Source organism: Impatiens glandulifera, chromosome 8 (genome assembly GCF_907164915.1).
Source record: "Impatiens glandulifera chromosome 8, dImpGla2.1, whole genome shotgun sequence".
Taxonomy (NCBI): domain Eukaryota; kingdom Viridiplantae; phylum Streptophyta; class Magnoliopsida; order Ericales; family Balsaminaceae; genus Impatiens; species Impatiens glandulifera.
In genome coordinates this window covers 16054507-16126595 of record NC_061869.1, presented here as the reverse complement: position 1 = coordinate 16126595, position 72089 = coordinate 16054507, and the positions used below count along the sequence as shown (strand labels likewise).

Here is a 72089-nt window from a genome sequence, read left to right as displayed (position 1 = left end):
TAAATATTTTTTCCTAAATTACCCACATTTTTATTCACATTCCCAAACTACTCATTTTTATTTTTTTAAATCATTAATTAACCTTTTAATTACACATCTTTCCCATTAAATTTACTAATTACTTTATTTTATAAATATAAATATATATATATATATATATATATAATTAAAAATATATTAAAAAAATATATTTCATAAATATTAAAATAATATATATATTTTATTTTTACTTAATTTTATAAATATAATATATATAGAATTAAAAATAAACATTATAAATTAAATAATTCAAATAAATATTATAGACTAAAACAAAAATTATTATCTACACATTTAATATTATATATTAAAATAAAATATATTATATTATATAAATATTAAAATAACACATATATTTTATTTTTACTTAATTTAATAAATATAATATATATATATATATATATATATATTTAAAACTAAAATACTATATTAAATAATTAAAATAAATATTATAAATTAAAATTAAATACATAACATAAACCTTAAATAAAATAAAATAAACTAAGCATTAAAATAAATTACTTAAACCTTAAAATATTTATAAAAGTATCAATTTAAAAAACCTTAAAATAAAATAAATTACATAAATTTTAAAATATACATGTTATTTTAATATTTATGTAATATTATTTTAATATTTATATAATATAATATATTTTATTTTAATATATAATATAATATTTAAATTTAATATAATGTAATTTATTTTAGTGTGTAATATTTTAATTTAGTTTATAATATTTATTTAATTTATAATGTTTAATTTTAATTATATATATTATATTTATAAAATTAATTAAAAATAAAATATATATGTTATTTTAATAATTACGTAATATTTTATTTTAATATATAATATTAAAAGTTTATATAATGTATTTTATTTTAGTGTATAATATTTATTTTAATTATTTAATTTATAATGTTTAATTTTAATTATATTTATTATATTCATAAAATTTAGTAAAAAAAATAGGAAAAAAGCTCACTTAGACATATGTACTTGTACAACTAGTTCACTTAAACGTATGTACTAATAAAAGGTCATTTAAACATACGTACTATCAAAAATTGGCTCATTTAGCCTCTTTTAGTAACCATGGTTAACTTTTATTTTTAAATTTATATATTTATTAATTAAATATTAATATATTTTCTCTCTCTTTCCTTTTCATTTATTATTTCATTTATTACTAATAAATGAACCTTTTATTTTTATCTTTTTTATAATTTTTTATTATTTTTATATGAGTATTTATGATTGATTATTTTAATTTTATTTTATACCTATGAGCATTCATCATTAATTATTTTAACTCTATATTTCTTCTTCTTTTTTATATATATTTTTTATATTCACATTAATTATTAATTATTTTAAAATTGTTTATCCCAATAATTGAATATAACAATAAAAATTCTTTCAACAATAAAAATCATTTAACACAAAAATAAATTAATTAAGAATTGAATAATAATAAAAACTCATTTATCAAACACTAAAAGAGTAATAATTCAATATTAGACAAAATAATTTCTTTACTACTAATATAAGTCGTGAATAAAAATTAAATAAAAAATTATTAATTTCATTTTTATTTATATTAAACTAAATAAAAAAAACCCTTTTTCATTTATATTATATTAAATTAAATAAGAAAAACCCCTTCAAAAAAATATTACAGTAAAACATAAAATTCATAAAAAAGTTGTTAAATTTAAAAAAAAAATGAGAATTTAAAAAATATGAGAAATAAAAACTAATAAAAGAAGAAGATGAAATATAAAAGAAAAATTAATATTAAAATAATAAAAAATTTAAAAATAAAATAAATTACCTAGTTTAATTAATAAAAAAGAAGGAGAGAGAAAATATATTAATATTTAATTAATAAATATATAAATTTAAAAATAAAAATTAACCATGGTTATTAAAAGAGGCTAAATGAGCCAATTTTTGATAGTACATATGTTTAAATGACATTTTATTAGTATATACGTCTAAGTGAGCTAGTTGTACAAGTACATACGTCTAAATGAGCTTTTTTCCAAAAAAATATATGTGTTATTTTAATATTTATATAATATATTTTATTTAATATATATTATTAATTTTAATTATAAAAATATATTTATATTTATAAAATAAAATAATTAGTGAATTTAATACGAAAGAAAGATGTGTAGTTAAAAAGTTATTTAATGATTTAGAGAAAAAAGGTGGGTAATTTAAAAATATAAATGAAAAGGTGAATAATTTAAGAAAAAAATGTTTGAAACGTGATAGAACAAGAATTCGTTCCAAATTTTGTGTATCTAATTTCCTCGTTCCTGTTACAGTTTTTTTTATTTTTTTATTTAAGGCATAAGCCTTCTGTCAGCCGAAATATCAGCTTTGTTGATATGATGAGAAAACAAAGACCCTATCTACCTCAAATCTCTTCCCATCAATCTTCCAATTTTATTAGAAGTCAAAATCCAACTTCTTCTCTTCCTCGTATATGTATATAAAATTTATTTAAATCACTTAGAATATAATAATAATATTTTTTTATTATAATAATTTAATTTATCCCAAATTTCAATTATTTTAAAATTTAAAGGATACAACGTTATTTCTAAAATAATTACTTATTTTGTTTTTTTAACCAAAATTTTAATTAGAGATTATATAATTAATTTGAGATTAATTAACAAAATAATTATCTTAAATAATTATTTGTTTTGACACTTATTTTGAATTTATTATTATAATATTTATTTAAAATTCATAATTAAAATAACATTAGTATAAGATTTGTATTTGATATTTGCATTCACCAAATATAAAATATAAAATTAATTTAAGCTCATATTTTTTTCACATGTATATATTCACTGTAAATTTGTAAAAGGACATTAATATTATTATTATCACAGTTTTGTTAAAACAATAAATTTTATTTATTTTTTCATATAATAAAATTATTAAATTTATATTTAAACTATACATCATTTATTATTTTATAAATTAAAAATATTATCTATAATCATCTCTAATTCTATATCATATATAATCAATTCAGATCTTCTGCTACCGATTGCTGCTGTGTTCCCCTGTGGCGGACCAATCAGATTGCAGCATTATTATTTTAATAATAAATCAATCTGGGTAGGAGACGGAGGGAGGGAGAATCTGGAATCCGGGTTTCGGCCCGGGTTCACACCAGACGCCGTTAACGGCAGCGCCTGTTAACGCCAGGAAATTATATAATATTCATATGATACCCAGATAAGATATCTTCGCTCAGGGCACCGTGTCAGAGGGAAGGATGAGATGCGATGGGAGCGAAGATCTACACGCCCGTTGCCATGACCCTCATGTAAACCCCCCATATCCACCCATGAGAAGACCGTCTGCCGTTCATGAAAATACACTTACACGTCTATGTAAAGACCAAAATGACAGGGATATTATATTTACGTTTATTAAATATTAATTTAATTATTGAAAATCGAATGCAGCGATATAATATTCGCTTCAATTAATTCAATCTTTTTTTTTCATTTAATTTTTTTGGCCTTCAGACACTCAGGAGCGAAGATATATTTGCTTCAATTAATTTTAATTAAAACCTCATGTAAACCCCCCAACCCACCCATGAGAAGACCGCATGCCTGCCATGGAAAGACAATTACCCGTTTATGTGAATACCAAAATGACATGGATTTTATATTTCCGATTATTAATTATTAATTCAATTAATTGAAGATGACATGCATCAACCGAACAAATCTTCGCCTCAATTACTTGGCTATTTTATTTTTATTAATTTTATATTTCCGTTTATTAATAAATGTTAATTCAATTAATTTGAAATGACAATCAGTAAACGACCAAATATTCGCTTTAATTTTGTTTTTCGAGTAGACGATTGAAAGCGAAGATTTCTTCTTTTCAAATATTTTTAGTCTGACGTTCATGTAAAACCACCTCCCCTCCCATGAGAAGCCAACTTGCCTGTCATGTAAATTCACTTACCCGTGCATTTACATTCCGCAAATAAATCTTCGCTTCGATGAATAGTTTTTATTTTCAATTTATTTTTATAATTCTTTTAAGAAGTTACGATATCGAACGAATATTTATTCGCTTCCATGACTAGTTGATATAATTTCAATTTCCCGCTACAAGCCGACTCTCCCTCAATTTCCTTTTCATAAGCAATTGTTCATATTCTTCTCTCTCTATCTTCCGGCGATAATCCAAACACTGAACGTCGAAACCCTAGATATTTCGTTTATACTACAAGGATTTCTTCTGAACATGTCGGGGAACCAAGGCAACAACATGGAAGTGGATCCCATCGACTCCCGAGAGGTCGTCTTGCAAGTTTGTAGGAGCATAAACGAAAACGAAACTGCCCCCACTCTGGCGTCCAACGTCAATCCCAGCAATAAACCAGAGAGGTATGTTAATCTTATTGTGTTTATACTAATTTTAGACATGTTTATTCAATTTATTTCGTATAATACTGATTTATGCTATCCCACCAAAATTAATGACTTCGAGGTTTAATACCTTTACATATGAAAGGAAGAGGAAGAGAAATCCGAAGACGAATACTAAGTCGTCATCGACTGCTGAATCAGTTTCCACAGTTGCTGTCGAAGCTACTAATGTTGCTGCAGGTACTGATGAGATTTTACCACCACCTTTTCCCCCTAAAAAAAACCCAATGTTATTCCTACCTCCACTCCAACAGTCGATGAAGAGTTACCAGAACCACCCCCAGAAACCACTAATATTTCTCCGTCTACTACCCCATTCGATGAAGAGTTTCCCCCATCTCCCCAAAAAACCAAAACCATCAAGAAACGTAAACTGACATTTCTAACCAGATCATCACCTCATGGCCTCGCTCAACTCATTCCTAAATTGAGCGTAGAACAGAGGGAAGCCGTGAAGGAAATCGGGTTTGGTTCTCTTCTTACAATGGGCGTCTCCAAGTGCCTGGCTCATTTTTCCAGACACGTAATCCAATGTTTTGACCCGGATAAGAGTTCTCTGGTATTGTCCAACGGTGATGAGATCCGTATCGATGAAGATCTCGTACAGCTCGTGATGAACCTCCCTAGAGGGGCAATGAACGTAGTCGAGTCCGTTGGGTTGGACAAGACTAAGGACCCTGATTATTTTAATTTCTTGAGGGATTGGAAGACCAGATGGACCGGGGAAGACTCAAAAGCTCCCGAAACACTTTCTATGATCCCCAAGATATTAAGTAACACAAGTGCAGACAACGATTTCAAAATAGACTTCGTTGTCTTTATTGTCTCAAGTTTTTTATGTCCAGTTCAAAATTCACGAGCCAGGTAAACATGTATTCAAACCTATTATATATCTAATTGTATTTGTGAATACTGACAAATGTATTTTTTTCATTTCAGGTTCAAAATTCTCAAATCCTTAATGGAGGTTGATAACATAAAGGAACTGAACTGGTGCCACTTTACACTACAACGATTGGTTGACAGTGTAAGAAGTTGGAAAGAAAAAGAAAGTAAAGATAAAAATCCATATTTCGATGGACCTATAACCCTTTTATCGGTAAGTATTGTTGCCTCTCTTATATATGATTTACAGATATGTAATATTTTCTAACATGTTTCTCATTCCTTTGCTCCAGATTTGCTACCTAGATGGTGTTTTTGTGGAAGGTGAACGTATCCCCTACGAAAGAAAATTTCCAATAATCTCTTGTTGGGATGACGTCACCGTGTTAGAGTTTACCAACTTAGAAGTTCGTGCCGGTGGTTTTGGGCTGGGCAGGGCAAGGGCGCGCCTAGCAGTTAAACAACCCGAGAATCCAGTTGACTCGGTTGAAGTAAAAGAAGACGATAATGAGGTATGTGGAAACAATAAATTGACTCCCATTGTTCTTTATTATCCTGTTTTCAAGATTAATGAAATCTGTTTTTCATAAAGTACAGATGTTGACATCCAAAATCCTGCAAACTTTTAAAGATACAGTCCAACAGCTGAATTACCTATCAGGGGAGTTGGAGAAACGCAACATCGATCCGAAGCCCTTTTTTGAGGCCGGTTTCCTGAACCTCAGAGAGTCTGAAGGGTTCATGAAACACTTGAAGGTGGTGAACGATGGTGCGGTTCATGTAGATGTGGAAGATCCTACAAGGGAGGCACTTGGGGACACTTTACAGTGTGCGGGCTTGAAAATCAATAGTCCCCGGGTTGATTACACATGTGAGACTGCAGTGGAGGACCATGCAGACAATCCACTAGCACTGGCTGAACTGAATGATTTTGAGGATGCAGTGATGTCAAATCAAGAAAATCCATCAGATCACGTTGAATAGAATGATCTCGATGTTGCCGTTTTGCCCAATGAAGCTTCGTCACCCCCTGTTCAACCGAAATATGTGGAGGATGTAGGTAAGGACATTGAAGATGAATCACTCCTTCTTGAAGAGGAAGATGTAGAGGCTGTATTTCAGCACAGTCAAGCCAAGTCACCCCCTCCTCAGCAGGACGAACATGAGGATTCATTTCTGCCCAACAAAGATGACTCACCCAGTGTTGAACCAACTGATCATGAGGGTGAAGGGAAGGAACCGGATGGGGCACACAAAGTGCAGACAACCACTGTTGAAGACGATGATCAGGGTGAAGGGAAGGAACAGGTTGATGAACCAAAATCTCCGCATGTTGAACCAAATGATCAGGGTGCATGGAAGGAAAATGTTGAGGAACCCCAAGCTCAGTTTGTTGCACCAAGTGATCAGGGTGAAGGCAAGCAACAGGTTAAGGAACCCAAATCTCAGCATTTTGAACCAAATGATCATGGTGCAGTGAAGGAAAATGTTGAGGAACCCCAAGCTCAGTTTGTTGCACCAAGTGATCAGGGTGAAGGCAAGCAACAGGTTGAGGCTTCTAAGGCCGTTGAATCTTCTGAAGATGAAGATGAAGGTGATGGGGGGGGACGCATCAACATTAAAGAATATCCTAAGAGGAAGATCTCAAAAATTCCTGTGCACTTTCGATCCCATTACATGCAACAGGTTGCGGATATGTTGGACCACAAAATAACCAACAAGGAACAGAGATTAGCCGATTTTGTGTTTGATGAAGACCTGCCTCCATTGTAAGTTAGTTCGCATTGTTTTAGAAATTTGAAAAATGAAATTAGTTAGTTATGGTCTTCTAAATGAATGTATTTTGCAGTGACGTTCTGTACGAAGGTGCACCTGGTAATATCACCCGTCAATTACTTCGTTCAATGAAAATGGGTCAAGAAATTGCGAGCGAAGTGATTGACGCTTGGTCCATAATTGTGCACTTCAAATGCCGTAGGTTGCCAAGGCATGAACCAAGAATAATTTGTTTCTCATCAATTTCACATGTAAGTGCATCTCTTTTTTTGCTATGTATCCTTCAATGTTCATGACTTTGATGCTCTGCCCTTATTTTGCAGGTTAATATGCAGCATGATGCCACCTTATTTTCCCAATCCATTGAAGAAGACATGAGAAACTACCAAGTCACAAAAGAAGACCTCATCTTCGCTGACGTGGTCTGTACATATCCCTCAATTCCAAGTAACGAATATGCAATAAAGTAATAAATGTTTGTATTCTTTTTGCAGATATTCCTACCCGTTGTCTTTTCCCGACATTTCTTCCTTGTTTGTGTGAATATTAAGGACTCCAAAATCATTGTACTAGACAACTCCGGCCGTCCTCATGGAATGAAAATTATGGACAAGTATGTCACTTTGAGTAAACAACTCGATTGTTTTGTGAAATTCTTGTTAAGTCAAGGCATGGAAAGAATGGCTGCAAAGGTTAAAAAATACAGGATAACGGTCCCAAAGCTGGACTGGCAAGACAAAACAAACAAGACAGACTGTGGTGTATATTTAATGAGACATATGGAAACATATAGAGGAACGGCGAAGAATTGGTCTATTGACATCAACGAAAATAATGTAAGTGTTATACCATATTTTAGTAGATGACATTGAACAATTTTAGATGTTCTTATACTTTCTCTTGTTCTTTTGAAGGCCGGAGAAGCTTTGAGTACGTTGAGGATAAAATATTTATACAGAATTCTTATGTCTGAGCACAATGTCAATAGGTTCAAGTTAAAGACTGCAATTAGATCAAGATATTAGGGATTTGTATGTCTTATACGGAATTATACTTGTACAGTAATTCTTATGTTTACACAGGTCAATTCACATTTTTTTAATGTATGGATGTTTGATAGTGAATTATAACTTATAATGCAATTCAGATCTTAATGTATGGACTGCAATTCAGATGTTAATGTATGGAGTTATAATGTATTGATGTTTGATGTGTCTTCTTGTACCGATTTTTTTAAAATCATATACGAGGATATTTTCTTAACTGTGTGTTTTAATATTCTTAAACGAAGATATATTGTCAACATCATGAAACTGATAAACTTGCAACCGTAATATTGACATGCTGACCTTTTTGAAACGAAATTATATTCTTATGTCTTCGTGTGGCCCTGTTCTTAACTATAAAATTTGAAATTCCTAAACGAAGATATCTTCTTATGTTCTTTTTTGGTGCAATCCATATTTTGAAAATCCGAGACGAAGATATCTTCTTCACTATATGTTTTTAAATTCATAAACGAAGATATCCTCGCAACTATAAATTTTCAAAATCCTAAACGAAGATATCTTCTTATGTTATTTTTTGGTGCAATCCATATTTTTAAAATCCGAGACGAAGATATCTTCTTCACTATATGTTTTCAAATTTATAAACGAAGATATCCTCGCAACTATAAATTTTCAAAATCCTAAACGAAGATATCTTCTTATGTTCTTTTTTGGTGCAATCCATATTTTTAATATCCGAGACGAAGATATCTTCTTCACTATATGTTTGCCAATTCATAAACGAAGATATCCTCGCAACATGTAATGCCCCTACCTGTGGTGTGTATTGATGTCAATTCAAGAATGAAAACTCATTTATTACTTCAACTACTGCTGTATCAAGATCATCACTCTCATACCCTCACTCTCACTCTCACTCTCACACTGCACTCTCACTCTCACCTCTCTCTCTGTTTTGACTCTTTCCTTCCCAAATATCTATCTACCGTTGTCTTTCCTTCAGTCATTTAGTGTAAAACTCATAAGATGGATGTAGAGATGGACCCAGACATGCTGGTTTTATCGCAGCAACAGCTGGAGCGATACTTAAGTCTGATCAACGATGACCCTGTCCCTTTTAGTGTCTATCATGTAGATGAGATTCTTCCTCTATTACGAATAAACGTTAACGACGGACTAATGGCCCACATGCAAAGCAGATGGAATACGGACTCTCGTTCTTTTGTTATTGGGGAAATTCACATATGCCCGACGATAGAGGACTTTACTTCAATCCATAGGTGTGGTAGTCTTGCACTCATGATTTTGCCTGTCCATCAAGATCCTCATATGGCCGTCCACATTTTCGACAGCTTCTATGGATGTACAATGTTTGATGCTCTTTTGTTTACCCTCCAATATGGATTTCTCAATATGACAAACATAGACGAGTACATTTGGCGTGTCCAGGGAGCTGAGAGGACCATCAACCACACACAAAGCAAACTGATCATGCTTGTGGTTTTGGCTCATTTTTTTTATGTCCGGCTGCAGGACGACGGCCTTCGGAAAGGATCCTGCAGGTAGTTCCTGCACCTTATAATAGCATTTACCACTCAGTTCAAATCTAATCTTTTTTAATTCTATCCACAGTTGTTTTTCCCAATCATTGATGACAGACATTTCTACCTGGTTTGCTATAACTTCATACAAAGGCAATTTCAAGTAATTGACAACAGAGAGTCACCTATGCAAGCGCCCTTCGAAAGAAGATATAAGAATGCACAAATCTTGGTATGACACTACAATTTGATTTTCAACATGTTCAATTTTGGAATTCTAGTAGCACTAAAATACATTACATAATGTTGTTTGTAATGATGTATCAGGATGACTACATTCAACAATATATGAACGACGTAGACCCCGTTCTTGCTGAAAAGTATGGCGGTTTGGAAAAGATATGTTTGAAATTGCCATGGCAGGATTCAAAGAATTACACTGACTGCGGCATTTTTTGCATGAGACACATGGAGACGTATGAAGGTGAGGTGAAGGGGTGGAAAACTGGCTTTGCCGTTAAAAGAAATGTAAGGAACCAAATAAAGACATTGAGGATGGAATATTGTTGGCGTGTCATTGGCTCGGAGCTCAACAAGGCCAGGAGCAAGGTCTACAATTCCTGCCGTAAATGGATAAGTCGATGAATTAGGAACTGTATACATATTGTGTAATTAAATTTTACAAAGAATTTTAGTTGACATGAGTACAATAATGTACTCATAGACAGATGGGGTAATTAAACTATTCCTATAATTTTAATGATTTATTGTTACAATAAAGAATATGTTGTGTAATTTCAATTCTCAAAAAATGTTACTTCACATCTTGACAATAATGAACATGTATACATGCAGATTGTTTTTTATGAAATTTGATTTTCAAATACTTGTTCAATTATGTGTTAAATGAATAAATTAAGTGAAAGAAACATGAGCCGCATAAATATTCGCTTCAAAGACCTTTTCTTCATAAAACATATATGTGAAGCCTCGAATTTCATGAAAGAAATATGAAGAGAATAAATATTCGCCTCAAATACTTATTTTCGATGAAGCGAATACATATTCGCCTCAAATTATTGTTCATGTAAAACCCCCATCTCATCCATGAGAAGCGGGATGACTTGTCATGTCACTACACTTACCCCGACATGTAAATACCAGTTTCAACATAAATATCAATTTCATCAAAGAAATATGAGGAGAATAAATATTCTCCCCAGTGACATGGTGAGGTTCAAGCGAACAGATATTCGCCTCAGTTTTATGTTTCATTTTCTCAATTTGTAACTAAAAGGATACTTAATATTAGTTGACTGGGGGCGAATAAATATTCGATTGATTTAGGTGTTTTTAATTTTTTAAAAATGAATTAGTGTGGTCATTCATTTGGTATTTCATAAAACTTCGCATGCATACATTCGACCTTATTCTTGGTTTCAAATCCAACATACATACAATACTATATACATATCAGATTTCACATGAAACTGGAATTCGATAGTTGAGATGACAAAAGAACAGTGAACGGAGTATTGGCGTCCATGCTGAAACTTTCGTCCCATTGTTGAGGAGTTGAGAACTGAGGAGTTGTCGTTGGCATTGCATTTGATGATGGAAAGGAATATCAAATTTATTTAAAAGTATGTTATTATATGAATATTAATAACACAATTATTAGTAAAGAAGGTAAGTCAGCAAATTCATACCGGAATATGTGATTCACTAGTTATTCTTGTTGATTTTCTTTTTCTTGAGTTCTTCTCCAGTCCACCTTTCCTTCTCTTACCAGACTTTGTTGGGTTCTTAGTTTTGATTCCTTTCGCTTGAACAGGGGCACCCGCGGCAGAACATGATACACCGGTTGGTGGAGTTTGCATATTTATACTCTCCTGTAATTTTTTATCCACAAACGTACACTGGCTAAGCATAATTTCCCTGACATTCTTATAAGTGTCATCTCTTTCGGCTGCCTTGGTAAATAAATGCATGGACAACCCACACAAATCTCTGTATCTTATGTTATGAAGTTCACTCGGATCAACATTACTACTGTCCACGATGGGATCAGTTCCCAATATTCCATCTTTGGCGGTTCTTGTCCACCTCTTCAATATCAACGCCGGAGGAATCTTCAACACGTCAATCGTTGTGAAAATCTTTAGGATGTGAGCACACAAAATCCCTCCAAATTCAAATTTACAGCAGCTACACTCGATATTCTTATCATCATTCTTATGAACTGTAACTGTATGAGAGCATCTCCTAGTGTGGGGTGTTACCTTGTATTTTCTGTGTGTGTCAACATCCTCTAACATTTCTACACCACAATCATGCGACATAAACCATTGTTGTTCAAAGCACTTAAAGACCTCTGGGGTGTAAACTTTGCAGGCATCCTTTAAGATCAAAACTGGATAGTTAAGACTTGGTTGGCTGGTAATTGATTTGAAATCAGCCTTCAACACATCATATCTTCTTTCATCGAGTAGTCTTTCAAACTTTTTGAAAAATTCTAAAAACTTGTGTTTGTAGGAGCAGTACCTTTTCAACATACTGTTCATACTCTCACTTCTCTGTGTTGTCGTCATATCAGCACAAAACATTTGTCGTCCATAGACTAATGCCCACTTTCGCCTGATGCTAAACATGCGTTTCAACCAGTCGTTGTTTTCAAGCCCGTAGTTTGTCAACATTTGATTCCAAGCTTCAACAAACTCTATCTCTTCTTCAAAATCATATATACACGAAGAAAAATCCTTAGAAAAATCTCTGAAATTATGGAACACCGAGCTAAGATGTATGACTGCATTTTGAAATATGTGCCAAATACAGAGACGATGATTTGTTTCGGGCCATGTAGACGCCAAGGCCTTAGCCATGGCCGCGTCTTGATCTGTAAGAATGGTTTTTGGTTTTTTCCCACGCATAGCTTTGGTGAAAGTCTCAAACAACCAATCAAAAGTCATCGCAGTTTCATCGTATAATAGAGCTGCTCCAAAAATAATTGATTGTTTGTGATGATTGACACCTACAAAAAGCGCAACTGGACGACCTTCATTATTCTTCTTGTATGTGGTGTCAAAACTGACCACGTCTCCGAAGTATGAATAATCGGACCGCATGTTGGAATCACACCAAAAAATATTCGTTATCAAATCGTCCGCATCAAGTTGAAAAGCATTATAAAAACCAGGATCATTGGATTGTTTTTTCTGCAAATACTCTAATACACCCCCTGTTTCCCCAAAATTACACTCTCTGGTTCTTTTCGTGCGCAGGTAATTTTTGTAATCCTCAGGAAGAAAACCTAGATTCTCCCTTCCACCGATTTGTTTAGACATTAGAGCATGTGATGACTTAGGAGGAATTCTCACGTTAGTGGCCATCTCGATATGTAAGCCTGCAACTGCAGAAATATTCCTATGGCATCTATACAGGTGAGTTTTCTTTGGACTTGCAAGAGGATGACTATGATCACTAATAAAATTTACCACTTGGAACTTTCCATTGTCTGCCCTATTTATCCTCAATTTCGCTTCACAACAGAACCGAGTCACAGAACGTCTACGTTTCACATAGACATCACGTTTGTCCTTTCCCCGTTCACCCTGTGCACTACAACAAACAACTCTATCCAGTATTTTACCCTCGTTGTCTACATGTTTTGAACTGCGCCTTATACCAAATCCTATTAGTTTAGCGTATGCTAAGTAGAATACGTAGCCTTCTTCTTCACTCTCAAATTCTCTACCTAAAAGTGGAATTAAGTTGGCTTCGATGTCCTCCAAAGGTTGGCCGTTTCCATCGAAATTCAATTGACGACGACAAGTAGCAGATTCGCTGTTCAATTTGAACACGTGGAAAATAAAGGTTCAACTAACCAGAACTTGTAGATTATTGTAAAATGCAAACAATATAAGCGAAGAAAGCTTCACTTCAACATTATGAAGATTGTAATATTAGGCGAATATAGTTTCGCTTTATAAGATATTATCTAAAAATATATTAGTGAAGAGATCTTCGCTTACATGTGCACTAAAAAAATTGGAGAAGTTAAACAATGTTACCTTAAATCATTAATATCATTCTCGTCCATATCATTCTCGCTGATATGTGTTCCTTCCTGATAATCAAACAGAACAGAACATTTCATGTCGAGTATTCAAAAAACATAGAAAAGGTTGGGACGAAAAGTAAAGAAGGTATAGATGACATTCAAAAACATACCATTTTATAATTTAGGAAGATGGATTGATATTATAATGAAGTCTCCGGCGAAGGAGAGGTCGATGGTAGACAATGTAGTATAACTCCGGCGAAGAAATGGTCGTACAGGTGAGAGAGAGAAGTGTACAAACTTTGTCTAGCTTAGCAGCATGGCTTGCTGCATGCAGCATTTAATGAAAAGGTGGCAGGTGTTAGGTGGCGGTGAGGTGACTTGTTAAAAAAATTATTTCATTTTAATAATTAAATGACAAAAATTATTATGAATTAAAATTAATAAATCAATCAATCAATCAGTAAGCGAAGATTTCTTCACATTATTATTTTGACAATTATTTTAGAAATATTATTTTGACAGTTGTTTTAAAAAATATTAATTATTTATCAAATTTATACTTCAAGTTATACATTATTTCTTAATGTTTCAAGATTTAGTTAAATATAAGGCTGATGTTTTAAAAAAAAACAATTCGAAGAACAAAAAAGATAAATCTGAAATCAAATATGACATTGAATTTTCAAGAATGCAAAATATTCAAATATTCAGTAACAAATTCAACCAACACATGTCTATTACAAAAACAAAGGCTGCAAATCACAAGCAGCAATGGATTCTAGCAAGCTTGTGTGAGGAACACCAAACACATCCAAATATGTCTTCAAAGGATTCTCTACCTCAAATACCCAAACAAGTTCATTAACATCGTGCCGAGACTTGTCGTATACAACTATAGTTTTGTCGTCCTCGGGCTCGACAAATGGATTCTCCATTTCTTTAGTTGTACCTCCTCCAGCAATTACAAACCCCATAAGATCCAGTTTGTAAGCCGGGATGAATTCCCCTGCAAATATGAAGGTGTAACTGTCGAAGAGTTTCGGCAGCTGAAAGAAAATACAAAACATTATTAGTAATCATGGGCAATATCATATGGAGGAGTAGGAATAAGACAAAACTTACATTGTTCAAATACCGCATTCTGCCAGCTCTTGGACCGCCCACAGTCCCATGATTATCTCGTTGCACCTCGTATGGTTCCTCGTCCACGTAACAGTTAAATCTGATTGATGATTTTATCCCTGTATAAAAGCAATAGGTGTTTTTAGTTTCATATATGTGAAAATGAATATTGAGTTAACAGTAAAGGGTTAAGAATAACAGAGTCTCACAATCAATGGTAAGGACCCAACTCCCGTTCAATATGCCCTTCAATACTTTGATAGTGCGACCGCATCCACCATTAGAATCGGTGGATGCTATGACGTGGGTCACATCGTCTCGCCACCTCATTGTCACCGTGGCACCACATGTGTTAGCATATTGTTGCATCAAGTGCTGTTTAAGAACAATCATAAATATTTCAGTTAAACAGGATGAAAACTTAAACAATATGGAAAAAAAGGGAGAAATGTCACGAAGAGTACTATCTCTTCACTTGTTAATTGATTTGGGCATAAAATCCAGTCTTTGCCAAAGTTTTGGACGGATGCTGAGGCGGTTGCCTGCACGTGCATGAAAAAAAAACGGTCTTTGTTAGTATGTACTAGGGTTTCATGGAAATAATATCCCAAAACCTAACACTAGGTAATTTTTCCTAAATAACATTGATTTACATTGAAGGTGACATTTTGAGAGTAGGGTTTCCTAAAGATTAAAGAGACAACAACATCACATAACAGAATCTAGTTTAGTAGTTCCATAATCCTAAATATGAAAAGTTACTATTCAGGAATACGTACCATTGTGGAGTCGTGAAGATGTGGATTCAGGTTTGGTCGACGGGGAGCCGGTTACGAATCGCCGTGAAAGGAGGCAGGAAGAGAGAGAGATGAATCGGGCGGAAATGATTATAAAATAATCATATTAAGGGGTATATATATTAATGTAACCTGGGCGAACATGTCTTCTTTCGAAAAGCGACTATTCATTCTATGTCACATGACACAGGGACCAGGGGCGAAGAAGTGTTCTCTCGAGAAGCGACTATTCAATCCATTTTGCATGGAACATGTTCTAGGCGAACAAATATTCTCTACCAGCGAAAAAATTAAAATTAAAAAAAATAAAATAGGAATGAATTAATTGAAGCGAATATTATATCGCTTCATGTCATTTTAAATTAATTGAATTAACATTTATTAATAAACGGAAATTAAAAAAATAAGAAAAGAAATAGCCAATGAATTGAGGCGAAGATTTGTTCGGTTGCTGCATGTTATTTTGGTCTTTACATAGACGAGTATGTGTCTTTCCATGGTAGGCAAACGGTCTTCTCATGGGTGGGTATGGGGGTTTTACATGATGTTTTCATTAAAATTAATTTAAGCAAATATATCTTCGCTCATGAGGGTCTCCAGGCGAAAATAATGAAATATAAAATTAATAAAAATAAAATAGCCAAGTAATTGAGGCGAAGATTTGTTCGGTTGATGCATGTGATTTTTAATAAATTAATTTCATATTTCATAAACGGAAATATAAAATCCATGTCATTTTGGTCTTAACATAGACGGGTAAGTGTCTTTCCATGTCAGGCAGGCGGTCTTCTCATGTGTGGTTTGGGGGGTTTACATGATGTTTTCATTAAAATTAATTGAAGCAAATATATCTTCGCTCCTGAGGGTCTCCAGGCAAAAACAAATTAAATAACAAAATTAAATAAAGTTATTAAAAAAATTATGAATTAATATTTAATAAAGTGAAATATAAGTATTAAAATTAATTGAAGCAAATATATCTTCGCTCCCGAGGGTCTGAAGGCCAAAAAAATTGAATGAAAAAAAATGAATGAATTACTTGAAGCGAATATTATATCGCTGCATGTGTTTTTTAATAAATTACATTAATATTTAATAAACGTAAATATAAAATCCATGTCAATTTGGTCTTTACATAGACGTGTAATTGTATTTTCATGGAAGACAAGCGGTCTTCTCATGGGTGGGTATTGGGGGTTTACATGAGGTTATTATTAAAATTAATTAAAGCAAATATATCTTCGCTCCCGAGTGTCTGAAGGCCAAAAAAATTGAATGAAAAAAAAATGAATGAATTAATTGAAGCGAATATTATATCGCTGCATGTGTTTTTTAATAAATTAAATTAATATTTAATAAACTGAAATATAATATCCCTGTCATTTTGGTCTTTACATAGACGTGTAAGTGTATTTTCATGAACGGCAGGCGGTCTTCTCATGGGTGGGTATGGGGGGTTTACATGAGGGTCATGGCAACGGGCGTGTAAATCTTCGCTCCCATCGCATCTCACCCTTCCCTCTGACACGGTGCCCTGAGCGAAGATATCTTATCTGGGTGCTATATGAATATTATATAATTTCCTGGCGTTAATAGGCCCTGCCGTTAACGGCGTCTGGTGTGAACCCGAGCCGAAACCCGGATTCCAAATTCTCCCTCCCTCTGTCTCCTACCCAGATTGATTTATTATTAAAATAATAATGCTGCAATCTGATTGGTCCGCCACAGGGGAACACGGCAATCGATAGCAGAAGATCTGAATTGATATATAATATACCTAATGACATCATCCAGAGAATGAATAATTTTCCTCACCAATTTACAACCGAGAGTCTTGTTACCTTTATGTCTATTTAGAGTTATTATAACTTAAAATAATGATGGGATGATTTTGAGGGTATTAGACCATCTCCAACCCTCACCCCCATTTTCATCTCCAAAATGCAGTAAACGTCACATCAAACAGTAATTCATCTCCAACCCAAAAACCCATTTCCAAACTCAAAAGAATATTCTCAGAATATTCTTTTTTACACCAACTTTTTAACTTTACTAATATTATCTATATATTTATCAACTTTATAAATTTAACCCCAATCTTTTCTCATTTGTTTATGAATTTTTTTTTATAAATTAATAATTCATACACATAAATATAATTTAATAATATTTTAAACAAACAAAAATTATAAAATAAAAATTATATTAAATTAAATATTATTAAAAAAGAACTTACACAAGTACAAATAATAAAAATGATATCAATTCTCGGAATTGGTGTACTCCTCCCACAAATGATCAATTAATGCATTACGAAGTTCTATGTGAGCTTCTCTGTTTCTAATTTTTCCATATCGAGAAATGAAATCTTGAAATCGAGTATTTTCATCTATCACCATTTCGACCTCCGGTGAAAGCGTTTCCGTTTCAATTTGAATAGGTGCAATAAGGTCACGTTCATCCTCAACAATCATATTATGCAAAATTATGCACGTAGTCATTATATCATGCATCACTTCTTTTCTCCAATATCGTACCGGTCCTGCTACAATGGCAAAACGTGATTGAAGAACTCCAAATGCACGTTCAACGTCTTTTCTACATGCTTCTTGTTTCATTGCAAAATATTTTTTCTTCGGACCACGAGGCTCATGAATTGTTTGCACAATAGTAGACCATTTTGGATATATGCCATCAGCTAAATAATAGCCCATGTTATATTCTTTTCCTTGGATTACATAATGAACTGGAGGAGAAATACCTTGAGTTAGATCCGAGAACAGATGAGATGACTCTAACACATTTATATCGTTGTTGGTGCCTGGCAAACCAAAATATGCGTGCCATATCCAAAGATCATAATCTGCTACAGCTTCGAGAATGATTGTAGGTTTTCCACTACGGCCTGTATATTGTCCAGCCCACGCGGTTGGACAATTTTTCCACTTCCAATGCATACAATCTAAACTGCCTAACATTCCAGGAAATCCCCGTTTCTGGCCAACATAAAGAAGTCTAGAAATATCATTTGATGTTGGCCTTCTGAGATACTGCTCGCTAAATATCTCAACCATAGCTCGACAGAACCTTTTCATGCTTTCAATTGCAGTGGACTCTCCAATTCTAATATACTCATCTGTGGCATCTGCTGGAACACCATATGCCAACATACGAAAAGCAGCAGTTATTTTTTGTATAGGAGATAATCCAAGTCTGCCTGTGTTGTCCCATCGTTGTTGGAAGTAGCGATCATGATCTTTGACTGCATCAACAATTCGAATGAACAATGAGCGAGACATTCGATATCTCCGACGAAACATGGTCTCATTGTACACTGGATTATCTGAAAAATAATCATTGTATAACCTATGATGGGCATTCTCCCGATCACGATTAATAACAATATGTCCAGGAATTGAACCACCATGGAACACTTGCTCGTTTTGTTGTTCAAGAAGATGTTGGATGATCATATTGTTACGAGTGATACTATGACTTAATATTATAGCGCCTTGATGAAGAGTGTTCATCATCATATCATCATCATCTGAAGAAGAAGAAGATGAATTTGATGAATCGCTAACGTTGGAATTCATTCGGAATGATAAGAAAACTATATGTTATAAGTTATGAATGATAAGAAAACTATATGTTATATATTTATAGTAGTGTAATTGCAATATGATGGTTGTATACTCACTTATAAAATTAAATTTATGGAAAAACGTAAGAATCCTTTCAGCTTTTTAGAGAAACATGAGAATCCTTTCGGCTTTTTAGAGAAACGTGAGAATCCTTTCAGCTTTTTAGAGAAACATGAGAATCCTTTCAGCTTTTTAGAGAAACGTGAGAATCCTTTCAGCTTTTTAGAGAAACGTGAGAATCCTTTCAGCTTTTTAGAGAAACGTGAGAATCCTTTCAGCTTTTTAGAGAAATGTGAGAATCCTTTCAGCTTTTTAGAGAAACGTGAGAATCATTTTAGTGTGTAGTCATTTCCAAGTAAGTGTCATAAGTGTGTGGATTTTACATATATATTGACATACGGTGGTAACATATAATTTACTACCTCAGACCATTTGAATTCAGTATAATACACAACCTTTGTTAAGAATGTCTATCCGATCCGCTGCCTATAACCACGATGAAGATATCCTTCTATGTAGGGTTTATATCGAAACTTCTGAAGATCCAATTATTGGAGTGTACCAATCAAGTGACCGATTGTGGTCTCGTATTGAAGATGCTTTCAACAAAGAAAAATTGGAGCATTGGGAGATGCGTAGTAAGAGATCTATGCAATCCCGACTTGACACTATCCAAAAAGCAGCAAGAAGACTTCATGCTTGCATAAAACAAGTTGAAAATATGCATCAAAGTGGTGCTTCAAATGAAGATATTGTGAGTATTAACTAATTATTTGATATAGTTTTTAAAATTATTATTCATGCACATTGTATTTAATTATTTGAACTTGACAGATGCTCAAAGCTAAAGTGTTGTTCACAAAAGACACGAAGTTCAAATCAGGTTGGAAGTTCGATCATGTGTGGGATATTGTAAAAAATTTTGAAAAATTTAAAGATTGTTCTTCAAGTAGCAGGAGAAATCCATCTTTCAACTATCCCTCTTCCGAGTCGGAAAATCCAACTCCAGATTCTGTTGGGCAGGCATCCCCCGGCGTCTCCTCCTTTTCTATTAACCTAAACGATTCAGTAATTGGTTCTCCGTCAGAAAGACCTATTGGAGTGAAAAAGGCAAAACTGAAAAGAAAAAGTGATGATAATACATCACTGCATATAAATGGTATGCAGGAAACAAGTGAAAAAATGGTTGAAGAACTAAGAAGGATAAATGAACAAATGCAATATCATAATGCATTGAAAGAGATAAAGGAAGAAAATAAAATTTTATTGAAAGATTCGAGTAAAATAAGAGATCCACAGCTTCGAACATTTATTGAGGCTGAACAAGCACGAATAATGGAAAAAAGAGCTCAAAATCAAGATCAACCAGATCCATTCGCGACGGGTACATTTTCAGGATATTTCAATAATCTTGGAGGAAGTGATGCTAATTTATCAGATTATTAATTATTGTATTATTTATGTTGTAATTTTAATTATTGTATTATTTATGTTGTAATTTTAATTATTGTATTATTTATGTTGTAATTTTAATTATTGTATTATTTATGTTGTAATTTTAATTATTGTATTATTTATGTTGTAATTTTAATTATTGTATTATTTATGTTGTAATTTTAATTATTGTAATTTTTATTTTTAAGTATTGTTTTAGTAATTTAAGTGTGTTTTTTAAATTTTATAACATATAACGAATTATTATTATTTTATATTTTTTGAAAATTGTTAATTTTTTTATCAATATTATTTATAATTATAAATTTATAATATAAATAAATAAAATTATTAAATACTTAAATAAATTATAAATAAATACAAAAAGATTATAAATATATATAATTAAATAAATGTTTAATATAAAAGAAAACTTAAAGAAAAATTTAATTAAAATAAAAAAGTAGAAGGACCTCTTCACATCTTTTGTATAATTGCAGGGTGAACAGTATTCCGCCATATATGGCGTCTTCTTCCTCTGGATATGCCGGAACTCCATTTTGGCGGATGATTTGGAGGCCGGTTGGAGGAGGATGGGCTACTGCAAACCCAGTTTGCAGTAGGGTTGGAGATGCTCTTAAAAATATTTTTGATAAAATTACTTAAAAGGTATTGATTTATAATAATATAATAATAAATAGTAATTTAAAATAAAGCGTATTTTAATATTTTAGGTAAGGAATTGAGTGATATGATTAATAAGAGAGGAGTGAAAAAATGTTTGAGTATGTTGAGTTATTTAAATAACCCTAACCGAACAAGGCTTAGAAAGAAAGAAAATAGTAATAAATTTATTTTTATTTAAATAAATATTTATTATATATATATATCTATATATATATATTTAAATGGTATGAGAGTGATGACTTCACATGAATTCGTAGGATATATATATAATGTTTCATTTTTAAAGTGTTCGAATTGTCGGATCGAGAAGTGTGGTTAATTTGGATATGTATGTGAGAGTAAATGAATATTTGAGTCGAGTCGTGGGTTGACATGTCCACACATAAACTTAAAAAAAATATATATGATATACACAAATTTTGAAATTGCAACCTCATAATATAAGTTTAACATTTTAACCAATTAGACTAATATAACTTTATATTTTAAAATTGATTTACGTATGACATTTCTAATAATATAACTTCAATTTTAAATAATTAAACTTAAATTCGTTTATATAATTTAATATATATATATATAACAATATATATATAATTGTTGGTCATATAAATTATATATTCATACATAAATTTATAAAAAAAAAGTGTTCATTCTACATAATAAAGATTGAGGGTTCGATCTCATATATATTGGTTGGTTGACGGAAGTTACTTGGTAAGTGGGAGAGAATAATATTGTTGATTGATTGACGAAAATGACTCGGTAAAGGTGAGGATAAAATTGTTATTTTGTTTTTAACCGTACAAATATACAGAAACCTGACTCATAAGAAAAATGTTGTTTGATTGACGAAAATGAGTCGATAAGTAAGTGATGATAAAATTGTTATTTTGTTTTTACGAAAACCTCGTTAGTTTAAATAAATTGAATTATTTTAAAAATAATAATTGTTGGTGATTTTAAGGAGGTGGTGATTTTATTGATAAATATATTTAAAGATATTAATATATAATGATAAAATAATTTATTTATTAAAATGAATGATATATTAATATTTTAATTAATGAATTAAGTGATATCTTAAAATATATAAATATAAAAATAATCTTTAATTAGTTTAAGTTATTTAAACCATTTATGTAAAAAAAAGTTTATAGTTAAAAGATTTCTCTAAGATTTAATTTAAAATAAAACAATTATCTAATTTATTTTTTCCAATAATTTTATGATTAATTAATTTAGAGACTTGGACCAATTAATTGAATATAGTTAGTAATACTATCTTTTACATAGACTAGAAAGTTAGCTGGTTCATATTATTTAATCATTTGTTTTTTTTATTCAAAGGAATGGTTATATGATATCTATACTCTTTATTCTTTACACCTAGTTAAATAAGTAGTGGAATTTAACTAAGAAAACATATAACTCATTGACTATATTATTAATTTTTTTACTATCTGGATTAAAGTATAGATAAAATTACATTTGTCAATAAATAAACAAAAACTTTCTTTTTTTAAATCACACTGCAATCTAGTGGATTGATTTCACATTTCAATTAACATATATGCATGTTTTACAAAATAAAAGATTTATAACTATTAAACACAATTTTTTTGAAATCTATATATATGCCTGATTGTGCCTATTAATATAATTTTTAACTACAAATATTTTTTTATATATATTTATACAATTGTACTCCTAATGTACTTTTTTAATCAAACTAAACATTTTTTTATAACATAAAACAAAAAATATTATTTTAAAATAATCTCAAATAAATGAATAAGGAACAAGGCTCTCTAACTTTGCTCTAACTGTCAAAGAAATCTGAAGTACCAAATAAAAGACAGTTGATAGTGAATAGTGTAGACTAGTAGCTAGGTCATTAGGTTAGTTGTCACATTATAGATAAATTTATTTTATAATTTTTCTAAGAATTAAGGTTAGGTTTTTATTTTTATATAATTATATATTATTTTATTTATTCATTATTAATTAAATCATTTAACTAAAATATTTAAATATTTTTTTATTATAAAAATATTTTATCATTATATTAATACTACTAAGTTTATTTACTTACAAAATATATTTTTCAAAATTAACACCAATTAATCTTTTATAAACAATTTAGATCTTATTTGATCGTAGTTATTTGAATAATCAAAACCAAAATATATCACTTCTCTTTTGCATCACATCATTTAATTTATTAACAAAATACTAAAATATTTTTTATTTTAAATTATTATTTTTTATTTATCATTATATATTAATTAAAGATTTTTTTGTTAAAAAAATACTGACCTCTAAATAATCACTAATCATTTAAATAACTGAATTATTTAAATAACCCGATCAAACATACTTAGATTATTTAAATAATATTAACTAATAAAAAAAGTCATAGGAATATTTTTAACTTCATAACTCTTAAGAAGAGGACATCTGACAAGTGGGCATATAGGATGAACAACTGTCTTCCATTTCATGTCTATCCAAAATTCTCAACCATATTCACAAACAAATATATAATATCTCAATAAAATATACACAAAATCTATTAAATTATTTGTTTTAAAAGATTATTTAAAAATAATATTTTATAACCATTACATTTAAAAATTGATTTAGATAAAATATTTTTAAATAATAACGATCTTTTAATAAATTTTTATATCAAGTTACAAAATGCTTTTTATAAAATTACTCTAATCCGGTTATTCAATCTATCCATGATTTTTTTTACATAACCCATTTAAAATTTGTTACATTCCACATTAATTCCAATTAATCTCTCCCACTAAAGCTCATTGAAGCATGAAATAAAAATCGACCATTTCTCATATAAGAGGAATAACAACACATTTATCTTTTTCTTTATTTCTAATCATTCAATAAAAAGATTTATCCTCAAAATGGAAGAGTCAATCAGATTTATTAATATCATTCCTACCCGTAAATTCATGTGCATCTTTATAGGATTATTCGAAGACTTGTTACCTACTGAAAATCAAGAAAATTTCCTATCTAGCTACCCATGGCGAGACAGCATAGATCCTAACGGTTATGTCTTCATTGGTGTCGGATGTAGGGAGTTTTTTTATTAATCGGGAGCTAAATGATATTTTTTGAGGTGTTATGTGATTAGAGTTGTGTTTTAGTTAGGTGAGTCAAGTACTGTTAGAAATATGTGTTTATAGTTTATAGTGACTTGTAAATATTTAAAATGACGAATAATTCTACGGTCAAAATACTGCTTTTCATGTCAATTTTATATGAAAATATTCAAATTTTTGTCCATTTCTCTTGAGTTTCTCCAAAAGTTGTAAATATTTAAATTTCTCCATTCTTCTATTTCAAGTTAATACTTTCATTTTCAATGAATATTATTTGCAATAATAATAGTAACTAACTATTGTTTTACTATCATTTGAACATTTATATTGTATATGAATTAATAAAAACAATTTATCTTTTAAAGAGTATTTGTCAAGATGTTATATATGTTTTGTTGGCCAGTCTTAATCAGATGTAGATGCCACTTAATTAACCAACAACATTAATATTAACCATATATTATATTATATATTTCACTTTCTTAAAAAAACAAAATATATTAAAAAATACTTTAAAATAAAATCACTTATATTACCTAAACTTTCCAAGTATAAAATGGTTGAAGAGATTTCACTTTATCTTAATTTCTTAAATAATTAAAAGAATTGAAAAAGCAGATTGAAATTGACTTGTAGTTGACTCTAACTGTTTGTACAGATAAGATCAAATTTCATTTGATCTAATAAATTTCTTAATTTGGATGGATGGAGTCATGTGCATGTGCATGTTCATGCTATTTTTATAGGTTCTTTAAGTTGCAATTTGCATGAATAGACGATTAATAATTAAGATGGGTGGGCTCTAAAATTATTTGGAGTGTACTTAAAAAAAATAATAATAAAATTATGAATAAAAGTACATAGGATAAAAGTAAGTGTTGTTTTATTTTTAAAAAATTAGACAATTACTTAAAATTTTAAAAATAAGAAATTATAGGATAATGTCACATTTGTTATTCATTAGTATATCCGCACTGCTAGCATCACTAATTTGATATTAAATGGTTTTAAAATATATATCTTTCCCCTATAAAAACAAATACCAAAATCTTAATTTGATATTGAGCTCTAATTTATTCTTTTATCTTTTTTTCCCTTTTGAAGTTTCTATCAAATTTGTGTAACTTATTTAAACTGTAATAGTTTCATTATTTTTTATAATAAATGAAAAGTTTATTGCTTTTACAAAAACTAACTTTTATTATAACATTTATCTTAATGACTCAACATAAAATAATGAATAGTATTCATTAAGCCACATTTATCTTAATGACTCAACAGAAAATAATGAGTAGTATTCATTAAGCCGCAGTATTACATCTTCTAACTTAGCGGCAACAAAAGGTGAATATCGTTCAGCTTCCATGAGATCCTAGGTTTGAGCCCGTCAAGCGGTAAGTTCTGTGCCTCGTTAAATGGTTAAGTGTGTTTACGGGCTATGTGCTTAACTCGCGGGGATTAGTCGCACTCCATAAGAGCAGTGAAAACCAACGTTCTCAACAACAACAAAAAAAACACAGTAATACTGATCAATAAATTCAATAAACAACCTTTCAAACTCCATAGGAGTGGTAGTTGAGTTTGTGGGGCTGGTTGTTCTTACCATTAGTTATATATATATGTTGAAATGTCGATACTTATGATCATTTGTTGGTCGATAACATATGTTCACAAATTATCAGTTGTTAACGTTCATTAAACTTCTAAAACTAAATACATCCACACATTTGTTGTATTGGTTGTAGAATTGATTGGTTCAATTAAGTCAAAAAAAAAAAATCATAAATGTATATATCTAAGCTTCTTAAAAAATCTACAAATTAATATATTGCTAGGTAGGTTTCATGCCAGGCATTTGCTTAAATTAATGGCTTACACCCTATTAACATATGTTTTTAATATAATTTACTTTTCATGTATTTGTAAAAATGGGTAGCTATAATATATTTCAATCTTTTATACACAGTCTTTCGAAATTTAAGAATATTTCAATGAAAATACTTCAAATTTAAGAATATTTCAATGAAAATACTTCAAATTTATTAATCTTTTAAAAACAAATTATGAATATTAATTAGTTGATAAAAATATAAAAAAATTATGGGTTATACTTTTTAAGTAAAGATAAAGAAACGAAATTTGTTTGTCGCAAACAAATGGTGATGCGAATAAGTTAGAGTTTGTTTCATCTTAGTCTTCTTGGAATTTTTTTTTAATTTTTTTTAATAAAATCGTGTTTATATAAAAGTAGGTTATTTAGATTTTTATAAGTAGTTTAGTTGATAAAATATTTTATATATTTAAATTTTAGAATATTTTAGTTGATTAAATGATTAATTTAATAATTATAAGGATAATTATGTAATAAAATAATTTTTAAAAACTTGATAAAATCCATAAAAGTCCTAGAAAATCCCACATCAAACTACAGTTATAGGTAGTGTACAACTCGACCTAAAATAAGCCACAATAATTTATCTCCTTTCACTTTATTATTAATAAATTATTTTAGTTAAAATATATCAACTTAAAACTGTAAAGTTCTGATTTTTATTATTAAAATGACTTAAATTTTATTTATATATAAAAAAATTAAACATTTTTTAATGATAAAAATATTATATAACAAATTTAAATATAATTTTAAAAAATATATATATATATATTAATATGTTTAAATATTGATTTGTTATTTATTTATAAATTAACTATAATATATATAACTATAAATTACTCCACTTTACTGCCGAGTTATTAAATCTATACTTAAATATTTGTATAATTTTTTTAATTAAATTATATATATAATAAAAATATTAAGACATTTTAATAATAAAAAATTAGAGAGAATAACTACTTAAAGTTGATATTTTTTAGTTAAAATATTTTAAAAGTAAAATATTAAATAATTTAATAAAAAATGAAAAAAAAAATGTAAACAATTTTTTGGATGAGTTCTATAATGTCAATTCATTCTCTGCATTATTCTTTTCAAATATTATTATTCCTTTGATCATCTAATCGAATAACGAATCCTTAATTAGTTTACAATATAACGCTAAACAATTATTTTAGTTGTTCAAATTGTGTTAATGAATTTACTAGGGGTTGCAAAACAACATTATAACTAGTTTCTTCATTTTTAATTTTTAATATTTTTCAGAAAGTACAAGTAATCAAATTAACTTACTAACTTAATTTAGATATGAATATACGGTTCGTTCGAATGTCGAGTTATTTATCGATATTATATTTAGTATTAACAGATTAATTTTTAAGATACAAACTAAACTTTGTTGAAACCAAATCGAACCGACCTACAAATGCCTTTATAGAACAACAAATATTTTTGCTGATATCTTTGCTTCATGAAGGTTTTCGGCCATCTACCCAGTCAAGAATCATACAAACTTTTAATCAAACTATTCAGGATTAGTGCATTGCATAACTGTAATTATAAAACGAAAAAAATACAATGTATACCAAAGTCACAAAATATATATTATTCAAACATAAGAACAAAATCTTGATATAATATAATAAAAATGGTTCAAAATCAAAACTCTAATTTAACACTTTATTTTATTTTTTATTTTTTACTTTTTCCATTTTTGGTCCGCGCACATTCTTATTGGCCGATAAAAGTCTTTCTCCTTGTTGATAGTTTTACATTAAACAAAAGCCAAATAAATAAGGTCCATGTACTTATAAAAACAAATAAAAAAGTTGGAAAAATCACTTCTTCAACATTAAAATTATTTACACATATACAGGTTCAATTTAATCTGAAAGCGTTTTGAGTTTAAACGGCGTCATTATTGTGGGGTGTCATGCTAATTCTCTTTTATTAAAAAAAGAATAATTTATTTACACATATGTATTGCGATCATTTTTTCATATGTTTATTCTTTGCTGAAGTGTATGTGACTTTAAATAAAAGGAAATCCCTTACATTCATGATAGTGGCGAATTATAGGCAAAAACATTTGATAATAAAGACTTTGTTTTGTCTTTTAAAAAGAAGAGGGGATATGATAAATAATTGAAGGATTCTAACTCAAGTCAATAAGGGTGTGTTTGATGATGGGGAATTGGAATTGGAATTGGCATTGGAATTCTAATTCCAATTCCATGAGAATTGGTATTGAATTACAATTCAATTCCTATGTTTGGAAAAATGATAGAATTGTAATTCAATTCCAATTCCTATGTTTGGGAAAATGATAGAATTGTAATTCAATTCTAATTCCAATGTTTGTAAAATAAAATATCGGTTCAAAATGTTAACTTTTAAAATATGTTTTGACGTTTTGGCACGTTTAATACGTTTTCGACATTTTTTCACATTTTCACACGTTTTTCACGTTTTTCACACGTTTTAACACGTTTTTCATATATTTTACACATTTTCACGTTTTTCACACGTTTTAACACGTTTTTTCACGTTTTTCACACGTTTTTTACGTTTTTCAAACGTTTTTCACATGTTTTCACGTTTTTCACACGTTTTTTCACGTTTTCACACGTTTTTTACACGTTTTCACGTTTTTTACACGTTTTAATACATTTTCACGTTTTTCACACATTACAACACGTTTTCACACGTTTTTCACGTTTTCACACATTATTCACACGTTTTTCACGTTTTCACGTTTTTCACACATTTTAACACATTTTTCACGTTTTACACGTATTTCACGTTTTCACGTTTTTCACACGTTTTTCACGTTTTCAAACGTTTTCACGTTTTTCACACGTTTTTCACGTTTTTCACACGTTTTTCACGTTTTTCACACATCTTCACACGTTTTTCACGTTTTCACACGTTTTAACACGTTTTTCACGTTTTTTAAACGTTTTTCACACGTTTTTCACGTTTTCACACGTTTTTTACACGTTTTCACACGTTTTCACGTTTTTTACACGTTTTAATACGTTTTCACGTTTTTCACACATTACAACACGTTTTTCACGTTTTTCACGATTTTCACACGTTTTTCACGTTTTTCACACATTATTCACACGTTTTTCACGTTTTCACGTTTTAACACGTTTTTCACGTTTTTCACGTTTTTCACATTTTTCACGTTTTTCACGTTTTTCACACGTTTTAACACGTTTTCCACGTTTTCAAACGTTTTCACGTTTTCTACACGTTTTAACACGTTTTTCACGTTTTTCACACGTTTTTCACGTTTTTCACACGTTTTCCACACGTTTTTCACGTTTTTCACGTTTTCACGCTTACCACACGTTTTAACATGTTTTTCACGTTTTTCACGTGTTAAACGTGTTAAAACGTGTTAAACGTGTTAAACGTGTTAAATGTGTTAAAAATGTGTCAAACGTGTCAAAAACGTAAAAAACATGTGAAACATGTCAACGTGTTAAAAACGTTTTAAACGTGTTAAAAACATAAAAACATGTCAAAAACGTGTTAAACGTTCCAAACATGTGAAAAATGTGTTAAACATGCCAAAACGTGAAAAACGTGTTAAACGTGTCAAAAATGTGGTAAACGTGTCAAAAACGTAAAAAAAGTGTTAAATGTGTTAAAAACGTGAAAACATGTTAAACGTGTCAAAAACGTAAAAAAATGCGTTAAATGTGTCAAAAACGTGAAAACGTGTTAAACGTGTCAAAAACGTGTTAAACATGTGAAAAACTTGTTAAACGTGCCAAAACGTGTCAAAAATGTGGTAAACGTGTCAAAAACGTAAAAAAATGTGTTAAATGTGTCAAAAACGTGAAAACGTGTCAAAAACGTGTTAAATATGTGAAAAACTTATTAAACGTGCCAAAACGTGAAAAACGTGTAAAATGTGTCAAAATTGTGGTAAACGTGTCAAAAACGTAAAAAAAACGTGTTAAATGTGTCAAAAACGTGAAAACGCGTTAAACATTTTTCTAAAACGTAAAAAAAACGTGTTAAATGTGTCAAAAACGTGAAAACGTGTTAAACGCGTCAAAAACGTGTTAAATATGTGAAAAACTTGTTAAACGTGCTAAAACGTGCAAAATGTGCCAAAACATAAAAAAACGTGTCAAACGTGTCAAAAACGTGTTAAACGTGTTAAAAACGTGAAAATCATGTTAAACGTGTCAAAAACGTGTTAAACGTGTCAAAGACGTGAAAAACGTGTTAAACGTGTCAAAAACGTGTTAAACATGTCAAGGATGTGAAAAACGTGTTAAATGTGTCAAAACGTGACAAAAACGTGTTAAACGTGCCAAAAACGTGTTAAACGTGTTAAAAATGTGAAAATCATGTTAAACGTGTTAGACGTGTCAAGAACGTGAAAAACGTGTTAAATGTGTCAAAAACGTGTTAAACGTGCCAAAAACGTATTAAACGTGCCAAAAACGTGTTAAACGTGCCAAAATATGAAAATATGTTAAACGTGTAAAAAACGTGTTTAATGTGTGAAAAACGTGTTAAACATGTCAAAAACATGAAAAACGTGTTAATTTGGAATTACAATTCCGACCTAAAAAGATAGGAATTGAGAACTATCAAATTACACTATATTGAATTCCATTGGAATTCTAATTCCAATTCCAATTCTTAATATTAAAGTGTCTAACAAACATAAGAATTGGAATTGGACTCTCCAATTCCAATTCCAATGCCAATTCCAGGGCTATCAAACACACCCTAATAGTTTTCTTACGATTTTTACGTATGATATAGATGATTGAAAAACTAAATGTAGCTAAGTTTTATTTAGCTAAGTTTATTAATTAAGTCATTTGAAGGAAGGCACAAAGAAACTAAATATAATGTTTTATTGAGATCTTGTACAAATCAAGAGTTTTCTAGAGTAGCTAGATGATTATAATCTCAGCAAAAATATAATAACATTTAAAAAGAATTGGACAATTTTAATTCAATGTATGATATTGAATTAATATGTTTATCTATCACTTACTGAGCTATATAAACAGGTTTTGTTTGACAAAAAAATGATTTATGTATGATATAAAACTAAATCCAAACATGAGGACCAAATCAATAAAAATTATTTAATGCTTCTCTCTTCATATATTATGAGCAAATGGTTGGAGTGAACTCTATATACAAAGATAAGGGCATTTGTACCAGATTCCCTATTTTGTATCCTTAAAAATAATATAAAATAAGAATATCTTTATTTTAGAGAATTAAAATATAAATTATTTTATATCAGCTTCCTTATCCTTATCCGTATATCATTTAAATATTCATTAAAACAACCAACTTTTCAACCACCTCAACCACTTAATTACTTATTCACATATATTTAAATAGTCATGAAAGAGAAAATATATTATTTTATTATTTAGGGATGCTACAGTAATCCCTAAATATAAAGATTCACCATTCATCATCCCTAAAAAATTATAAGGATAGAGAATTTGATAAAACATTTTTTTTACAACTTTTATATTATTTATCTTTATAATAGAGATAGAACACATTTTAAGGATTCTGCTACAAATGACTTAAGTAATATGAATTAAATTGAAAAAGGATGTCTTTACTAATTTGGTATAAATGTAAAGTGGTCTTTCTATTAAAAATGTTTTGGAAAAAAAATTTATGAGACAAAATATATGGAAATTTTACATGAGTAAAGAAAATAAATTAGGCAGCACCTATAGTAAAGAAAAAGAAATATGTAGCATGTCATGAGATACTTCTTTGAAGGTGTAGATATATTTTTTTTTGTTAACAAAATAAAATAAAGTAATCAATACAAAAATTTAACAAACAAAAAAATCATAAAATGATTCATATGCTTAACCAGTAATTCTTCTAAATAGGCCTGCAGTTTCATAGAATTTTTCCTTTTTAAATCCAAAGAAGTTTGTTCTCAATCATGATTCATCATTTGTAAATTGATTTTTTTTTCAATTTAATATTTGAGGCTCGAATTTTAATCGTTTTTATTAAAAGATGCTTGAATTTTGAAATATGTCATGCAGGCACAAACTATCAAAATTTTATTTATTTGAGGTTTTTCCCAAACGGACAAAACATTCATATTGTTATTCTATTGTATTATTTTTCGTTTCTTAATTATTTTGTCGTAGATGGAATTATATTTAGAAACGTTTTGGACGAACATTTTTTAAATTTAGTAATTTTTTTCAAGATATGCACACTCTAATTTATCGAAAATAGTTTGGTGATCTTAGAAATTTGAAAAGAGATAGATTTTGTATTTAAATTTATTAACCTTCAAAACGGCATAACTTTGTGTGCATTTTATTAATGAATATTTTATATTTTAAATTAAATATTTTTTCAAGATATATTATTCTTAATTGTCGAATTAAGTTTAAATACTTTATTTTATTATTTTTTAAATGAAGTTTAAATACTTTAAAAGGAAATATGTAAATAATTGGAATAAATAGAAGAGAGAATGACTATATTTTTTACCTAATAAATTAAATTAATTAAAAAATAAAAATATTACGCTAAAGTAATAACATGGACTTTGTGAGTTTGAGAGAAAGCTTCAAATGGTTAAAATTATGATAGATCGAGCTTATATGTAAAATTCAAAATTCGGGTCTAATTTGATAAAAATAATCCAAATTCGAGACTCAAATAATTTTCTGTCGTTATTTTATCATTTTTCACAATACAAAGTCAATAAAAATTATTCTACAATAATATTTTTTTGTTTGCAAAAGTATCATTCAAAGACCCATAATATAATTTATTTTATTTTATTTTGTAAATGGTTTTAAGTGTGAGAAAAATTGAACTCATTACCTTAAGAACCTAATTTTTTTTTTTGACCAAAATATTTGTTACTATTAAAGGCTATACTATCATAATGGTTAAGAATAATCTATTATTGTTTAAAATATGGACGAATTCAAAATTTTAAGTTTGGTGGGCTTAAAAAAATTGAGATAAATATTTAAGAAAAAAAATTGATGGACTTATCCGTTCTTATTCATTTTTTAAGTTGGGTGGGCTTAAAAAAATTGAGATAAATATGTATATTCTCACTATTCATTTTTTTTTCATAATTGCAAAATATATATATATATATAATATAATAATACTTAATTTTTAAAGTGTCCGGATTGTCGGGTCGAGATTTGTGGTTAATTTGGATATATGTGAGAGTAAATGGATACTTTGGTCGGATTTTGGGTTGAACCGCCCATAAACTTAAAACGGTTAAAAATAAAATTAAAAATGTTATAGGTATGTTTCGAAATTGCAACCTAACAAAATAAGTTCAACCTTTAACCAACTAAGCTAACAAACTTTATATTTTAAATTCAACATTACATTTGATGAACGCGAAAATTTTTAACAATATAAGTTCAATTTTTTAACTAACTAATATATATATATATATATATATATATATATATATATATATATATATATATATATATATAAATATAATCCTGTTTAATTTTCAAAGTGTCCGGATTGTCGTGTCGAGAACTGTGGTTAATTTGAATATATATGTAAGAGTAAATGGATACTTTGGTCGAATTATGGGTTGACCCGCCCATAAACTTAAAACGGTTAAAATTAAAATTTAAATAACTCGTGCAATTGCACGGACTGCTTGTAGTATATAATAAAATTGTGAATCACCAATTCAATTTTATTTTTTAAAACAAAGACTAATTCTTTCAACATATACATGTATACATATACTGATCATTGAGAATTTTAAATTTGTGGGAAATAATGTTAAGTTATTTTCTTTTGAATGTATTCATATAAATATATATATTAACAACATTCTATCAAGCATTCTAGGACTCATATGCAGCAGTGGAATGTAATGTATATTAAATATTTTTCAATTTACTGCCAAATTAGAAGAAGGAAAATCTCTTCAACTTTATTAATTTTTTTTATTTTTTTTAAGAAATTGAATTTTATTATTGGTGATCTTTGAATTACAGATGCTACTAGAGAGACACTTCTCACAATTTATTATTGGAAATCTAACTCACCTGTTGATATATATGACTTTCAATCCTTAACCAACATTGATCTGTGTTCTATTGTATCATACAATTTGTATGTTTCAATGTAATCTTGTGACATGATTATGATTCTTGGCTGGTTCAAGTCAATTAATTCAAACTTATCAGCTTCCCAAGTTTTGTCATACATATGGTTTATAGAACTATTTTCCCTAGCTATGTGAGGTTTATAGAACTCCAGTTACTACCAGAGACGGATCTATATGTAGGGGTTTGGGTGGGCGGATCCCGAAAAAAAAATTACGGTTAAAATATGACATTACCTCATTTTTTTTTTAATAGAATTCACTATTTTATTTATTTAATTATTAAAAAATGATAAAAATTTATATTTATTTACTCGTTTTATCTAAAAAAATTCACGTTATTTATTTAAGTCCACTTTAAAAAAATTTTAAACCCACCATACTACGGAATCCTGGTTTCGTCCCTGCTTACTATTGAAGCCTCAACAAATTAAGCTTATACAAACCATGGATGCTCTTTAGTTGTGCAGATCCTATAAGTTATACAAACCATGGATCTATGCTACCCTATAAAAACTTGATTATTTATAAGACCTCGGATTATTCTGATGACTGGGCTGATCCTTATAAGGATCGAGAGGGCCCAAAGTAGGCATGACAACTGTACCCATCGGTTGATTACACGGTCATCCTGCTCCAATTAGGATCAAAATCGAATTAGGTCCGAGCCATTTATTAAACCGATAGTTACTTGGAACCGAAAAGATAAGGAACAAAACTTTTTATTTTTATCTTATAACTTAAAAAAATAAAAATTATTAATATTATAATCTTATATTTTTATAATATTTTTTCTTAGTATGTAATCATAATAGTATGAAATTAATGTTTGTTTGGTTAATAACTACCATCCCATTTTTTAAAAAAAAAAGTTAATTTATAAACAAAGAATTCATGTTATAAAATAATGTTAATTTATAAAACAAACTATCCTTTTAAAAAATTCGGTTCAATTTAATAAAATAAATAAAAACATTGTAAAACAAACAAGTCCTTCAAAAAAAATTGTTCCTTCTATTTAATCGGGTCTATAACGGATCGGTATCCATCGATTCATAATTGATAATTTCGGGTCACTTAGCTACCAAATTTCTTGGCACAGTCTCTGGTGTTCAATTCGGGTCTGTTCGTTCCCGGTTAAAATCAAAAAAACTTTTTCCTCAAACAAGCCCTTAGATGTTAACTACGGTCTCAAAATGTCAATATGAATAAATAGGAAAGCCGTTGTCAACTCCTCCAGCTCACCGGTGTTTGAGTTCTTTGAACTTGTTGGTAAGTGATATTTTGTGTGGTTATGAGTTAGTTTTATGTTGTGTAATGTGATTTTTGGTTGATGTTTTAATTTGTTTTTGATTAAATTATGACAAATTAATTATTTTTTTCTCATGGTTTGTTGGAGAAATCGAATAATAGCACCTGTTTAGCAATTCAGAAATAGACAAGTTACAACAAAGGCCTAACAATTCTTTTTTTCCCTTCTGTATAATCAAATAGACAGTCAATTCAATTAAGCATCAAACAATCAAACAATCAAAGAAACAGAGAGCAAGACACCAAGATTTTACGTGGAAAACTCAAATTAGGCAAAAACCACGGGACACTTCGGCCACTTAAATCATCCACTATATCAAATGGGTATACAATGTTGTTCAATACAAGTCTAGAGGTATTCTAATCAAAATTATCAATTAACCTCATCCTAACTTGCAATTCACATACATTATCATCATCACAAAAGATGGCTAACCAAATTGAGAAGAAATAAAGGAAATCAAAAGAATAACATGCTGCTTCAATGGAGGAAGAACTGCTGGAAGAGGGAGAGAGAAAAAAACAACTAAAAACTGCTGTGTTTTTTTCCTTAATTAAATATGCCCTAACTTTATTAATTTGTCAGGCCCAGCTGCCAAATGAGTTGATCCAACAAATCTCCCCCGTTAGCGCAACTTCACGGGCTCCAATAAATCCGCTCTCTCCCGACAATCTTCAAACTTGTCCTTAGACAAGGATTTCGTAAACATATCGGCACCATTCTCACTTGTATGAATCTTCTCCAAGTTCAGCTCTTTTGCCTCAAGCACAGCACGTATCCAATGATATCTCACGTCGATGTGTTTGGATCTCGAATGAAAAGTTGAATTCTTTGAGAGATGAATGGCGCTTTGACTGTCGCAAAACAAAGTAAACTTCTCTTGCTTTTGGCCCAACTCTTGTAGGAACTTCTTCATCCATAACACCTTTTTACATGCCTCGGTAGCTGCAATATACTCAGCTTCTGTAGTAGACAAAGAAACACACTTTTGTAACATTGACTGCAACGAAACAGCACCGCCTGCAAAGGTAACTAAAAAACCTAATACAGATTTTCTTGAATCAACATCACCCGCCATATCAGAATCTGTAAAGCCTTCCAAAATAGGAGTATTACTTCCGAAGCATAAACGTGCTTTCGAAAAGCCTCTAAGATATCTGAGAATCCACTTAACATCCAGCCAATGTTCTTCTCCCGGGTTGGAGAGATACCGACTAACAACACCAACTGTGTGTGCTATGTCTAGTCTTGTACATACCATGGCATACATAAGACTACCAACTGCAGAGGCATAAGGTACATTCTTCATTTCATCTTTCTCTTTCTCACTTGTAGGACATTGTTTAGAACTTAACTTCAAATGATCTACAAGTGGAACTGAAACCGGTTTTGCATTTTTCATTGCAAACCTCTCAAGTACCTTCTCAATGTACTTCTCCTGTGATAACCAAATTGTTATGTTCTTTCTGTCTCTTGTGATTTCCATGTCTAGGATCTGCTTCACTGAACCCAAATCCTTCATCGCAAAAGACTTGTTCAAATCTTTTTTGAGCTTCTCATTTTTCGCAATATCTTGCCCAACAATCAGCATATCATCAACATAGAGCATAAGAATAACATAATTATTAACACCGTATCTCTTGATGAAAACACAATGATCAGAAGTAGTCTTACTGTACCCATTTGCCTCCATGAAGGAGTCAAATTTTCTGTACCATTATTTAGGCGCTTGCTTGAGCCCATACAAGCTTTTCCTCAACTTGCAGACAAGATCTTCTTTACCTTTAACTTTGAAACCTTCGGGTTGTTCCATATAGATCTCTTCCTCCAAGTCACCATGGAGAAATTCAGTCTTCACATCTAGTTGTTCAATTTCCAAAGCTTGACTAGCAGCTAATGCTAACACAACTCTAATGGATGACCTCTTCACAACCGGTGAGAATATCTCTTCAAAATCAATCCCTTTTTTCTGTCTAAAGCCCTTCACAACCAGTCTTGCTTTGTATCGAGGTTGTGAGCTATTCTCTTGATGTTTTAACTTGAATACCCACTTGTTCTTCAAAGTCTTATTTCCTTTAGGAAGTTTCACCAAGTCATAAGTCTCGTTCTCTTGCAAAGAATTTATCTCTTCTTGTATTGCCATCGACCAGTTGTTCTTGTTTTCATGAGACAATACTTCTTGATAGGTTTCTGGTTATCCCCCGTCAGTCAACATCACATACTCATTGGGATGATACCTACTAGAAGGTTGTCACTGCCTACTAGATCTTCTAATATGCTGATCATCGGATGACTCTAGAGAACTATCATCATCTTGTTCAGCTTCCTCTGCTGGCTCAACATCAACTAGAGGAGTCTCATCAACCTCAACTTGGGTATTTTCCACATCATTAGGCTGTGATTGTGGTGTACGAATCCTACCATTATCGGACAATTCTTTCTCCGTAGACTTTGGCTTTTCTTTTTTCTCAAAGTCTTCAATGGTCTGATCTTCAAAGAATACCACATCTCTGCTTCTAATGAGTTTCTTATTAACCGGATCCCAAAATCGGTACCCAAATTCTCCGTGGCCATACCCAATAAAGATATATTGTCTCGTCTTGCTATCAAGCTTAACTCTCTCATCTCGAGGAATATGAACAAACACTTTACAACCAAAAACTCTCAAGTGATCATAATAGACGTCTTTACCTCTCCAAACTCTTTCTGGAACGTCGCCATCTAAAAGACTTGAGGGTGAAAGATTTATCAAATCAACCGCTGTCTTCATTGCCTCTCCCCAAAAGGATTTTGGCAACTTAGCATGAGACAACATACACAAAATTCTCTCATTGATAGACCTGTTCATCCTCTCTGTGACTCCATTCTGTTGAGGTGTTTTTGGCACAGTCTTCAAAAGCTTGATCCCATGACTTTTACAGTATTCCACAAATGGCCCTCTATATTCGCCACCATTGTCCGAACGAACACATTTCAACTTCTTCTCAGTTTCTCTCTCCACTTCAGCATGAAACAACTTGAAGTAATCCAATGCTTGATCATTATTCTTCAAGCAATATGTCCACACCTTCCTTGAGCAATCATCGATAAAAGTGATGTAATAATGAGCACCACCTAAAGTCAAGGAATCCATAAAACATATGTCTGTGTTAACCATATCTAGGATATTGGGCTTCCTAGATGGAGAGAAACTTTTGAAGGAAACTCTATGTTGCTTACCAACTAAGCAATTTGTGCATGTCTTCAAATCTGTGAACTTTAAGCCCTGAATATCGATTGTCTTGGAGAGAACTCGCATGCCATTCTGACTTAAGTGACCAAGTCTCTTATGCCAAAGCTGTGTTGAACAATCATTAACTGCATTTGCTTCTCCCCCGTAAGACTTAGTCTCTGTCACATAAAGAGAACCGACCTTCTTTCCTTTAGCTATCACCAAAGACCCCTTAGTGAGTTTCCATTTTCCTTCACCAAAGTAACTATGATAGCCCTCATCATCAAGTATACCAGTAGAGATCAAATTCATCCGAATATCAGGAACATGTCGAACATTCTTCAAAAGTAGCTTGCACGAAGTGTTAGTATCCAAACAGACATCTCTTTTTCCAACAATCTTACATGTAACATGGTTTCCCAACGTCACTGAACCAAACTGTCCACTTGTGTAAGAATCAAATATATCACAACGATTGGTGACATGATAAGAAGCACCCGAGTCTACCACCCATTGTGTATCTTGGGAAACAAGGTTGATACTATAATTGTCGTAAACAATATCGATGTCGTTACCACCCACATCTGCAACCTTACTACTTCCATCTTGTTTAATCTCCTTTTATTCCCGTTTTAAAGATATGCACTGATACTTCTTGTATCATGGCTTGCCACAATGATAACATGTAATCTCTTTTCTTGAGATGAATGTTCCCCGTGACCTGTATGAACTACCACTGCGATTCTTTGGAGTTTTACTTTTACTTCTACCCCTTTTTTCAGTCACGAACACCTGACTTGGAGTCAAGAAGCCCTGTTCTTTTCTTCTAGCCTCTTCATTCAACACGCTCTCTTTCATCATTTTCAAAGTGAGCTTACCTTGTGGAACAGAATTGGTAATTGAAACCACAAGTGTCTCTCAACTATCAGGTAGGGAGTTAATCAAACACATAGCATGAAGCTCATCATCAAATTTCATTCTTATCGCAGCCAACTCATTTAGATGCTCAGACATAGAAGACCCATCTTGATATTTCAACGAGCAAAGCTTCTTAAATAGAAATGCTCTATTTTGAGTGTTGTTCTTCTCATACAGTTCACTCAAAATAGTCCACACTTTATGAGCATTAACTTCAGTAGCCACATGCTGATACACACTGTTGTCAACCTATTGCTTGATTTTACTAACTGCCTTTTTGTTCAGCTTCTTCCAATCTGCATCTGTCATAGCCTCTGGTTTGCCTTTATCACCCAAAATAGTGTCTTTATAATCATAATTACACACTAAGTCCTCCATCCGTGACTTCCAGATTGTGTAATTGGTAGTTGTGAGTTTAATCATCGTTAGCCGTGAGCTAACACAAGACCGAGGTTTTTTCACCCCGACCGAGTATTCAAGCCAAGGATCGAGATCCCTTAGCACCTCGACTAAGGGACTCAGACACCCCGACCGAAGATCCCAAGCAATTACTAAGAGGCTCCTCGACTCGAATCGAGGGTTTTTTGAACCCGACCGAGAAAACGAACACAAGGCCTAGAACATCAGTCTTAAGGCCTGTTTGGTTCCCATTTTCATAATCCAAAATTATTTTTGTAATTTTGGAACCTCGGAGCATTTTCTAAAAATCCAAAAAATTTTAAAAAATGCTTTCAAAATATTTTTGGGATGTGTCTACAAAAAAATATTTTGATAAAGGCTCGTTTGAGATTTATGTTTAAATCATAATGCCTTTAAATGATTTGTGTTTTTTAAGTACTTTCCTTTCTAAGTTATTATCGTCAGCATGTACCAGCATTTAAATAATTGTTTTTACAATTTTTTAAATAACGCACAAACCTTATGTATGCTTAGTACTAGAAGAATAATCGGTAAAAACAAAACGTTATACAACCAATTTTCAAAATCAATTTTATTAAGTAGAGGACATTTTTAAAATGGGTATAGAGGATAAAGCACGAAAGCTCTTTCCTGAGTATCACCAAACTACGAACTAAATAAAACTCTGGCCAATACATTTATATACGTATGCCATTTTTATTATTTTTTAAAAATCAATTGACGACTCTATTTTTAATAAATAATCTTTTTAATTAATTAAATCTAATTAATTTAAACAATGGATTTCTAAAAAAAATGAAATTGTAATTTGATTACAACAAATCCCCAGATTATTTAAAATTGAACCCCCAAATTAATTGTTTTTAATTAATTTCAAAAGTTGTCATGGATCATTTAAAAATCTTTTTAAAATAATGTTTTATTTTATAAAAAAAATTCTGACACGCAAACCAAGGTTGAAATTTCTCGAACCTCGAGCTTTTCCAAAATAAGGATTTTTGGGGGTTACAGAGTTGGTTTAACTTCAATCCTTCTTGATTGGAATTCAACTACACTATAATAAATAGTTTATAACGGTTGAGAATCTAATAGTCCAGGCTTTGAAAACTCAACATCAACGTGGTGTTCTTCTTCTTCTTATAAAGGAATCCATAACTCCACTTGTTTATCAACACTACTATTTTCTGCTACATACATGATAATAATACTAAGTATTCTTATCAAAGATGACACTTCTACTCAAAATAAATTTTCTCTCAGATGAAGATTATACTATTTATCCTTTGACACCATCTTGATAGTTCACAAATACTCATTTTTTTGTTTTTCGCTCTAATTTACCTTTATTGACATTATAATAAAATGAGAAACCAAAAAACCTTAAGTCTTGTGTAATCCGCAAACTTGTGAAACCACACTTCGTAAGGTGTTTTGTAGTTAATCGTGGTGTGAGACCCACGATTTGGCAAATATCATGTTGTAGTGATTACCGTTACCAAGAACCTTCTATCGAGCTTTATAGGGCAGAATATGCTTCTCGTTCTCTCCAATAATGTATGATTCATCTTCTTAGCCACACAATTTTGGTGTGGCGTATGCCTGACTCTATGATGATAAGCAATCCCTACATCATTGCAAACTAATCAAACTCAGACGAAAAAAATACTTTATAATAATTACAAACATCATTTGGCATAGGACCCTTTGAATTAAATGTCTTGTTGCACTTCTTATTTTCTTTCTCCTGATACCTCCGTTGGTAAACAACCCCAAAACTTGAATGTCTACAATTGCTTATGAATCAAAGACAGACATGACGTCTTCTAGACTTACTATATCTTCTTGCATTCGTAGGTTGAACAGAAGTTGCTTTAGAATTAACCTGTTTGGTGACTAACATTGTCATGTAGTGGCTCTTCAACTTCAACCATAACCCAGCGGATTTCTCCTCCTTTGAGATCTCGATGATTTCATCATCTGCAAGACACAACCACAAAGTTAAATATGTATTCTCTATAATGGTCATCTCAACGGTTATTTCTACTCATGTCGACAACTTCAACGCCCCCCATAAACTTTGTTATTTAGTAGAGCTCTCATTTTGATCTACCATAAATTGAAAGTGTTTCTCCCTTTGAACTTATCAATTTTAATGTTTACGGTTGTCATATCAATTGAAAAAACAAACAATTGTATTACCTGAAGCTCCGATACCAGTTTTTTATAACGAAATGTGAATGTTAACGTAAACAATAAAGAAAACACGGATTTAATGGGTTCACCAAGATAAAACTTCTCTACCTCACTAGAATGGATAATATTATTAAGGAGATCATAACAAAGATTACATCATATTGTCTATGGTTATGACTCGAGTTTAAATAACACTCGGTCCTTCGAAACTCTAATAGATACATAACTAGGACAGGAAATAATGCTCTTAATACAAAAACTTCAAACTTTCTAAAGTGTCAAGTTGCACATTTAAATAAGTTTTAACTACCAATATCTGTAAATGAGTTTTTAAAATATCGTCACAATATTTTCCTAATTGTATTACTATAAATTAAATATCATATTTATTCATGTATTAATCTTATTTCTTTATATAAAAATTATACAACAAAAAAAAAGACATAACTTTTTTTATAAACAATATTCTCATTCAATACTATTTCATTAATCATTTTTTAAAACAATATTACCATTTAAAACTAATAACTTATAAATGTTAAAAATAGAAGATGCAGACTGAAGAGTTTATATAAAATTTGTTATAACAATTGTTTATTAAAACAAAACTTAATTTAAAATTAAAATAAATAGTATATACATCATCTTCACCATCATATATGGATTACCTACATCATGATAATATTTGATGCCATAATCATGATCAGTTGGATTGGTTGTTCAACTACGTACACCTTATTATACCTAATCATGTCCCATAAGAAATTAAGACACAATAATTAAACAAATTCATGTTTCATTTCAACCTATATGTGATAATATTTCTTTTTAAAATTTTATTGTATATTTTATTACAGCAGTGCTTTGCATCTAGGAAGATTTCCAGAGGTCACTGATAGTTTTTTTTTATATATTGACGTTCCAGGTAAAAAATGTTTAAAATCCTGAATTGCTTTACATCGATAGCAAACAAAAAATCAGATCATAAATGACTTTAAGCAAAAAAATGTCGATTACAAGAAAAAACCATTCTCAACAATAACAAATAGGAGACCAAATTTAAACAAACATAGATCAACAAAATTGTCGAGCTCTAATATCTTTAAGAATATTCACAACGCATCCAATAGACGAGAATGGTCAAAAATATATAACTCGTAGTCAATATTCTTAAAGGTTTCAAATAAGAGAATTTGAATTAAAATATAAACGAGATTAAGAATCATTTCTTATCTTGTTTTGCAATAACAAAATAGACAAACTATCAAAAAGTACTTATTACTTATCAATTCAAACATAAGATCTCATTACTTTTTTTTCTTTCTGTTTTTAGAAAATAAATTAATTATCATTAACTCCTAGGGTTTAGATGTAAAAAGTTAAATTACAAACTATTAACAAAATCATAACAGCTAAAAAAATCTAAATATTAAATAATATGACAATTTTATAATAAAAAATATCCAATAATATATATTTTCATATTAACTCAAATGTTCCATAACAATGAGTGATAAAATAAAGCAAAACGAACAAACCAATCATCCGATGTCGAAAAAATGTATACTACATATTTTGAGCGACAGTAAAAATTATCATTGGCCAATGATTGGTAAGTAACTCTTATATATATATATATATATAAAGGAGAAAATAAATTAATTAGGAAGGCTTATGTATTATTAAGAATAAATATATAAGGAAGAGAAATTAGGTAGTTTGAATAACAAGGAAAGAATCAGAATATATTTGATAAAAATGTAATATAAACTTGTGATATTGACATAATGATCATCAATCATCAACAAAATTGAATATGGAGTTGCTAATTACTTACCTAATTATCCAAAAGCAAGAAAATATATTATTAATGAGAGACAAATTAATGAGTTTGGTCGGTCAACCAAGTTACCAACTCGTGCAGATTCATGAAAGATAAAATAAACAAAATAAATCAATTCATTTGAAAAATAAATAGGTATATGTTTTTTTTAATTTCTGTTTTTTTTTTTTAAATTGATTTTTTTTTATGAATATGACGCGTTCTATCAGAAGATGTTAATAATTAACAAGGAGAAGGAAGAAAGAATAAAGATAAAATTAACAGAAAAAAAGAAAAAAAGAAGGAAAATAAAAAATGAACGTTGTTCTTCCATTTTTTTGTTTATTTTGATAAATAAGACACTTTGTTTTTATCAATTTCGTATACACAAACATAATATTTTTTAGTTCATACATAAATTTGACTCATTCAATTACATAAATATAATTATGTCACATTCTTGTTGCATTTTATATGTTTCTTTTCTATCAATTGGAAACTCTGATTGTCCGGTCAAACTATGGTTACTTCTTGTAAACAGTCTCTTTTCTGAAAATTATATATATATTTAGATATTATAATTTTTTATGAGCAACTTTTAAATTTAAAATTAATGTTTGGATTGTGAAATTTTAATCCAATTATACTAGAATTGGTATTAATCAATTCTTATATTTATAAAATTTATAAAATTGTAATCTAATTTCTTATATTTGAAACAAAATATAAGAAAAAATAATTTTTATATATATTATTAAATATTAGTTTGAAAATATCGGACATTATAACTTTCTAAATTAAAAAACAAAATATTCGACATTATAATTTTATGTTCAAGATGTTAGTTTACTAAATTTTAATATATATATATATATATATATATATATATATATATATATATATTGAAATAACTACAAAAATATAATGAAGAATTATAAAATTACATGTTCCAATTTTATTGAAAATCTAACTTCAATTTTAATTCTTAATTTTAAATGTCACACTAAGAATTTAAATTAGACTTTTCAATTTCAAATAAGGATTGATTAGGGAGAATTTAAATTACTCTTCAATTTCAAATTTCAAATAAATTATAGTAGAGAAATTTGGGAGAAAATGAGAAAAAGAATATGTCTCGTTACCTATAAAAAAAATGTAGAAAGACAACCTATTAGATATCTTTACCTCTCTCGTTACTTCTAAATTCACTCTTTTTATTATTTCTCGTAGTTAAATGACAAAGTCTTACTTACCTAATAAAAAATTTATGTTGATCTTATATTTCATTTTAAATATAAATGAACCTTTTTTAAAGAAAAAACTAATAATAATAATAATAAAAAGTTTGAAATTCGATCCATATCGAAGAAGTCATGATAATCATTCTTGTAATAAACTCAAATAAAAAAATAATATATATCCTTATAAATTGTTGAATTCTTATAAAAATGTGACAAAAATTATATATAAAAAAATATAGTATAAGCGTCATAAAGATGATCCAGCCATTAAAGTTATTGAAAAAGGTCTAAAAAAGGCATATAAAGATGGATTGGGAAGGAATTCCAATTGATTGTATCATATCATATTGCAAAATATATAACTTGTCTTTAGTAGAGGAATGGGTGGGTCAAATCCCACTCCTCTTCTAGTAAAATTAATAATAAATAAATTTATTTAAATCAAATATTTTCTAATAAAATAAATCCCCATAAAAAATCTCATTATATTAATATAATATAATTTAACTTTTCTATTTTGTTAATAATAAATTTTATAACTAAAATAGTTTAAATGAAAATAATTTTAATTAGAAAGATTTTAAGTTTAAATCTCATTAAAATTTAACCTCTTGAGTTAGAGTTAGAATTATATTAAGACTTTTTAAGTATAAGTACCATATTTTTAAATGTGTTATCGAGAATAAATTATGATTAAAAAATAAAAATAGTAAATTTAATGACTCAAATGATAGGTTAATAAATATAAAATAAAAATAATTAAATTAATAATTATATAAAAAGTAAAAATTAATAAATGATGATGAAAATTATAACTCATAAAACTTGTAAAACATAAATTGTTGCTCTAAATGAGTATTCAAATTTCATAATAAATTTATTTATAGTTGAAAATATTAACACAAGAAATAAATGCCATTTTAAAAATAGTTTGATTTTTTTAATAAATTTTTTTAAATTAATTAAATTATTTAATTAATTAATTAAAATGTTTTTTATTAACTTTTTTATTATTATATATTAAGAGCCAACAGTTGGTATTATTTAAATAAACTAATAAAATATTTTTAAAAGATGATTATAAGGATATAAGTTTTTTTTTAAATTAAAAAATTAAAAGATATTAATATATAATAATTAAATAATTAATTTTTGTATAAATAAAGTGTATTTAATATTCTATTTAATAAATTAAAATTTTAATTAATAAAATAATATTTAATTATAATTAAATTTATAAAATTAATGTTTATTAAAATCACTTTTAACCCTTAAAAAAATCACATATTCAAAATCACCACTAATCTTAAAAACATTTCTATCAAACAAACAATGACATTCCTTTTTAATTTGTTATCATCCAAATATTACTTTATGAAATTATAATTTTTTTTAAGAAAAGAAATGACAACTAAGAAGGATATCTCTTATATTCAATTAATTTGATGTTATCATTACAGATATACAAATATTTCACTTATAAAGTGACACATATACACACAATATACACAAAAGTGAAATATTATCTCTTATTTTTTTTCACAATTTTATTTTTATAATAATAAGACAATGACATTTCATTTATTATTACTCTATCATTCTTTTTTCTTAAATCATACAAATAATAATAATTATTTTTTTTAAAATAAATTTTAAAAAAATAATGTTAAACCCCATATTTTAAGGGAGAGTAAAGAAAGTGGTGAAGAAAGTTATATCGTGGCGGTCGTGTCTTCCCTCTTTGCCGTTGGAATCTATATTTCTCTCTCTATATCCATCCATCCATCCATATAAACACACGAAGAAAGCACAAAGCAATGTGCGTTTGAATACAGAGAGGGTTTAGAAACTCTGGCCGGACGTTCACGCTCTTCTTGTGTAAATTTCACTCCTTTTTTATACATCTCAATTGGGTTTTTCTTAACAATCAACACTCAACACTCAATCTATCTATTGCTATTTCTATTGCTTCCTTTTGCAAAGATTGCAAAACCCTCTTCACAAGGTACCCCTGACACCTTTCTTACCTTGAAAAATTCCGATCCTTTTCTTGTAAGCTTTTTCTTCCTTCGTTTCCTGTTAAATTCCTATTCTCCCCTAGTTTTTTTATTCATTTCTGGAGACCAAATTGGTTCAAAATCGATTCCCTTTTCTTGTTTACTGAAAAAAAATTCTTACTTTGTTTGGCAGGAACAGTTATTTCTACTGGGTTTTGAATTTATCCAAGTGGGTTGTTGTTAGGGTTTAAGTTATTTGATCAAAGTCTATGGGTGATCATTTCGTATTGTTAGTTGATCGTTTGTTGACGGAATCAACACTTGAGGCTGCAATTGAGAGTAGGAATCAATTCAAATTTGATGAAAAACCTGTTGATGTAACAGTTGATTGTTCTTCAAATGGCGTGTATTTACCTAGTAAGATGGTTGAATGTAGAATATGTCAAGATGATGATCTTGATTCAAATATGGAAATTCCTTGCTTTTGTCGTGGAAGTCTTAAGGTGAGATTTTCTATTTTCATTACAAATTGTTTCATTTTTCTTTATGTTTTATGATTCTTGGATTTGATACTCAATTATTAGCCTTCTACTGTCATATTAGAGCTTGTATTTTTGAAAAGAATTATCAGATTTTTGGTAAATAAAGGTTGATGATATGAGACGATATAAACAACGAAGAACACTTTAAAGTTTAAACAGTAAAATCATCTATTAGCCTGCCACTGATGTGAAAAAATGTTTAGATGAGTAGAATTATGAATCATTTTGCTCAACTGAACTTGTTTCAATTCCTATACATTTTATGTTCGATACAGTATGCACACCGGAGATGTGTTCAAAGGTGGTGTAATGAGAAAGGTGACACAATTTGTGAGATTTGCCAACAGGTAATAATGATCTTGTTTTGTTGTATTGTCTGTAAATTGGTAATGTTCTTTAAATTGATAATTCTGTGGATATTTATGTTTTTTAGCCATTTAAGCCCGGTTATACTGCACCGCCTCCTATGTTTCAATTTGGGCCAATTCCGTTGAACTTTAGGTAACTGGTTTAAGCTTCTGACCACACAAAAATGAAGAAAAACTATTGTTTTTTCTGCAGATTAATTGAAATATATTCTCCATTGATGTCTTTTAACAGGGGAAATTGGGAAATCAGTAGAAGGGATTTGAATAATCAACGGCTTATAGCAATGGTCTCAACTGACCGTAATTTTCTCAATCACAACTATGATGATGAATATTCGGTTTCTTCAACCAGGAACTTGTTTTGCTGTCGTTCAGTTGCCATAATCGTATTATCTCTATCTCTCAAACGTATTAGACTGGACTTTCTTTTTAAAAATTTGTGTTTGGAGAACTCATTTTAGTCTGTTTTTTGCAGTTCATGGTTCTTCTGATTTTGCGACATACACTTCCATTCATATTCGGTGAGACAGATGACTATTCCCTCCCGTTGTTCTTGGTAAGATTAAAAACAGTTACATTAGTATCTTCAAATCATTCATGAAGAATCAATTCCCAAATATTTTCATAGAAGCCAATTGTTAGACTCTTTGTTCAAAATTCCACATTAGTATCTTAATTGTTTTTACATTTGATGGCAGTTATTACTCCTTCGTGTTTCGGGTATTGTACTTCCTATTTACATAATCGCAAAGGCTGTGAATGCTATCCGGTGTGCTCGTCGCCAAAGGGTGAGTTTAAAATCCTTTCACAAACCAAAAAGTTAAAAACTTTATTCTTTTACACTTATGATCATTTCATACTATTTTTCATGAAATTCAGGAGTCTCCTACAACTATGGGTTCTTCTTCAGACGAAGAAACAGAAGAGATGAATCTTGAGCATCGGGCGCATATCATTCATATTCCATGAAGATTCGGTTAGTCTTATATCATTCCACTTGAAAGAATGAAAGAGGTGTTCTATTATATAATATATAACAAGCAGCACCCTTCATCATAGATCAATTGCAAGAAGAAGAAAAACTATTATTAATTCATAGTATGCAACAACTATTAGGAATGTATAGACTTTTTAATGCATTTTCATGGAAGAAATCAAAGAAGAAAATGAATGGTAGTGATTTAGCCTATTATTTTCAAGCTTGATGTACAAAAGCTGGTTATAATCAATCTCAATATAGACTTTTCTATTCTATCTGCATTAAAATAATTGTTTTGCTTTGAATTTGTTGGATTGATTTCTTGTGAGTTTCAGATTAGAATTCATTTTTGTTGGGTATTCTTTATAATCACTTTGAGCCAAGAATTTCAATATGTTACCTTTAAAAGTGATTTGGAATGACTAAACAAACATGTAGAATTTCAAATGTGCCAATGGAGTTATTTTAGCAGTGACAAGATTGAATTGAATTTAGGGTTTTTTGACAGGTTTAAAAGCTGTTCTATAAATTAAACAAGAAAATAATTGAAAATTGAATTCAAATTTTGTTTTAGGGGGGAGAGGAAGAAACATAAATTTATATATGACAATGTATAATTTTCCAAATTGACAATTCAACTTTGAATAATTGAAATATCATTAAAAATTGGATGTTTAATTACATGAGATTGTATGTTCGATGTTTAATTATGTAAATTGAAGAAGGAAATATTAAATGTTTAATTATGTAAATTGAAGAAGGAAATAGTAAAAATGAGGGATAAAGGAGAGAATGACATTACATAAAAAAAAAATTAAAAAAAATTATTTCTCAACCATTGTGTCACATTATTTTTTTTTTTCTTATTTTTTTTTCAAATTTTATAGTAAAAGTATTAATCAATGACATCCAATAGAAAGAGATTCACTTCATGCAAATGATTTTTTATTTAATAAGAAAGAAAGATGGGTTGAATTAGATTTTCACAAGCTTATTCTGGCAGCATTTATTCTTGCTCCTGGGCACACAAACCTCTTTAAGCTCCGGTTAGAACCCGGAAACGGATGGGCAAACAGAGCGACTTAACCAATGCCTCGAAACTTATCTCCGATGCATGAGTGGACATCGTCCCCATACTTGAAGAAGTCGCTCCCCTTGGCCCCCCTTGGCCGAATGAAATATTTAATACTAATATTATTATAAACTAATTATAACTCAATTTAAAATTGGAATATTTATTTCTTTTTTCACATTTTATAATAGTAAAACAAGAAAATTGATTTTCATCCAAATTTTTTATTTGAGAGAGGAGTTGACCCGTGTTATTGCAATTGCAGAAAGGAATGGAATAATAGAGATGTTCTAGGAGTTTAGAAAGGTATAATAAATATGAGAATATAAACTTTACTTATACAAGTTAATGGGTTTAGTTTCATTATATTTATTGTATAATTTTGTATAATATAATATTAACATAAAATAAAAAGGAAATTTTACTTTTTAAAATTAAAGTCATCATATTTAATTTCAAATTTAAACATAATAAATTAAATATGAAGGTTTAAATTTGAAATATAAATAATCATATTATGAATGAAAAATATAAGGAATAAGCTTGTTTAGGGCAAGACATGATCGAAGCGGATACCTCAACAAAATATTAGATCATTGTTGTCGTTGTGGTGACTTTTGGCGGTGAACGACGACGACTTAATGGAGAGTTTGATTGATTTCTTTCAATATTTGGCGCACGCATAAAAATATTAGAATAGATACTAGGTTATCTTACTATCTACTACGTTAGAAGTCGAAGAAACATGAGGAGAGTGAAAGAAGGAAATGTGGAACTCCATTTTTTGTTCGGTGAGAGCTTTCTTCTCTTTTTGCCTGACTATTTGGTCTTAAGAATGCTGGTTTTAAGAATGAGTGATTGCCTTTCTCCGACCCTTACTGTCCAACCTAAGAGCGGATAGCTAATGCGTTAAATAAAAATTTCAGTTTAATGAGTGAACTTAGGTGGCACGGTTCCACAATCAAAGAACCCCTGCACTGAATCGGATGGGTTCGATTCACGCAATTTTGGACTACCAATTTTTTGGTTTGACCAGTTCAGTTTGTATGCAGTTCGGTTAGCTCCGGTTTGGTTTGGTTCGGTTCTTAGCACTTCGATCGGTTTGCTTACAGAAAAAGATGAACTATTAAAAATTCATTAAATTGACTCATTTAACTTCTAATAGAGTTAATATTTATTTTACAAATTTATCAATTAATTAAATCTAAACAAATAAATAATAACAAATCATTTCATCTTTTCCATTCATATATTTTCTCTATTTCTAATAATCAACAATGTAAAATATTCAGACGATACAATACATTAGATTATCGTTAACAAAATCCAAACCGATGAAATTGATGTCAAAACCATACTCGATCTTTTCATCGCGGTACCGCTGTAATATGGTTCATCATAACCTCGAATTTACAATTTCAAGTTCTCGTAATTGTTTAGAGTATAGAAAAATTACGAGCCTAGTCAACAATGACGGTCGAGATTTGAAATATTTTCACAAAAACAAAGTTGAATCTAATATATGTGTATACAACTTACAACATCTTCTTCCTTAAGCAAATCAAATTTAGTACATTTCTTTCTTCAATTCATCCAAACAGAACTTGAAAGATTTGACCGTTGGTGATCGAAATTAGGTTCTTTTTAGCGTTTTATGGATCTTTCTCTTATTCATCATTGAATCCAAAACTTTCTTATCTCAAATGTTCAAAATATGAATTAAACCATTTCTAATTCAGATCTGAATTTGAATATCATTTGATCATCAATTTGAAGACCAATTTTGGGGACTTTTTTAATAGTTTTCGGTCAAGTGACCTTAATCTTGTTTAATTTTCTGTTTTTATTTTATTTTATTTGCATAATGCATATTTACATATGTATGATTAATGTAGAAACTTTAAATCAAAGAACAAAAACTAAAGATCATGCAAGCAATTATGAATGGAAAAGACAAAACATACATTTATTGAATTGATATAGGCAAATGTAAAAATGGAGAAAGTCAAGAACTTACACAAAAACTGTTTTTGATCTTAGAGGCAGCCTAGCCGAAAATCTTAAGCAAGACACTTTAGACGCAACTACATTAGTTGGTGACCTTGTAATTTTAATTTAAGATAATTATGACCTTGACTTATTAAAAATCTTAAATTAATTATCCTTAGAATTTTAGTTGCTCCAAAATTAATTGTTCGTTTAATAATATGTGCAATGTACCCGTATTAAAATGATAATAGGCTCGAGATTTATTAAGAAGATGAACTATAAAATTGGAGAGTGAAAATGAGTGTCTATAAAGCCGTCCTAATCGTCGGCCAAGATCTAAATTTCAATTTTTTTCCTTCGGACGGGACACTTTATGTGATCATGATTCTGTTAACTATTGGGTTTCGGTTTTATTTTTATTTTTGTTATTTAAAGAGTTTCTAATTTTCTGTTACTTTGTGTTTTTGAATTGTAAGTTAATTTCTAAATTTCTATTAATTAATAAATTTGTGAATGGATTTTGGATTTCTGTCTATTAGAAATTATCAAATTGGTTGGTTAAACGGTTTTTAAAACTTTGGTTACTATTAATTATTATTTCTTAACTTTTAAATTTTATTTCATATTTTTTTATAAAATTATTAATATATATATATATATATATATATTAATGTTTGTATACTTAATTATACTTATTTATTTTAAAATTAATTTACATATATATCAAATATAATTTATTAAAAGAGAAATAAAAAAAATACACTAAACTAGTCATATAAAATAAAAGAAAGTAAATTCTATTTTGAAATAGAAGTGATAATAGAGAAAATTTGAAAATACACCTGAATGGAAAAAAGTAAAACATAAGTAAGAGAAAAATTAATTTATTTTTTTAACCAATCACGTTGCACCATTATTCATTCTCTCATTTCACCCAAATTTACTCTTTCAATCATTTATCATATTAAAATTACTGAAAAAAATTATTATTGGATTAATAAAGTAATAAAATATACTATTTTTATTTTATAAAAAAATAAAAAAATAAACTAAATAATATAAAATTAATTTATACTTAATCTTTTCGTATTTTTATTTGATCTCAATTAAAAAAAACAGTAAAAAACATGGCATTGTTTTTTATGGAAATATTTCAATAATTTAAACAAATTAAATATTATTTTACTCTTTTCTTATTCATCAATTAATTCATTAATCAAAATATTAAAATATATTTTATTTTAAATTATTATATTTTATTTTATTTATATATACCAAACAAATCATCGTATTATTAATTATTTCCTCTCTTAAATCATAGTTTTAAAATACACAAACCGAGTGGCGGTTCAACACCGCGAAACGATTGAATGGGCGGTCCGAGTTTTAACTTTTATACGGTTATCTTTTGAACCGGCCAAAAATCGGTTCGACTGGAAATCCGAACCGGAAATTTCCAGTTCGAAAGGTTAATTATCTATTATTCTATTGGATATGTTATACTTCTATATATTTTTTCTCCTCGGCAGACGACCTTGACTCTAATCGTTTCCCTGCATCTTATCTCTTCGTGGTTAATCATCTTGAAAATAATTTGTACCATGGTCAGACCAAAGTTTAACTAGTGGCATACGGTGGCGGTGAATGTCTTCAAAGCATCCGATAACTCTTATCGATTCCTTTCTATGTTTGTTAAAACTAAAGATCGATAACTTGAAAGGATCTACAAGATTTCTCCATTATGTAGCGCAAAGAGATTCAAGGAACGAGAGACAGAGAGATGGGAAAAGGAAGAATAGAGATAGAGATATAAGAAGAAAAGAAAGAAAAACAATAGATAGAGAGATAAGAAGAAGAAAAAGAAAGACAATAGATAGAGAGATAAGAAGAAGAAAAAGAAAGACAATAGATAGAGAGAGATAAGAAGAAGAAAAAGAAAGATAGAAAGACATCGGACAGTCCGGTCTCTAAATATTAGATAGTTGACTATAGTGATATAAATTAAAGTTAAAAAAAGTAGATATGGTTATGTTAAAATAGGAGAGGTGGTAGGTTAAAAGACTAACCATGATTAAGAGTAACTATGACTTGTATTCTAGGATTTAAAAATGGAACTTTTCCGTTTATGTATCTCGGGCTCCCTCTATGGGCTAAGGCTAGATCTAAAATTTCTTGGGACCCGATCATAAGTAAAATGGAGAGCAAGCTTCCCATATAGAAAAGTAAGATGATTTCTAGGGATGTCGATTAGTTCTTATCAAGAGCATTTTTCTTCAATGCCAACTTATATGATATCTCTATTTGTCATCCCTAAGTCTGTGATCGTGAAGATAGAGAGAATTATGTGTAAATTCTTATGGAGATCGTCTAATTCCTTATTTTCTTATTTAGTGAGTTGAGATAAGGTTAAATTAATAAAAGAGCAGGGGGCTTGGAATCCGCGATCTTGTTTCCTTTAATAAAGCCTTATTATCCAAATGATGTAGTAGATTTGCAACTGAGCAAGATAATATTTGGGCTAAATTGATTAAATGTAAATATGGTCAAGATAAGTCTAGTTGGTTTACAAAAAATTCTTATAGACCCGTGGGTTGCAACATTTGTGGTGGTATTTATGTCATGTGGAAGATTTATCGGGAGATTCAATTTTTATTGTGGGTGATGGAAGTTCGATTAGTTTTGGGACGACACTTGGTGTGGTGGTATATGTTTGGTGAAAGTTTCCCCGAGCTTGCTACTATCTCTATTTGTAGAGATTCATCGGTCAAAGATATGTTTGACATTCGGTCTAGTGGTTTTGTTAATCGTATCAGATATAGAAGCAGATTGAACAGTGAGAAAAACATGTTCAATGATTAAGTTTTGTTAATGGTTAGAAATAAGGGGTTAAATCCGTCTTCTCGAGATTCTATGCGGTGGCGTGATCTGTATAACTTTCATGTGAGATATTGTTACATTTTTTCAATAAGGTTAGCCTGATTGATCTTTGTTGAGAAAATTTATGGGAGTCTAAGATGCCTACTAAGATCTCAATTTTTGGTAGTAGTGTTATTCACGACGGAATTCTCACTAACGAAAGATGTATGAAAAAAGATATGATTATTTTGAGTCGTGTGTGTTATAAAGAGGTTAAGATAGTTTTACATTGTCATGTTGTTGCAAGTATATGAAGTCTTTTGTGGAATTTGATTAGAATACAATGGGTTATGCCGGGAACTGTTATTGACTATTGGGAGACATGGATTGGGGCGGCTAAAAATACGAGACTTAGAAGATTGGTCTCTAATTTTCTAGTGGATTATCTGGTTGAAAGAAATCGAAGAACTTTAACAACGAAAGTAGGCTGTTAAAGATTATTCACAATGTCATTATCATGACGATGTCGGAGATTAGATTCGGTAAACCTGTGAATTTGTGTGGAGATCTTATTGCTCTTTTTAAAGATTTCGACTCAATTAATTATTCTAATATAATTAAATTGTACATAACTTTTTTTCATGTCATGCTTTTATCGTTGTCCTTAAACAATTTTTTTATTAAATAGATCATTTAAAAAAATTAAGTTAAGAAATAATTGTTTTGGGAGGTAACATGTTTATTTTGATATTATCTTCTCAGCCATTGTCATTTATTACTTTCAAATAATATAAAAATTAAAATTTGGTCGACCACTAATTCAACCAGTTGGACTGAAGTTCGCCTCAAAAACCGGGTTGATGACCGAAACAGTTTTCATACCAATGTCTTAATTGAACTAGCCCTAAGAATCAAGTCAAATGAAAGTCTGCAAATGTAACATTTGATTGTTCTTCACATTAAAGAAGAATATGTCTGATGAGGATCTTCATTTAAATATGGAAAGTATGAATGTGAGATTTTCCACTTTCTAGAGAAATTTTCTGTATTTTTATTATTCTTTGATTTGATGAATGCAAGTATTATTATTTTATTTAAGCTTTCTCTAAATAAAATGTCTAACTTATTTTAAAAAATAAACTGAAAAAGAAAAACTAAAAGGAGTGACAAAAAAAATTTTGTATAGGAAGATTCGAATCTACTATTCCAAATATGTTTCGTTAGGTACGAAGTGAAACATAAATTTTGGAACAGATTTAATCCCGTATAAAAGACTAAAAATGACTATTTAAATAAGTCAATTTTTCTACTTAAAAAATCATACTAACCATTTGCATCAATTTTTCAAAATTATCAACCTGAGCTATTCAGTTTGATCAGTTCCAACTTTCACATCAAAATATTTAGGGCTGCATATAAAAAGTGCATTGTTTATCAAAGGGGGCAAATACCACCAAAATGGTACATATCTTTTACAACATCTATAGTAAAATACTTTACAATTCTCATCATAATAAATAAAAATTGTAATGAATGTCAAATTAAGAACTAAAACAAGTAAACATGCAATAGTTCTTTTTGGTATCTAAAGAATTCTAATCCTGTATCTTTCACAAAATAGCTTCTTTGTATCAAATAATCTTCAGTTTCTCCTTGGCCTGTAAAAACAAAAACAAAAACAAAATCAAAATCAAACATTCTTATTTATATTTAATTTCTTTCCCTTTTTATTATAGAAATCATACCCTAATAATACCTATAGATATATTATTATATTTTCTTTAAAGAGTGATGAAAATACTTCCGATTCTTCTGTTGTTGCCGCCAGAAACAAGCAAGAGCTCCAAATCCACAACTCACTAAAGCAATGGCTAAAGCAGCACCAACAGGAACAACAACAGCACTTGTCGAAACTGCTAAGTCTTCGGAAATCCTTTCCTGTACTTTCCTATCTTTTTCTTTCAATATCGCCTCTTTTGCATTACTATTATTATCATTAGACAAAGAAACAAGCATCTTCCCATAATAATTGACCAAAAATTTGAACACTTCATCTTCATTCCATTGAACACCATCATTTTTCTTTTCACTTGAAGAAAGATAACATGATGGGCAAAGCTGTTTTGTTGGCCATTGTGTTTTCGGGAATTTAGGATCGCCAGTGCCCAGAGACTCTTCCACTTCCATAAGTCTTGAGTTTACTTTATTATGCGTGCTCCATAGCCAAAGAGAAAAATCTCGTGTTGTCTTGAAGGGAGTTGAAACACTGAAAATACAAAACTGATTTCATTGAGCAAAGACACATTGTCATTTACGATTTAATTTCATTTTTACTTTTACCTGGAGCACATTTCGTGGAAATGTTGACGACACTCCTCGCAGATGAAGAAGTTGTGAATGAAATCGCAAATGGATGTAAATACAAAGTGACTTTCTCCATCATCAACTCTTACAGAAATTGAATGCAGTAGAACCCATAACCCACAACTGCACAAATTAGAACATTTGTTTCACTCAAATCATTAACTAAAATACAAAAATATATTTGCTTTATTCTTTTAAAATACTAAGGGTCTTCTTTGATTTGGGGTTATTTGTAACTATTGGGTTTTACATATAACCCAGTTTGATGGAGTCATGGAGGGTAAAAATATATTTTGATAATTTGAATGATGTGATGGTAATAGATTGGGTAGTGGCCTAAAGAAGGCCACATCTAAATAACCCCCATTAAAGAAGACCTAAGAATATTTTAGTTATTTAACTCAAATAATCTAGTTTTATATCCAATAAGATTTTAAAATATAAAATAAACAGTTTTTTTGAATAACACCCATAAGCCCAAGTTAATTTAATTGTCAACCAAACTTAACAACAACAAAAAGTTATTTAACAAAGCTACAGTTAAAATGCACTTATCAACATAACCAAAGTCAATCAAAGGAAAACTTGTTTTCTTTCATTATATAAATATTGATTTACTTCTCTTGGATGATCCAAGGCAAAGCTAAAATGGCAAGGGAAGCACTTAGAGCTTGTTTGGGGAGAATAAATTCCCCAATAAGTATTATAAAATTATGTTATAAATTTTTTATCTAATTTATTATAAAATTAGTAGTACAAAAAAATATTATTATCCAAATATTTTAATCTTTTCATATATTATTTAATATTAATAAAAAAAAAAGTAATAATCACAAAACCACTTAAGATCATAATCAGACAACTCAAAGAACCTCTTAAATAAATTAGTCAGAAAATCAGTTAGGTTATGTTTGGGTGTGTATAATTACAATTTTATAAGAATTGAAATTGTTTAATTCAATTCTTATATTTGGATACACCATAGAATTGTCATTCCAAATTGGGTAGGATGAACTGGAACTGAAACTTGGAAGTCATATACATTCAATTCTATTGGAATTATAATTCAATTTTAATTCCTTAACATTTTTTTCGAGAAAAGAATGAAATTTTAATTCCTTGTCTTAAATCATCAAGTAACCAAAAATTTGAATTGGACTCCCCCAATTCCAGTTCTAATTCTGCCCTTAAACCAAAGATATCCTTAGTTAAATTATCTCTCAGCAATCATTCTTTCCCACTAAAACCAATGCACACAAGTTTAATGAATTTCACAAGTCTAATATGATGTAGCCTTTAGGGAAAGCTTTAGCGAGTGGTAAACTAGAAGGAAGTGTCATAGACAAAGTACCTGAAGCCCCTCGTATTGTTCTTGCTTCCACGACAAAACATCTGCAGATCACCCCGAACGTTTCAGGAACTGGACAATTATATTGACATGAAAAAGCTTAAGAGAAAGATGTAAAAGGTAACCAACCCAATATCCACGTGGTACTTCATCTCCACAGATATGGAAATTCTTCAAAGACTCTTTCCCAATAGTGGCGACTGATTCTAGTTTGCCAGCCGACAATAAATCTGACGGCAATAAGTCATCAATGTTTACAAGCATATCTGCACTTCCTTTCCTACACCTAATGTAGAACCATTTGGGTTAGAATATAAAAATACAATGTAGAACCATTCTGTTTATGATATGATTTGTATTCAAATAAATGTTCGTTTGATTTTGTTTATGTTTGATTTAATTGTGTTTTCAAAGCATGTTTTGATACCCGAAACACTTTTTCACTTTGTTATGTTTCTTTGGGTTTTAATAAAATCAGCAAAAGGACTAGATGGATAACCTCTTTGATGGATGATAAGCAACCAGGACTTGAAGGAATTTTACAAGCGGTACACGAGTGTCCGACTTTATCATCTGGAAGCATTTCATGTTTTATATGATTATTCCGATGACACACAAAAGGTGATGCAGAATACAGATTCTTACATTATGCTCCAATAATATGTCAAAAGCTGTGGTGGTTGCCTCCTCAACATCATACAGAGCACGGGCGATCTTAGGAAACCACAAGATAATAGAAATCAGATCTATAGACTGAATAAACATGTAATAAGTAGTATTGCATTAAGCTCTAAGATGCACCTGTCCAGGTTCTGAAACATTGGAATGAAGATTCTCATTCTCGAATTTTGCATCGTCCAAACTATATGAACTGTAACATGAAAAACATCATTATATATAAGATAAGAGTAAAGTGTGTCCATGATATGCAGCATTTTATGCACACTGATGTTGTGGATAAAGAGAGGAAGCAAGAGAAGAGAGAGAGTTACGGTTAGATTAAAACAGTAAAATAAGGTTATTAACTTAGCCTAGTGTAAGTTAATACACTAGGCTAAGTTCCTCAGTGGTCTTGTTTTGTTGTACCTTGTGGATGCTTTTGTTGTAACTTATGGCAACCATTGTAATAACTTGTTCCTAGTTAGTTTGGTTTTCTCCCCAGGTGTGTGTGGTCACCAAGACACAAGATATTAATGAAAAAATGGGTTTTATTCCTATGTAAAATACAGTTCCTCTACTATCATAAATTAACTGAAAATAGCTCATGATTTTTAGTTTATGGACTTCTCTTCCAATATAAATCTTGGGAGAAGCTTGACTTCTATAATCCTATTGTAGAATGATCATCACAGTATCACATCAAAGGATTGAACGCCTTACCTGCCAATTTTCTTATTAATCCAACCAAGCAAGAGAGCAGCTGTTCGACCATTATCAATTGGTTGAATTTCATTGTTGTCTTCTTTAGGTTTCCAACCACCAGCGACAAACTTTGAAGGAGGGCCCCAGAAGAGCATTGGGTAGTGACTTATAGAGAATTTGTCACAAAGATCAACATTTATCTGTGCTGCCAAACAAGTAAAGAGATTGAAAAACTAATTAGTAATTAATATAACTATTGAAAGGAAGGGAAGAAAAAAGTGACAAGAGTTAAAAGAATTCAAGTTGTCTATTTTTTTTTTATCAATCATTTAAATTACTCAACGATGCCGAGGTCATAGGGATGGCCACTTTCAGTTTGCGTGTTTTGCATGACTCATATACACGGTTAGGGTTTGTTTAGTCGTTTGCACTTGATGTACTCTTATAAATAGAGATACAATCGGAATGGTCAACTCTTTGAGAACATAAGCATTATTGGCTGAAATACAACTAGTTCAGGGACATATCCTTATAGAATGTGAGATCCTAGAAATACAAAAGATGACATTGTAACAAGGCCATCATTGAGTAATTTAAAAGGAGCATTTCCCAAAGAACTACAATAATGTTGAATTGAATTTCACCAACTCTTAAATCAGCATCAGCAGGTTTATGTTCCAAGAGATCACAACTGTAGTTTTCAGGACATTGAGAAGAATCTATTCCACTTATAGCTAAAACAAGAAGTAAAAACAGAAAACCGAGAAAAAATTATTTCATCAAATACCTTTAGTGCACAGTCTACCCTTGTCATATATATGATCCCCGGATGACTAGCATTGGCTCCATTAAAAAGTCTTGCTACCTTTTCATAATGAGGCTGCAAAATTGTGTCTCAACAAATAAGAAATGTAACATCAATAAAAGGGAAAAACATCATAATATGAAATACCTTATAATTTCTACAAGCAGGACACCTGCAAACAATGAAGAAAAATAGAATCTCAATTTGATAATCATGTAAAGAACATAGTTCAGAACAAATCTCACAGCTTTATGAACATGTAAAGTTAAATTATTCGTTTTTCCCAAGCCCTTTCATCTATCTATCTACTTTAGAACTTCAATTTGCAAAACCCATCTGCGGAATCAGAAATGAAATAACAACTAACCAGTTAGCGAAGAATTCAACAATGGCGTACGTTGCTGGAGACTCCTTGAGAGTGGAATCGAAATTGCTGGCATTTAAATCAACTGCAAAGTCAGGTCGATCGCCGGCATTACGGCTGATGGACCGGAGAACTGACCGAGATCCAGCGTAAACCGGCGACGGAGATGATGGTACTGCGTAGCTCAGGAGAAACACAGAAAGAAACAGCAACAGAACAGAAGACATAGGAAGGAAAACGAGATCGAAACAGATTGAAGAAATGAAGAAGAAGATTCAACTCAATTCTTTTGAAGAATTGTCAGGGTTTTACATGAGGTTTGGAGAAAACTGGATTTGATCCAAAAACTGTTGTCTGAAAAATGGAAAGTTCAGCAGTAAAACATTATTGTTATGCCTTGTTTGTTTAGCCACTAAAATATATTTTCAATTAATTGATTACTATAAACTCATTAAGGTAGTTCACTCGTAAGAGTCGACTTAACCAAATTGTTACGGGTTTGATTTTAATTGAAGTGGGGGTCGTACCAAATTATTACGGGTTCGAATCAATTGAAGTGGACTGCGGTGTCAGACTAGTTCTCTTAATTTTAAAAAAAATATATATTATAGGTAAAATATAATATTTAATTTATTTCTTAAAATGTATATTTATTTTCAGAATTAGCAATAATTTATCCTTGGATTAATGAAATATATTTATTACTTTTTCACAAATGCATTTACACATTCTCTCTACACTAATGTATAATATATTTACAATAATTAATTATTACTTTTTTGAAAATAATTTTAAATTTACCATAGGGCATGGTGATGGTTTGACAAGTGGTAGTCTAATATGCTTTTAAGAATAAAAAATCATAAAATAGATTTTCAACTTTGACCAAAAAGTAATAGAAAATAAAATACAAGATTACTACAATATTTGTACATTTTGATTTTGTTCGGTTGAAATTATTTTTTTATCTATTATATAGTTTTTAGTAATTAAAATATAAAAATATAATATATTACAATAAAATAATTTATTTAATCATTGGATATTAATATTTTTTATAAAAAAAAAATTGGATAATGAATGAAGAGATTTTGACAATAATAGGTGCATAAAAAAGTGATGCATCATAGTTAATCGTTTTAAAAATGTATTGCGATGATTTGGAGACGATACCTTGTTTATTTTTGCATTGCAAATAAGTAATTACAATTTATAGTATATTGAGTGGATGATGTCTGAGTCAATCGTCAGTTGTTGGAATATTTGGATAGAAACCGCGAACTCGGTTAAATTGAGTTGATGACTCATATTCCGATTATTTTTTGGTTCGAAAAAACTCCAGAACGTTTAGTGATCGCGGTCGACCAATTCGTTTACTTCACAACACTATTATTATGACGATATGAAAAATCTCTTATGAAAAATCGATAGAGTTGGTCAATGAACTCATTAATCTTTTTCAGGATCTAAGCTCGTTAACGTTAACTTTTATGGATGTTTATTTTTCGCTGGTGATCATTTTTTGTTTATATTTTAATTGTTATTTTTAAATGGTTAATCTTGTTGTATTTCGGGTCTTTAGTGACAAGTTGAACACTCGTATTTCGGGTCCTTAGTTAATTTGGATTTGGCGTGCGAGAAAATGGATATGACCCGTATAGGTTAAACTAAACTGTGGGTCGATTTAATAAAAAACGAATAAGACTTTTTATATTTCTTCTATTTCTAACTAATAAATAAAATATATAATCAACGTTAATAATTTAAAAATTAATAAATTTTAAGAATAAAAATTTAATTTAATAAGTGTTCTTCATTATATTTTAAATAAATAAATATATATATACCAATAATTTTATTTAAAACTTAATTTATGATGTATTTAAATAAAAATAAATTATTTTTTTTTATTATTTATCTACCTTCTATGTTTGACATAAAATAGTAAATAATATTTTTTATATTAAAAAAATAATTAAAAATAAATTAATACTTTTTAATTATTTATTTACATTTTATATTTAACACAAAACGATAAATAATATTTTTTATATTGACTTCACCAAAATAGTCTAATGGTAAGAGTCGGTTTAAGAGATCAAAAGGTCACGGGTTTGATTCCATTTGAATGCGCTTCGAATTTAAGTGGGGCATGGTTATGGAGTGTAATACTAGTTCTTCTTTAATTTAAAAAAAAAAATTATTTTTTATATTGAAAAGTAGTTTTAACTTATTAATAAAAAGGGAAATATTATTTGTAAAATTTATCTAAAAAAATATCAAAATTTAGAAATTTTATTAGTTTATAAAATAAACAACATGCATACACACAATTATAAATAGAACTCGTAAATCATAAGTAGTGTGATTGTTAAAGTGGTCACCTTCCACACTCGAAACAAGAGTTCAAATCCTTGTAAATATAAATTTAAGTAAATTATATGTTCGGACAAGAGGTCGATAACAAATGAGATATTAATGGTTAAAAATATATGAATCATATATTTGATTGACCAAAGTATAAAGTATAAGGTCACAATGTTAAAGGTTGACTGAGATTAAGGAAGACCAGTAACAAAGGTTCATGAGGTCCAAGATTAGAAGTTAATTGAGATTAGTGATTAGTATGTTAAGGGATAAGAAACTAGTAACAAAGAATCATGATGTCACGATATTAAAGGTCGATTGAGATTGAGATATGGTTTGTTGAGAGATAAAAGTGGCCGGTAACATTGGATTGTGAGATCACAAGAATAGAACGGTCGATTTGATTGGTTGTTGGTTTGTTGAAGGATAAAAGGGTCGGTAATATAAAGGATTGTGAGATCACAATATTAAAAAGGTTAATTGATGGTTGGTTTACCAAGATATAAGAGACCTGATAACAAAGGGTCGTGATGTCACGATATTAAAGGTCGATTGAGATTGAGATGTGGTTTGTCGATATATAAGAGATGTTGGGTAACATTGGATTGTGAGGTCACGAGAATAGAGAGGTAGATTGAGATTGGTGGTTGGTTTATCGAGGAATAAGAGGCCGAGGGTCGGTAATATAAAGGATTGTGAGATCACGAGATTAGAGATGTTAATTGAGATTGGTGGTTAGTTTGTTCATGGATAAGAGACTGGTGACAAATGATTGTGATGTCACAATATTAGAGGTCGATTGAGATTGAGATTGAGATGTCGTTTGCCGAGAGATAAGAGAAGTCAGGTAACAATGGATTGTGAGGTCACAAGAATAGAGAGGTCGATTGAGATTGGTGGTTGGTTTACCGAGGGATAAAAGGGTCGGTAATATAAAGGATTGTAAGATCACGAGATTTGTGGTTGACTTGTTGAGGGATAAGAGATTGATAACAAAGGATTGTTCACAATATTAGAGGTCGATTGAGATTGAGATGTGGTCCGCCGAAAGATAAGAGAGGTCGGTAACATTAGGTTTGAGGTCACGATAATAGAGAGGTCAAATGAGATTGGTGGTTGGTTTGCCGAAGGATAAGAGGGTCAGTAATATAAAAGATTGTGAGATCACGAGATTAGAGAGGTCGACTGAGATTTGGTGGTTGGTTTACAGAGAGATAAGAGGTGGGATATGGTTTGTCGAGAGATAAAAGACTGATAACATTTTAATTGGGATGTGGTTTATCTAAGGATAAGAGGTCGGTAACAAAGGATCGTGATGTCACGATATTAGAGGTCCATTGAGATTGAGATGTGGTTTGCCAATGATAAGAGATTCATGGCTGGTTTTCTGAGGGAATGGTTAAATATATGAATGAGGTTATTGGTCTATCGAAAAAATTAAGGTAAATATGTTAGTGATATGATGAGATTGTTGGTTTTCCAAAAGTCATGGTAAAAAATGTTAGTATTGTTGAGATTATTGGGTGCAGAAGTGAGGTTACAAAATAAGTAATATGAGATGTCTATTATGTAAAAATGATACGTTTGGTTGACCGAGAAATGAGGGTAAGAGGTCGAGGAGGAAGAGATCGGTGAACTAATGAAAAAAAAAGTTAAATGAATATCTCCTTATCAAATTTATTATCCTTTTTTTATATACAACGAAAACAACGATGAATGAGAGGAGTTAGATGACCACTAGGTTGTCCTTCTAATGTTCAGACCATAGATGAAGGCGATGAAAACGACAATGATGATGGTGACGGCAAAGATGTGAGTGTTGTCTATTTCAACTTTGTAATTATGAATTTTATTTATTTTTGCAATGTAAGGGCATTATGCTAGTTTTTAATATTCGCGCACTTTCAAATAAAGTGTATTGGTCATTCGATTTTTAGTGCATTTTTAATATTAATTTTATTGTATTTTGGTTATTTCTTTTGTAATTTTTATTTTATATTTACTGTGTATCTATCTTAATTCCTTTTATTTAATCAAAATAAAAAATGCAATCATATATCTACAAGGAAATGATAGTGAAATGGAACTATAAATAAGAAATTTATATGAATTTTATAGAAACAATTCATTATTCCTAGACAATGATTTTTCTTTATCATAGACATGTTAAGAAATGACTAAAAAGAGGGAAATGAAGTCTACCTTAAAGCTCAACTAATTTATAGACAAATTATCAATTACAAAATAATATTCAGTTATCAATCTCTCTATAGTGTGATAACTAAAGAACTAATTCACATTGCCAAAAATTCTAAATTTTAAGGAACCAAGCACCTAATGAGATCGCATCTAATCATGTTCTGATCAATAATCAGAAGATTTCTTAATGAATCCACTTCAGGATAATAAATTCTATAATTTATGATCCAAAGAGATGAATTTGAAGGATGTTTGAACTTATTGTTAAAATTTAAAATTTAATTGATTTTTACACAATATAAAAAGGAGGTATGCTCTTTATTTAGAGGAGTGATAGGGGAGGGAATTTGTGGGTTAGTTTGATGTTACGTACCCATACACCCATACAGGCAGTGTCTGTATCCACTAAGGGAAAGGAATGACGTGTCACCACATAACTGGCTAAAAAAATGTTAAAAAAGTGAGAAGAGAAAAAAAAATTATTATTTTTTTAGCGAATAATCTCTCAAAAATGATTTCTCATTGTGGAGTAATATGATCATCATCATCCAATTTTATGACAATCCTTCAAAATATGGATGAATGAAATGGTTTCTATTTTACAAAAGAAAAACCAATTGAGTTTAAGCAAATTATATATTATTGTTCATGAAATGTTTTCATCATTCTTCATTCATCATAATATCATAAACTAATTGTGTTTATCATTATTCATTTATATTTCTTTGTTCACTAGGGTTTTCAAATTGAATGGTCTTGCATATGCATCTTTTCCACTCCATATCTCCTTTGTGACAAGCTCATAAGCATGCTCCGAAGGATGGAAATAATCCCAAAATAAGTACTCATTAGGGTTCTTACACAATTCATATCCTTTCTTTCCACACTGCAACGATCCTCTAAGTGTCCCATGACCACAACATGCATGCGACACATTCGAAAGTCCTACATAGAATATTCATCGTCAATTTTTTTCTTCTTCTTCTTAAATTATCAACTTGTATAAATAAACGAGATAACAAGAAAAGGAAATGAAGTAATTGAACAAATAGAAAATAATTACCATATTTTTCAGGTGTTGCTCTTAATTGTTCAACAATGGTATACACATCTGCAAGAATACCAATAGATCCATGATACTTTTTTGGCATATTCAATACCAAAATTTCCAACCCTTTATTATAATCTTTCGCCATCGTGTTCATCTTTTCAAAGCATTCAATGTTGGTTGGTGCTCCTGGAAATAGAACCCTAGCTGGGACACAACCAACAAGGCCGAGAGAATACACAACGATCTTTCGGGCTCCCAACTTGTATATTTTGTTGATGAAATTGTCAACTTCTTTTAACATTGCTTGAATATAAGTGTTGGCGTCGATAGTTGAATTCGAGTTGAGAAAATATCCATAAATGTCGTTTGAGCCAGACTCGAAAAAATAGAGAGAATTTCTTACTTGCTCCTTGGGTATTTTGTTTTTGTGTAAAATGGAATGGAAATTTTTAAGCTGGTCCTGGATTGACATGATTCCCTATATATACATACATCACAAATATAATTAAATAGAAATTTTATGAACAAAATACCCAACAATAGATAGAAAAATAGAAGAAAAAATTTAATTGCCAGCAAAAGGTATATAAGAGATAATATTTTTTTTTTCCTAAGAAAAATAGATAAAAGAATAAAAATGAAAGTAATTTAAAGTTTCTTTTTATAAATAAAATATTTTGCATTCATCCATTTAATAGTAAAAATTGTAATTAAATAGTGAAACTTATACAAATGCATTTTTGCTCAAGTTATAATATGTGGTCATAAATTTATAATTATTAAATAATTTAAAACTTTATTATAAAATTAAAAATCTCACCAACTAGCTAGAGTATCTCAATTTCCCTATTTCTTAAAAAGGAACATTATTTCTACACCCAACCATAGTTTTGAAACCCCAAACATTAATATTTTTCCCTAATAAAATTTATTCTAACTAAAAGTGAAGAAATGTAACTTAGGAAAGTATTATTATTCTAACAAAGAAAAATATAAAGAAAATTTTGAGTTTAAAATATTTCATTATACATTATTTTGTTTGGAATTATTTTTGTACGTTTATTTTTATTTAAAATTATTGTTTAAACAACTAAAATGTTAATTTATGATAAAAAAAACATGCCTTCATTTCTCCTAATGACATATTTGTTTTTTATTTTTCTAAATCTTAGTGTAGGTAAAGCTTTCACATCCGTTTTTAGACGATATTTTGAGCTTCATTCTCTAACAAAGACACAACTCTTCCGTTTCATTTTCAGACAACAATATTGCAGATTAAGACAACGACAATTTTGTTGCTCATTCGTCTCTTCAATATTTTTTTATTACTTAGAGATTATTTTGGGGACATAACATATAAATATATGAATGAGATAAATGTGCAACAATCTCGTCATCGTCTTAGTCAGAAATATCGTTGTTTAGAAATGAAACGGAGTAGTTACGTTATTATTGAGAATAAAGGTGAAGAAGTCATCTGAAGAAAGATGTGAGAGATTTGTCCGCAGTAAAATATGTGCTTATTTTTAACCAATTTTTTTTTTTAAAAAAATAAATAGATATGGCACGTGTAAGAAGAATATGTGCTTATTTTAACCCAAATTGAAAAATAAAAAAATAGATATGGCACGTAAATATTTTAGATGTTTAAGAAGTAAAACGAAACAAATAAATGTACAAGTAAAAAATTCAAACAAAACCATATATAAAAAGATGATTCGGATTATTTTGATAATAAAAAGTTTGATGTTTTACCGAGAAAGTCACTTTTCGAAACAGGAAAAAAATAATTCTACCATTTTTCTTTTCTTTATTTTATTGGAACTGGCCAATCAGTTTATCTAAAGAAAAAGAAAAATGTATATAAGAAATACATTCTAAAAAATACATATATTCTAGCAATATATAAATATCTTATATTTTTAAGGAAAATTAAAATTATCATAGGTAAATAAATGTCTTTTTTTTTATTTAAGAAAATAATATAAGACATTTGATTAGTTTTATTGAGTTTTTTTTTTTGTATTTTAGATCAATATATCACCTTAATCATATAATCAATCTTTTTATTTATTAAAACACTAAAATTATTCCTTACTTATTTTTGTAATGAGTAGAGAGATCAAATAATAGATGAGAGTAATTTTGTCATAAATATTTAAAAACCATTTTTTTTTTGTAAGTTTGAATGAAACCTAATTTTCTGAAGAAAACCCAAGTAAAATTAAAAAAAATCTATTACCTCAAACGAGGCCTTAGTTGTAGTTAATTAGTAAATTGAAAAAGAGAATGAAAAATTGTCACCAAATCTCCATTTGTCCATGGCAAAACTCCACTACTAGCGCTAGCAAAGTTGAGGCCATTTGATGGGTAATATTTTTTATTACCAATCTCCACTTCCATTTCCGCTTCAAGGTATGATTTTTGTAGATTTATTTCCAATAATTCAGCTACAAAAACATATATATTTAAAATTATTATTATTAAATTAAATAACAATAGTTTTAATTAATAAGTTGAAAGAAAAGTAATTACATATAAAATCTACGACGATTCTGCCATTAGTGAACCGGCCAGTAGGGTGGTGGAAAAAGGTGGAGCCATAAGGCGGAAAATCGGCCTGAGATTTACAACCCACTTTGTAATGGTTGTTTCCGGCGTCAAGTAATGAATCCCCAAATGAGAAGATGGATTGAACCCGGTTATGTGAACCGTTCGCCGGAAAAAGGTTTTTCGCGAAGACGGTGAGGAGGAGTAAGGTTACAATATTAATGTTTATTTCTCCGGCCATGATCTTAAACTCCGGCGACTTCAACGGAAGAAGATCATAAGCAAGGAATGGAGTTTTTTTCTTTAGATATGCACTTGTTTATATATGTAGATAATCTCTTTAGAAATTGCATGGGTTAAAGTTGTGTTTGTTTGGTAATAATAAAATTTGAAATATGATGTAATTTATTTGTTAGATTTGATAGACGGATTAAAATTAAGAATTGAAATTGAAATAGATGTGATTTAACTATACTCAATTTCACTCGTTTTAATTCATAATTGTAATTATAATATATATACGTGTATTAAATAAAATATTTTATTATTTTATCATTTACGACATGATTAATGTGTTGAACCGATAATATGTTTTTGTGAATTTAAGAAGTTAAAATTACAAATCGATATTTGTTTAAATTCAAGAAATTAACATTTCGAACTGTTACATGTCGAACCAATATTTTATTTTTATTAATTTAGGAGGTTAATAACTTAATATGTCGAAAAAAATACTTTTAAGAATAAACTCTACACAAAATTTTTGACACATGAGTTATTCTAATAAATTATGACAAATATTTTTATTACTTTTTTCAAGCATAAACATTATAAATGAATTACAATTTTATTATTTTTAAATAATAATTTATTATCAATTCTTGTAAAATTAAAAATAAAATTCTAATTAATTTCAATTCGAATTTAACTTCCACTCATTTAAACTACACTCAAAAAGATAATTGAGTAGAATTGAATTTAAAAATAAATAATAAACTTAGTTGAACAAATAAATTGAGTAATTAGATAAACAAAATAACGAAGATTTAATCTAAGTTCAATAAACAAAACCAATTTTTTACTTTATATATAATTTTTTATTTAAATCATGATTCTAATTATTTTCTAATTATATTGTATTTATAAGAATTTAATTATACAATCAAAAATTTATCTTGGTAAATAAAAATATATATCATATCACCTGGTTTGATTAAAGAAAACATTATGATGAGCCTAAAATTAACTTTTATTTGAAACTCAGTCATTATAAATAAATAAAGCCATATTGCTCTAATCCGGATGGAAAATGTGATAAATCTAAACTAAGATTCAGTCAGTGACATTTTAAGGTAATACAATTTTATTTTTAGATTTATATCTCATCAACTGCATATAAAAGAAAAATATTTATATATAAATTTATTAAATATAATTTTTTTAATGAACTCATATTCATATACAACTCTATTAATTACATAAATAATTAAAATTTTCGATATAATAGTTCAAATAACAATAATCTTGTTTAACCATATAAAAACTAAAATGAGAACCGTGATTTGGGGTTATGTTAACTTCCTATAAGAAAAAAAATCATTTTGTAATGAATTTTTGTTTTTTTTGTGAAACGTTAAAGGGTAATTATTAATGGGGAAATTTGACGAAATAACCCTCGTAAGAGGGTTTTCCAAATTTAGCATAGGCCAAATAAAATTTTCAAATATAACATTTTGCCTATGGAAAAAGTATCTTTTGCCCTCAGATAAAAAAAATAAAAAATGAGAATGTTAGTGGCACTTTCAATTTTTTATCTCCCATTTCCCTCCCTCTCCACCAACGTCCTTCATCATCCTTCATCAACGTCCTTCATCATCGCTGCAAAGAACGATCTAACATCTGGAAACCGGAACGTCATCAACATTCAAGTTAGTTTAGGTTAGTTTATGTGTTTCCGTTTTCGTTGCCTTCGTCGCCTTCGTCGTTTCATCGCTGAAATGGAAGAATGTTTAGTGTTTCGTCGTTTAGAGTCTAGGGTGTAGGTTAGGTCGTGGATGGATGGTTTTAGAGCTTGGTTGATTAGTTTTAGGGTGGAATAT

At 29.7% G+C, this 72089-nt stretch overlaps 5 protein-coding genes across 8 annotated transcripts; 2 read left to right on the top strand and 3 right to left on the bottom strand.

The window, feature by feature from the left end:
• Window positions 1-17985: 17985 nt before the first annotated feature.
• Window positions 17986-19397, bottom strand: LOC124913093 (putative nuclease HARBI1). Its single transcript, XM_047453713.1, has one exon. It carries the CDS (start codon window positions 19318-19320, stop codon window positions 17986-17988), a length of 1335 nt encoding a protein of 444 aa, XP_047309669.1. The 5' UTR covers window positions 19321-19397.
• A 172-nt stretch (window positions 19398-19569) lies between these two features.
• Window positions 19570-20912, top strand: LOC124912542. The gene is made up of 2 exons (XM_047453178.1): window positions 19570-20122; window positions 20203-20912. Exons 1-2 carry the CDS (start codon window positions 19835-19837, stop codon window positions 20812-20814), a joined length of 900 nt encoding a protein of 299 aa, XP_047309134.1. The 5' UTR covers window positions 19570-19834; the 3' UTR covers window positions 20815-20912.
• A 26625-nt stretch (window positions 20913-47537) lies between these two features.
• On the top strand, window positions 47538-49942 carry LOC124912270. Of its 3 annotated transcripts, XM_047452861.1 has the most exons (9): window positions 47637-47655; window positions 47761-47829; window positions 47968-48277; window positions 48592-48663; window positions 48750-48817; window positions 48917-49070; window positions 49160-49240; window positions 49383-49472; window positions 49564-49942. In XM_047452861.1, exons 3-9 carry the CDS (start codon window positions 48044-48046, stop codon window positions 49651-49653), a joined length of 789 nt encoding a protein of 262 aa, XP_047308817.1. In that variant the 5' UTR covers window positions 47637-47655; window positions 47761-47829; window positions 47968-48043; the 3' UTR covers window positions 49654-49942. The 3 variants fall into 3 exon arrangements, with proteins under 3 accessions (XP_047308815.1, XP_047308816.1, XP_047308817.1); XM_047452859.1 differs by having other exon boundaries at window positions 47538-47782; XM_047452860.1 differs by having other exon boundaries at window positions 47538-47829; window positions 47974-48277.
• Window positions 49943-57029: 7087 nt separating this feature from the next.
• Window positions 57030-62172, bottom strand: LOC124911344 (sulfhydryl oxidase 2-like). Of its 2 annotated transcripts, none has more exons than XM_047451812.1 (12): window positions 61827-62172; window positions 61607-61631; window positions 61442-61534; window positions 60673-60854; window positions 60094-60163; window positions 59938-60006; window positions 59792-59865; window positions 59422-59578; window positions 59296-59336; window positions 57921-58067; window positions 57337-57846; window positions 57030-57238 (listed from the first exon to the last, which is right to left on the bottom strand). In XM_047451812.1, the coding sequence occupies exons 1-11, from the start codon at window positions 62048-62050 to the stop codon at window positions 57351-57353; spliced, it is 1578 nt and encodes a 525-aa protein (XP_047307768.1). In that variant the 5' UTR covers window positions 62051-62172; the 3' UTR covers window positions 57030-57238; window positions 57337-57350. The 2 variants fall into 2 exon arrangements, with proteins under 2 accessions (XP_047307768.1, XP_047307769.1); XM_047451813.1 differs by having other exon boundaries at window positions 57382-57846.
• A 4932-nt stretch (window positions 62173-67104) lies between these two features.
• On the bottom strand, window positions 67105-70231 carry LOC124913091 (GDSL esterase/lipase 6). Its single transcript, XM_047453712.1, has 4 exons — window positions 69976-70231; window positions 69745-69890; window positions 67453-67918; window positions 67105-67334 (listed from the first exon to the last, which is right to left on the bottom strand). Exons 1-4 carry the CDS (start codon window positions 70229-70231, stop codon window positions 67105-67107), a joined length of 1098 nt encoding a protein of 365 aa, XP_047309668.1.
• Window positions 70232-72089: the final 1858 nt, after the last annotated feature.

What these genes read in the sequence shown, in the direction of transcription:
- LOC124913093 (XM_047453713.1), bottom strand. Translation starts at nt 19,320, where the DNA reads ATGAATTCCAACGTTAGCGATTCATCAAATTCATCTTCTTCTTCTTCA.
- LOC124912542 (XM_047453178.1), top strand. Translation starts at nt 19,835, where the DNA reads ATGTCTATCCGATCCGCTGCCTATAACCACGATGAAGATATCCTTCTA. An exon ending in GTGCTTCAAATGAAGATATT is followed by an intron (nt 20,123 to 20,202) that starts GTGAGTATTAAC and finishes TGAACTTGACAG; the next exon opens with ATGCTCAAAGCTAAAGTGTT.
- LOC124912270 (XM_047452859.1), top strand. Translation starts at nt 48,044, where the DNA reads ATGGGTGATCATTTCGTATTGTTAGTTGATCGTTTGTTGACGGAATCA. An exon ending in CCAATTCCGTTGAACTTTAG is followed by an intron (nt 48,818 to 48,916) that starts GTAACTGGTTTA and finishes GTCTTTTAACAG; the next exon opens with GGGAAATTGGGAAATCAGTA. An exon ending in GTCGTTCAGTTGCCATAATC is followed by an intron (nt 49,071 to 49,159) that starts GTATTATCTCTA and finishes TGTTTTTTGCAG; the next exon opens with TTCATGGTTCTTCTGATTTT.
- LOC124911344 (XM_047451812.1), bottom strand. Translation starts at nt 62,050, where the DNA reads ATGTCTTCTGTTCTGTTGCTGTTTCTTTCTGTGTTTCTCCTGAGCTAC. An exon ending in CTGCTTGTAGAAATTATAAG is followed by an intron (nt 61,535 to 61,606) that starts GTATTTCATATT and finishes ACAATTTTGCAG; the next exon opens with CCTCATTATGAAAAGGTAGC. An exon ending in GCTTATCATCCATCAAAGAG is followed by an intron (nt 59,579 to 59,791) that starts GTTATCCATCTA and finishes GTTCTACATTAG; the next exon opens with GTGTAGGAAAGGAAGTGCAG.
- LOC124913091 (XM_047453712.1), bottom strand. Translation starts at nt 70,231, where the DNA reads ATGGCCGGAGAAATAAACATTAATATTGTAACCTTACTCCTCCTCACC. An exon ending in AATCGTCGTAGATTTTATAT is followed by an intron (nt 69,891 to 69,975) that starts GTAATTACTTTT and finishes ATGTTTTTGTAG; the next exon opens with CTGAATTATTGGAAATAAAT. An exon ending in AGCAACACCTGAAAAATATG is followed by an intron (nt 67,335 to 67,452) that starts GTAATTATTTTC and finishes TATTCTATGTAG; the next exon opens with GACTTTCGAATGTGTCGCAT.